General features: G+C 46.2%; 9 protein-coding genes across 9 annotated transcripts; all 9 read left to right on the top strand.

Annotated features, from left to right (window-relative positions):
* Positions 1–6,581: 6,581 nt before the first annotated feature.
* Positions 6,582–6,920, top strand: LOC139000476 (protein p13 MTCP-1-like). The gene has a single exon (XM_070402643.1). The coding sequence runs from the start codon at positions 6,582–6,584 to the stop codon at positions 6,918–6,920; it is 339 nt and encodes a 112-aa protein (XP_070258744.1).
* A 4,100-nt stretch (positions 6,921–11,020) lies between these two features.
* Positions 11,021–11,356, top strand: LOC139000475 (T-cell leukemia/lymphoma protein 1A-like). Its single transcript, XM_070402642.1, has one exon. It carries the CDS (start codon positions 11,021–11,023, stop codon positions 11,354–11,356), a length of 336 nt encoding a protein of 111 aa, XP_070258743.1.
* A 4,015-nt stretch (positions 11,357–15,371) lies between these two features.
* On the top strand, positions 15,372–15,710 carry LOC139000474 (T-cell leukemia/lymphoma protein 1A-like). Its single transcript, XM_070402641.1, has one exon. It carries the CDS (start codon positions 15,372–15,374, stop codon positions 15,708–15,710), a length of 339 nt encoding a protein of 112 aa, XP_070258742.1.
* A 3,781-nt stretch (positions 15,711–19,491) lies between these two features.
* On the top strand, positions 19,492–19,830 carry LOC139000473 (T-cell leukemia/lymphoma protein 1A-like). Its single transcript, XM_070402640.1, has one exon. The coding sequence runs from the start codon at positions 19,492–19,494 to the stop codon at positions 19,828–19,830; it is 339 nt and encodes a 112-aa protein (XP_070258741.1).
* A 3,783-nt stretch (positions 19,831–23,613) lies between these two features.
* LOC139000472 (T-cell leukemia/lymphoma protein 1A-like) lies at positions 23,614–23,952 on the top strand. Its single transcript, XM_070402639.1, has one exon. It carries the CDS (start codon positions 23,614–23,616, stop codon positions 23,950–23,952), a length of 339 nt encoding a protein of 112 aa, XP_070258740.1.
* Positions 23,953–32,617: 8,665 nt separating this feature from the next.
* LOC139000470 (protein p13 MTCP-1-like) lies at positions 32,618–32,953 on the top strand. Its single transcript, XM_070402638.1, has one exon. It carries the CDS (start codon positions 32,618–32,620, stop codon positions 32,951–32,953), a length of 336 nt encoding a protein of 111 aa, XP_070258739.1.
* Positions 32,954–43,277: 10,324 nt separating this feature from the next.
* LOC139000469 (protein p13 MTCP-1-like) lies at positions 43,278–43,616 on the top strand. The gene has a single exon (XM_070402637.1). It carries the CDS (start codon positions 43,278–43,280, stop codon positions 43,614–43,616), a length of 339 nt encoding a protein of 112 aa, XP_070258738.1.
* Positions 43,617–48,165: 4,549 nt separating this feature from the next.
* On the top strand, positions 48,166–48,501 carry LOC139000468 (T-cell leukemia/lymphoma protein 1A-like). The gene has a single exon (XM_070402636.1). The coding sequence runs from the start codon at positions 48,166–48,168 to the stop codon at positions 48,499–48,501; it is 336 nt and encodes a 111-aa protein (XP_070258737.1).
* A 4,526-nt stretch (positions 48,502–53,027) lies between these two features.
* Positions 53,028–53,366, top strand: LOC139000467 (protein p13 MTCP-1-like). Its single transcript, XM_070402635.1, has one exon. It carries the CDS (start codon positions 53,028–53,030, stop codon positions 53,364–53,366), a length of 339 nt encoding a protein of 112 aa, XP_070258736.1.
* Positions 53,367–70,127: the final 16,761 nt, after the last annotated feature.

Genomic DNA, 70,127 nt, shown 5'->3' with positions numbered 1-70,127 from the left:
AGAGGTGTTCTTCAAACAGCAAAGCTTGTCTTAAATGACATGACAAATATTAAAGGGAAAGGGATTGATCCTCTATCAGAATGCAAACTTCCTCAGAGTGTGATGCCTGCAAAAGCCCTTTATTTTTCTCCTGTTAATCTTTACTGTTGAAATTATTAATAGGTCTTCCTTTTTTTCCGGCATTAACCTCTTGCAGCCCGCTCCCATCCCCCCCCCCCCCCCCAAGTCCTCACCATCTCATGGTCTGTGTCCATGGGTGATGCATACATGCACACAAGTTCATTAGTTGGTCTCTTCCCACTCGCCCCCCCTCCCCTGCCTTCCCTCTGACATTCAGCAGTCTGTTCATCCTTCTATGACTCTGAGACTATTTTTAAAAAGTATGTATATATTTACTGATTTTAGAGTGGAAGAGAGAGAGAGAAACATCAATGATGAGAGAGAATCATGGACCGGCTGCCTCCTGCACACCCCCTACTGGGTATCGAGCCTACAACCCAGGCATGTGCCTTATATCAGAATCGAACCCGAGACACTTCAGTCCACAGGCCGATGCTGTATCCAGTGAGTCAAGCCAGCTAGGACCATATTTTTTATTTCTTCTTCTTCTTCTTCTTCTTCTTCTTCTTCTTCTTCTTCTTCTTCTTCTTCTTCTTCTTCTTCTCCTCCTCCTCCTCCTCCTCCTCCTCCTCCTCCTCTTCCTCCGCCTCTTCCACCTCTTCCTTCTAATTCTTCTTCTTCCTCTTCTTAAAGAATACCTTTCAAGCCCAGCCATATGGCTCAGTGGTTAACCATCGATCTATGAACCAGGAGGCCACAGTTTGATTCCCGGTCAGGGCACATGCCCGGGTTGTGGGCTCCATCCCCAGTCGGGGGCGTGCAGGAAGCAGCCGGTCCATGGTTCTCTCTCATCATGGGTGTTTCTCTCTCTCTCTCCCTCTCCCTTCCTCTCTCTGAAGTCAATACAAATATATTTTAAAAATAAAAATAAAAGAGACATCACTGTAAGTAGAACTGAGGTTGAAAAGCAGGTCAGTGAGGGAGGGAGGTGGCTGCATGTTACCAGCAATCATGGCCAGGATCTCGAGTTTTGCCCAAGGGCAAGGATGGAAATGCCTGGTTGAGAAAAAACGTTGACGCAAATCTGTGTTTCTGTTTCCTTTAATGCAGTGGTTCTCAACCTTCATAAGGCCGAAACCCTTGAATGCAGTTCCTCATCCTGTGGGGACCCCCAACCATAAAATTATTTTTGTTGCTACTTCATCACTATATCTATATCATCAATATCTATATCTATATCTATATCTATATCTATATCTATATCTATATCTATATCTATATCATCTATATCTATATATCTATATCTAAGTCTATATTATATCTATATCTATATCTATATCTATCTATATCAGTAGTTCTCAACCTTCCTAACGCCACGACCCTTGAATGCAGTTCCTCATGCTGTGGGGACCCCCAACCGTAAAATTATTTTCGTAGCTGCTTCATCACTGTCATGTTGCTACTGTGATGAATCTTCATGGAAATATCTGATCTGCAGGATGGATTTTCATGGTTACACATTGAACATCATGAAAGCATAGTGATTCATCACAAAAACAATATGTAATTATAGATGTGTTTTCCAACTGTCTTAGGCGACCCCTATGAAAGGGTCATTCGACCCCTAAGGGGGTCGCGACCCACAGGTTGAGAACCGCTGCTTTCATGGATAAAGACAAAGATGGGTGACGTCTATTCTCTGAATTCCTCCTAATGGCCTCACCTCATTCATGGACCAGCTTTGTAGGGAGCAGACATAGAATCGTGGAGATGAGCTATGGGTATGGGAAAGATGAATCCTGTTCTGTTCACAAGGATTGTTTTGCTCTGATGAGAGAAAACACATTCTGTCCTGGCTGGGAATTAAATGCCCTGGGATGTGGGAGTCGGCATTGGAATGCAGTCCAGCCTCTTTTTCCAAGAACTGCCTGTTGTCATGGAAATGGTCACAACCTTGTCTCTGTCGCAATCTGGCCCCAGGGACACCCAGCCTTTTTGAGCTCAGCCTGCAATGGCTGTAGCCTGTAGCTATTATACGTGCCTCCTTCCTCAGGCCTAGCATTCCAACTTCCCCTGATGTAATCTTTTTTAAAAAATAAATATATTTATGTATATTTTTTTTTATTTCAGAGAGGAAGCGAGAGGTAGAGAGAGATAGCAAATGATGTTTTTGTGCACTGAGCCTCTAGTAATATTATAACTGTGTATGGTGTCAGATGGGTATGAGATTAATGCCATGATTTCTTAGTCCATTATATAATGTCTAATCATTGTGGTGTACCCCTGAAATAAACTTAAGGTTCTATGTTAACTGTCATTTAAAAAATGTTTTTAAAATTCCATAGGACCATGTTACATTCACAGAGTCATATTTTACCTTACGTACTTTTTGTACAGTTTGTTTGAGAAGAGAGCTCTAAAACTGAAAAGAAAGAAAAGTTGAGATTTATAAATTTGCAAAATAAACCAAAGGCCACCACAAACACAACCGTAAAATCCGTAAAGATAAAAGCCGAGGTAAAATGCATTTGGAGACCCGAACCCCTGTCTTTCGATACCAGGACAGAAGTAGCGAGAGGCTCTGAGAAGCTGTGGCTGTTGCTCCTTGGACCACTGAGGGAGGGGTCATGGCCAAGCTCCCATCGAAGGTGCACCTCACCTCGCACCCCATCTACCTGAGTATCCGTGGGCCCTCGGTGTATGAGGATGAGAACCAGCGCACATGGCTGCATCTCGACATGGACACAGGAGGTGACCTGCAAGTACGGTTGTGCCCAGTCGACTACCCCAGTGGGCGTATCGCACTCACCACCAGCCCGCTGACCTCGAGCACCATGCTTTCATGGTGGACACTCCACCTTTGCAGTCAGTACCTGGACACCATGGGCCGGTTCTGGCACATCGTGCAGCACGTCAAGGAGCAGCTGTGCGACAGAGCCTCCCTCGCTTTCTGATGGCTGCAAGGCCGTGCTGCCTCTTCCCGTAGGGTCTGGTGCCTCATGATCCCGCCTGAACCAGCTCAGTGGATTTGAAAGTTTGCAAAAGCAAAGGCGTTTCTACTTGTGAGTCTGGCATAGCCCAGATGGGAATGTAAATTGCGTAGGGCAGGGTCACAGGGAGTCGCCGGGGCGGAGACTCAGCGACCCCTTGCCTATCCAGGACACCAGGACTTTGCGTCCCCCAGTGCCAGCGAGCCTCCCTCGCTTTCTGACCGCTGGAAGGCCGTGCCATCTCTCGCCTTGGGGCCTGGGGCCTCAGAGACCCTCCCAAACCAGCTCAGTGGATTTGAGAGTTTGTAAAAGCACAGTCATTCCCTCTTGTGCCTCTGGCACAGCCCGGATGATAGGGTGGGGTCTCAGGGAGTCGCCAGCGCGGAGGAAATAGCGATGGCAGCGTCTCCGCGCCCCTCGCCTCCCCGGGACACCAGGACTTCTTGTCCCCCAGTCAGCTGCATGTCAGAGCTTCCCTTGCTCTCCGACCACTGCAAGGCCATGGCTGCCTCTCCCTGTGGGATCTGGGGCCTCAGAGACCCGCCCCGGGCAAGCCCAGAGGATTCGAAGGTTTGTAACCGCTTCCGATTGAAAAAAACTGCGAATCCATTTGCAGCCCGCCTGGCGTGTGACTACGTACCTCTGGTTATGGTGCCTCTGTAGCTCCCACTCAGTCTCACTGTGCTTCTTTCTTTTCTTCCAGTTGTAGATCTCCCACTGGGCCAACTTCCCCATGGTTCTGAGTGGTGGTTGTTTGCCTCCTAGTTGGTGGTTTCAATGATGCTGTGAGAGAGCAGCATGCACAGGTCCACTCCCTATGCTGCCATCTTGGTTCTTTTCTTTTCTTTTTCTTTTGCTTCTGCTAAATGCCAACAGGCAGATGCCTGTCATTTCCTTAGGAACCCATTCATCTTTCCTTCCTAATTGGGAAAGAGTTTGCCTCAGTCCAGGTCATTGAGTTGGGAGTTGTTTCTATTTTTTTATTTTTTTTCAGAGAGGAAGGGAGAGGGAGAGACTTAGAAACATCCATGATGAGAGAATCATAGATCGGCTGCCACCTTCAGGTCCCTCACTGGGGATCAAGCCCACAACCTGGGCATGTGCACTTGACTGGGAATCGAACCCGGGACCCTTCAGTTTGCAGGCCAACACTCTAACCACTGAGCAAACTGGCCAGGGCCAATTTGACTTTTTTAAAGGGTGAAAATTATTTGAAGAAGAAGGAAGCATCTTAGCTTTCATGTCACAGTGGGAATTACAACTCACCTCACTATTCTTTCCACATTGTTCCTGTAAATGCAGACTCTGACTAATAATGAAGCTTGTAGGTAAACAGCCTGTTTGTATAAGAATCCTAGGAACTAATTTTACAAGATATGAACTCGGACCTTCCCAGTTCTGGGATATTTGATGACCTTCAACATTAGAACCAGGAGGACAAATTTTAGGATGACACACACTGGACTGACACCTGACCACTTGCAAGATCCTTATCAGATTGGACTGTGCCTGTCGGCATGTAGAGACCTTCTCAAGCCCCACCCCCTGACCTCTTTGCTCTGTTTGGCCTCTCCCTCCTTATAAAAGCCTCTGCCTGCACTGAGATGTGCAGATGGGTTTTGGGACGAGCTTCCCCCTTTTTCTCAGGTTGCCGGCACCTGAATAAACCTCTTTCCATCCTCACCACCGCCTGTATCACGGGACTGGTTTCTGGCGTGTGAGTCAGTGGTACCTTGTTTTTTCTGGACACATTCCTGGTACATGGACTCCTGGGAATATGTGTATCATGGCCATGTTCTTTCTTCTGCAGGTGACAGGGGGAAGCAGAGACCGGTCACAGAGGAAAGGAGCGAAGAATGGTGCTTTCCCTTCAGAGCAAGAAGAACAGGTTAGAAAAAGATGGATGGGAGGAGGAGGAGGAGGAGGAGGAGGAGGAGGAGGAAGGATTGGGGATGGAGTCTGATCTGAGGGAGGAATTTGGACTTTGTGGACTAAAGTGAGTTTAGCAGCAAAACTACACAGCTCTTGCCAAGAGCATGGCTGAGGTTTGAAGAAGGGAGCGATCATTCTATAAGTGATGTTATGAGACCTCAGGAATCCTACTTGCTGTTTCACTTGTTTCTTTGTTTCCTGTTTGCCTGATCACCTATCCTAGTATCTGTCTGTCCCTGAATATTTTGGTCTTGCCTCTCTCGCCAGCACCTGAGAAGCAAGACCGCTGTTAAGAAGCCCACCAGGTCGCTGACTTTAGTTTTGTTCCTCTGCCACCTGTTAAAGGTAAAGGATATTATTTGCATATTATTTGCATGGGGTGGGTTGTTCTATGGTTTGTGAGTTCCCTCTGAGTTGATCAGAAAAAAGGTGGTGGTGTCAGGACAAAAAAAAAAAAATTTGAACCAACTACGAAGTTTTAATTAAGACAAAAGGAAAAGTAAAGAAAAGAAAGGAAAGGAAAGGAAAAGAAAGGAAAAGAAAAGAAAAGAAAAGAAAAGAAAAGAAAAGAAAAGAAAAGAAAAGAAAAGAAAGGAAAAGAGCCAGGCTGACCCGGCTCAGTTGTTCAGCTTAAACCTAGGAACCAGGAGATGTCGATTCGATTCCCAGTCATGGCACCTGCCTGGGTTACAGTCTTGATCCCCAGTTGGGTGCGTGCAGGAGGCAACCAATCTGTGATTCTCTGTCATCATTGATCTTTCTTTTTCTCTCCCTGTCCCTTCCTCTCTAAAATCAGTAAAACTATATGAAAAAACGAAAGAATAGTCATGGCACAGTAAAGTAGAGCATTGAGTCAATCCTATATAAGAAAAGGCTCATATGAAAATCGACCAAACTGCAGAATGACTGGTCGCTATGACATGCACTGACCACCGGGGGCAGATACTCATGGCAGGAGCTGTCCACTGGTGGTCAGTGCACTCGAGCGCCGCTCAGCCAAAAGCCAGGCTCACAGCTGCCGAGTACAAGGGGGTGGTGGGAGCCTCCAGGGCAGCACTAAAGCTAGCCTAATCTGTCAGTTGGACATCCATCAAGGCGTCCCGGACTGTGAGAGGCCACAGGGCTAACTGAAGGGCGCCCCCAAGTGCATGAATTTTGTGCACTGAGCCACTAGTAATATTATGGTGTCAGAAGGGTATGAGATTAATTGCATGATTTCTTAGTCCATTATATAATATCTAATCATTGGGATGTACCTCTGAAATGAACCTAAGGTTGTATGTCAACTGTCATTTGAAAAATATTTTAAAAATTCTATAGGACCATGTTACCTTCACAGAGACATATTACACTTCAAGAAGGTTTTGTACAGTTTGTTTTAGAAGTGAGATCTAAACATAAAAAAGAAAGAAAAGTTGAGATCTATAAATTTGCAAAATCAACCAAAGGCAACCACAAACACAACCGTAAATACCATAAAGATGAAAGCCCAGGTAAAATGCGTTTGGAGACCCGAACCCCTGTCTTTCGATACCAGGACCGAAGTGTTGAGAGGCTCTGAGAAGCTGTGGCTGTTGCTCCTTGGACCACGGAGGGGTCATGGCCAAGCTCCCGTCGAAGGTGCACCTCCGCTCGCACCCCATGTGCCTGAGTATCCGTGGGCACTCCGTGTATGAGGACGAGGACAAGCGAACGTGGCTGCATGTTGACATGGACACAGAAGGTGACCGGAAAGTACGGTTGCGCCAGGAAGACATCCCCAGTGGGCATATCTCACACACCACCAGTCTGCTGACCTTGACCACCATGCCTTGGCTGTGGACGCTCCAACCTGGCAACAAGTACAAGGACTACCTGCACCGGTTCTGGCGCATCGTGCACCATGTCAAGGAGAATGGCGTGGAGGAAATGATCCTTGAGCTGATGGAAGGCTCATAGGACACATGATGGGGGTCCCTGGCTCTTGTCAACCTGAGCCCCAGTCCTGCTAGTCTGCCGGTGAGATGTGTATAGTTCTGTTCACCTTTTTAATAAGCTCTGTTTTTCTATCTGCCACCCCCTGGGTACGAGGACACATTGATCCCTCTCTCTCTCTCTCTCTCTCTCTCTTTCTCTCTCTCTCTATTCTTCCTCTTTTGTTGTTGTTGTTGTTGTTGTTCTTCTTCTTCTTCTTCTTCTTCTTCTTCTTCTTCTTCTTCTTGTTCTTCTTGTTCTTCTTCTTCTTCTTCTTCTTCTTTTTCTTGTTCTTGTTCTTCTTCTTCTTCTCCTCCTCCTCCTCCTCCTCCTCCTCCTCCTCCTTCTCCTCCTCCTCCTCTCTCTCTTTCTCTGTCGCTTTGTCTCACTGTCTCTCGCTGTCTCTCTCCCTCTCTTTCAAATCAATAAAAGCATTTTGAGCCACGCTGGTGATTCTCAGTGGTTGAGGGATGACCTATGAACCTGGAGGTCATGGTTCGATTCCTGGTCAGGGCACAGACAAGAATTAACCAATGAGCCCTAGCTTGTTTGGCTCAGCGGATAGAGGTTTGAACTGTGGACTCTGAAAGGTCCCAGGTTCGATTCTGGTCAAGGGCACATGCTCTGGTTGTGGGCTCGATCCCCAGTAGGGGGCGTGCAGGAGGCACCCGATGTATGATTCTCTCTCATTATTGATGTTTCTAGCTCCCTTCCTGTATGAAATCAATCCTACATAATAAAAGCCTAATATGCTAAGTATCCTGTTGACTGGTCATCTGTTCAACCAATCAAAGCATAATATGCAAATGATATTCGAAGGTTGCTAAACTGCTCACTATGACATGCATTGACCACCAGGGACAATACATTCAGACTGTAGGTCATCTCCCTGCTGGGGTCTTGCTGATCGGGACTGAGTGAGATGGTCTGGGCATGCCCTGGAGCCCTCGAATGGTCCCTCCCCAGCTGGCCAACATTCCATGTCCTTCCCCAGACCTAATGGTGCACCGGTGGGGTCCCTTGGCCTGGCCTGAGTACTCTGATAATCTGGGACCCCTTGGGGATGTCAGAGAGCCAATTTCGGCCAATACCCGCAGGCCAGGCTGAAGCACCACACTGGTGCACGAATTCGTGCACCGGGCCTCTAGTAAAAATATAGTAAACGGGGAAAGAAATAGAAAAAGACCTTAAGCCTGAAAATATTAGCCCAGCCCTGGTAGACAAGGCTCGAAGACAGCACTGGAAATAGTTTTCATTTCAATGACCAGCGTTCTCATTGTTTGATCTCCTGAGGTACGTCAACCTATACTACCCTCTCCAAAAAAGAATGAATGTTTGGGGGATTATGGGTGTTTTATGCTGATCATCTCTTTCCTTTGAGGAATTATGAGGGATGCCAGGGCTCGTCTCTTGAAATCTCCAGCCGGTTCTGTGTATGGCTTTAGCATCTAGCTCTGGATGCATTTGGGTTTTTAGTTGTGTTTAGCACTAAACAGCCCCAAACAAATCCGTGTGATCATAAAATTCATGTAGCATCACACCAGAGAGAGGCGGCTGGAGAGGGAGCTGGAGGGATCCCCAGAAATCAATTTCAGGGCATCCATGGTTGCATTAAAGAGATCCCTGAATGCTGATTAAATTCTCCTCTGGCAGGAAAGTGTTTGCAAATGCACATTGAGACCTTTAAGGCTGAGGACTGGGGAGCGTGAGGGACGTGTTTCTAAGGTGTGTTTCTCATATTCACAATATTGCATTTCAGGTCCAGCTGGCATGGTTCAGTGGCTGTGTGTCGAACTATCAACCATGAGGTCACGGTTCGATTCATGGTCAAGCTCACATGACCAGGTTGCGGGCTGGAACTCCAGTAGGGGGCGTGTGTGAGGCGGCCAATCAGTGATTCTCTCTCATTATGGATGTTTCTCTCCCTCTCGCTTTTCCTTCTTCTCTGAGTAAATAAAAACATTTAAAAAATATTAAGCAAGTGTTGCATTCGGATGACATGCCCATTGTTTGAAAATAGTTTATTATTTTTTTCGTTTAACATACCCGGTGGGTAATCATTTAAAGATGACGTAGCGGCCAAACAGGTTTGGCTCAGTGGATAGAGCGTCGGCCTTTTTTTTAAGATATATTTTTACTGATTTCAGAGACAAAGAGAGAGGGAGAGAGTTAGAAACATCCATGATGAGAGAATCAAGGATCAGCCACCTCCTGCATGTCCCTCACTGTGGATCAAGACCACAACCTGAGCATGTGCCCTTGACCGGGAATCAAACCCGAGACCCTTCAATTCAAAGGCTGACATTCTATCCACTGAGCCAAACCATCTAGGGCCTATTTGACTTTTTCAAAGGGTGGAAACGCCTTGAAGAAGAACGAAGCATCTCAGCATTCATGTCACAGTAATTACATGAATTCATGTGATTCATGGGTATTACTACTTACCTCACCATTCTTTCCACATTGTTCCTGTAATTGTGGACTCTGACTAATAATGAAGATTGTAGGTAAACAGCCTGTTTGTATAAGAATCCTAGGAGCTAATTTTAGAAGATATTAACTCTGACCTTACCCGTTCTGGGAGACTTGATGACCTTCAACCTTAGAACCAAGAGGACAAAGTCTCTGATGATGCACACTGGACAGACACCTGACCACTTGCAAGATCCTTATCAGATTGGACTCTGCCTGTCGGCACATAGAGAACTTCTCAAGCCCCTCCCACTGACCTCTTTGCTCTGTTTGGCCTCTCTCTCCTTATAAAAGCCTCTGCCTACACTGAGATGTGCAGATGGGTTCTGGAACGAGCTTCCTCAACCTTCTCAGGTTTCCGGCCCCAGAATCAACCTCTTTCCTTTCGGACGACCACCTGTCTCACGGGACTGGTTTCTGGGGTGTGAGTGAGGGAAATCTTGTTTTTTCTGGACACATTCCTGATACATGGACTCCCTGGAACAGGTGTATCATGGACATTTTCTTTCTTCTGCAGATGACAGAAGGAATCAGAGACCAGTCACAGAGGAAAGGAACGAAGAACGGTGCTTGGCCTTCAGAGCAAGAAGAACAGGTAAGAAAAAATGGATGGGAGGAGGAGGAGGAAAAATGGGGATGGAGTCTGATCTGAAGGAGGAATTTGGACTTTGTGGACTGAAGTGAGTTTAGCAGCGAAACCATACAGCTCTTGCCAAGAGCATCACTGAGGTTTGGAGAAGGGAGAGATCATTCTATATGCGACTTGATGAATCCTACTTGCTGTTTCACCTCTCTCTTTGCTGCCTGTTTTCCCCATCAACTTTCTCAGGTATCGGCCTCTCTCACCAGCACCTGAGAAGCAAGACCGTTGTTAAGAATCCCACCTTGATGCTGACGTTAGCTGTGTTCCTTTATCAGCTGTTAAAGGTAAAGCATATTATTTACAAATTATTTCCATGGGGTGGGTTACTCTATGGTTTGTGAGTTCCCTCTGAGATGATAAGAAAGACGTTTGTGGTGTCAGGACAAAAAGAAAAGTTGATCCAACAACAAAGTTTTAATTAAGAAAAAAAGAAAAGAAAAGAAAAGGACATCTCTCAAGGGGTCCTGGACTGGGAGAGGCTGCAGGATTGGCTGAGGGACCCCCAAGAGTCCATAGATTTTGAGCACTGAGCCTCTAGTAATATTATAACTGTGTATGGTGTCAGATGGGTATGAGATTAATTGCATGATTTCTTAGACAACTATATAATGTCTAATCATTGAGGTGTACCCCTTAAATGAACCTAACATTCTATTTCAACTGTCATTTAATAATGTATGAAAAATTCTACAGGACCATGTTACTTTCATAGAATTATATTTTACATTAAGTACGTATTGTACAGTTTGTTTTAGGAGAGAGATCTAAAGCTATAAAGAAAGAAAAGTTGAGATTTATAAATTTGCAAAATAAACCAAAGGCAACCACAAACACAACCGTAAAAACCATAAAGAATAAAGCGAAGATAAAATGCGTTTGGAGACCCCATCCCCTGTCTTTCTATAACAGGTCCGATGTAACGAGAGGCTCTGAGAACTGTGACTGTTGCACCTTGGAACTCGGAGGGGTCATGGCCGAGCTCCCATCAAAGGTACACCTCACCTCCCACCCCAAGTGCCTGCGGATCCGTGAGCACTTGGTATATGAGGACGAGAAGCATCGCACATGGCTGCATCTCGTCATGGACACAGGTGTCATGCAGGTACGCTTGCGCCTGGAAGACATCCCCAGTCGGAATATTGCACTCAGCACCAGCCCGCTGACCTTGAGCACCATGCCTTGGATGTGGACCCTCCATTCTGGCAGCCAGTACGTGGACCCCATAAACCGGTTCTGGCGCATCGTGCACCACGTCAAGGAGAATGGCGTGGAGGAAATGATCCTTGAGCTGATGGACGACTCGTAGGACACTTGCTGGTGTCCTTGGCTCTTGTCAACCTAAGCCCCAGTCCTGCTTCTGCCGGTGGGATATGTATAGTTCTGTTCACCTTTTCAATAAGCTCTGTTGTTCTATCTGCCACCCCCTGGGTTCCAGGGCACATTGATGTCTCTCTCTCTCTCTCTCTCTCTCTCTCTCAAGGTCTCTCTCTCTCTTTCTCCTTGTTCTTCTTGTTCTCGATATTCTTCCTCTTCTTTTCTTCTTCTTCTTCTTCTTCTTCTTCTCTTCTTCTTCTTCTTCTTCTTCTTCTTCTTCTTCTTCTTCTTCTTCATCATCTTCTTCTCCTTCTCCTTCTCCTTCCCCTTCTTTTTCTTCTTCTCATCCTCCTCCTTTCTCTCTCTCACTCTGAATCTTTGTCTTACTGTCTCTCTCTGTCTCTCTCCTTCTCTCTCAAATCAATAAAAGCATTTTGAGCCAAGGTGGTTTTTCTCAGTGGTTGAGGAACGACCGATGTAACCTGGAGGTCACGGTTTGATTCCTGGTCAAGGTATAGACAAGAATTAACCAATGAGCCCTAGCTTGTTTGGCTAAGTGGGGAGAGGGTTGGAAAGTGGACTCTGGAAGGTTCCAGGTTTGATTCTGGTCAGGGGCACATGCTCTGGTTTTGGGCTCGATCCCCAGTAGGGGGCGTGCAGGAGGCAACCGATGTATGATTCTCTCTCATCATTGATGTTTCTTGCTCCCTTCCTGTATGAAATCAATCCTATATAATAAAAGCATAATATGCTAAGTGTCTAGTCGACCTGCCATCTGTTCAACCAATCAAAGGATAATATGCAAATGATATACTAAGGTTGCTCAACTGCTCACTATGACATGCATTTACCACCAGGGTCATGACATTCAGACTGGTAGGTCAGCTTGTTGCTGGGGTCTGGATGATTGGGACTGAGTGAGACATGCTGGACACATCCTGGAGCACTCCCATGGTCCCTCCCCAGCTGGCCAACTTCCTACAACCCACCCCAGCCCCGAATAATGCGCCAGTGGGGTCCCTCACCCTGGCCTGCACCCTCTCATAATCGGGGACCCCTCAGGGGATGTCAGAGAGCCAGTTTCAGCCAATCCCCGCAGGCCAGGCTAAGGCACCACACTAGTGCACGAATTTGTGCACCAGGCCTCTGGTAAAAATATATTAAACAGAGTAAGACAAAGAGAAAGACCTTAAGCCTGAAAATATTAGCCCAGCCCCATTAGACAAGGCTCAAAGACATCACTGGAAATAGTTTTCATTTCTATGACCAGCGTTCTCATTGTTTGATCTCCTGAGGTTCGTCAACCAATACTCCCCTCTCCAAAAAAAGAATGAATGTTTGGGGGATTATGGGTGTTTTATGCTGATCATCTCTTTCCTTTGAGGAATTATAAGGGATGGCAGGGAGCATATCCTGAGGACTTGAACCAGCTCTGTGTATGGCGTTAGCATCTAGCTCTGGATGCATTTAAGTTTTTAGTTTTGTTTAACACTAAACAGCCCCAAACAAAGCCCAGCAATCATAAAATTCATCTAGCATCGCACCGGAGTGAGACGGCTGAAAAGGGAGTCGGGAAGAGTCCCAAAAATTAATTTCAGGGCATCCATGGTTGGATTAATGAGATCACTGACTGCTGACAAAATTCTCCTACTACAGGAAAGTGTTTGCAAATGCAAATTGAGACCTTTAAGGCTAAGGACTGCGAAGCATGAGGGTCATGTTTCCAAGTTGCCTTTCTCATATTCAAAATATTGCATTTCCAGCCCCGCCGGCATGGCTCAGAGGTTGAGTGTCAACCTATCAACCATGAGGCCATGGTTTGATACCCAGTCATGGGCACGTGCCAGGGTTGCGGGCTCCATCCCCAGTAGGAAGCATGTGGGAGGCCGCCGGTCCGTGATTCTCTCTCATCATGGATGTTTCACTCCCTGTTGACTTTCTTTCTGAGTCAATAAAAACACTTGAAAAAATATTAAGCAAGTGTTGCATTCAGATTAAATGCACATTGTTGTAAAATAGTTTATTATTTTTTTGGTTTAACATACCAGGTGGGTAGTCATTTAAAAGCGACTTAGCACCCGAGATACTTTGGCTCAGTGGATAGAGAGTCGGCCTATTTTTTCAAATATATTTTTATTGATTTCTGAGAGGAAGGGAGAGGGAGAGAGTTAGAAACATCCATGATGAGAGAATCATGGATCAGCTGCCTCCTGCAAGTCCCTCACTGGGGATCAAGCCCAAAACCTGGGCATGTGGCCTTGAATGAGAATCAAACCTGGGACCCTGCAAGTCCCTCATTGGGGATCAAGCCCACAACCTGGGCATGTGCCCTTGACTGGGAATCAAACCTGGGACCCTTCAGTCTGCAGGCTGACACTCTATCCACTGAGCCAAACCAACCAGGGCCCATTTGACCTTTTTAAAGGGTGGAAACGCCTTGAAGAAGAATGAAGCAGCTCAGCATTCACGTCACAGTGGGAATTACAACTCATCGTACCATTCTTTCAACATTGTTTCTGTTAATGCAGACTCTGACTAATAATGAAGCTTGTAGGTAAACAGCATGTTTGTATAAGAATCCTAGGAACTAATTTTAGAACATATTAACTCTGACCTTCCCAGTTCTGAAGGTAACCTTCAACATTAGAACCAGGAGGACAAAGTCTAGGATGATGCACACTGGACCGTCACCTGACCACTTGATAGATCCTTATCAAATTGGACTGTGCCTGTCGGCACATAGAGAACTTCTCAAGCCCCACCCCCTGACCTCTTTGCTCTGTTTGGCCTCTCCCTCCTTATAAAAGCCTCTGCCTGCACTGAGATGTGAAAATGGGATTTGGGACGAACTTCCTCCATCTTCTCAGGTTGCCAGCACCTGAATAAACCTCTTTCCTTCCTCACCACCACCTGTCTCACAGGACTGGTTTCTGGGGTCTGAGTCAGGCGAACCTTACTTTTTCTGGACACATTCCTGATACATGGACTCCTTGGGAAATATGTATCATGGCCATTTTCTTTCTTCTGCAGGTGACAGGGGGAAGCAGAGACCGGTCACAGAGGAAAGGAGCAAAGAACGGTGCTTTCCCTTCAGAGCAAGAAGAACAGGTAAGAAAAAGATGGATGGGAGGAGGAGGAAGGATTGGGGATGGAGTCTGATCTGAGGGAGGAATTTGGACTTTGTGGACTGAAGGGAGTTTAACAGCAACACCATACAGCTCTTGCCAAGAGAATGGCTGATGATTGGGGGAGGGAGAGATCATTCCATAAGTGTTGTTATGAGACCTCAGGATTCCTACTTGCTGTTTCACCTGTCACTTTGTTTCCCTATTAGCTATCCCAAATGTCTGTCCGTCCCTGAATATTTTGGCACTGCCTCTCTCACCAGCACTTGAGGAGCAAGACCTCTGTTAAGAAGCCCAGGTGGACGCTGACATTTGCTTTGTTCCTCTGCCAGCTGTTAAAGGTAAGGCATATTATTTGCATATTTTTTGCCTGGGGTGGTTTGCTCTATGGTTTGTGAGTTCCCTCTGAGATGATCAGAAATAAGGTGTTGGTGTCAGGACAAAAAGAAAAGTTGAACAAACTACAAAGTTTTCATTAAGAAAAAAAAGAGAAGAAAAGAATAGAAGGGAAAAACGCCAGGCTGGCATGGCTCAGTTGTTCCGATAAAACCTGAGGTTCTATGTTAACTGTCATTTAAAAAATGTTTTTTTTAAGATTCTATAGGACCATCATACATTCATAGAGGCATATTTTACCTTAAGTAATTTTTGTGCTGTTTTATCGAGAAGAGAGCTCTAAAACTGAAAAGAAAGAAAAGTTGAGATTTTTAAATTTGCAAAATAAACCAAAGGCCACCACAAACACAACCATAAAAACCATAAAGATAAAAGCCGAGGTAAAATAGGTTTGGAAAACACATCCCCTGTCTTTCGATGCCAGGACCAAAGTAGCCGGTGGCTCTGAGGAGCTGTGGCTGTTGCTCCTCGGACCACGGACAGGTCATGGCGGAGCTCCCATCGAAGGTGCACCTCCACTCGCACCCCATCTGCCTGAGTATCCGTGGGCACTCGGTGTATGAGGATGAGGACCACCGCACATGGCTGCATCTCGACATGGATACAGGAGGTGAACGGCAAGTACGGTTGCGCCAGGAAGACAACCCCAGTGGGCATATATCACACACCATCTGCCCGCTGAACTCGAGCACCATGCCTTTGATGTGGACACTCCAAACTGGCAGCCATTACCGGGACACCAGGGGCCAGTTCTGGCGCATTGTTCACCACATCAAGGAGAATGGCAGGGAGGAAATGATCCTTGAGATGATGGACGCCTCGTAGGACATATGATGGGGTCCCTGGCTCTTGTCAACCTGAGCCCCAGTCCTGCTGGCCCGTTGGTGGGACATGTATACTTCTGTTCACCTTTTTATTAAGCTATGTTGTTCTAGCTGCCACCCCTTGGTGGAAGGGCACATTGATGTCTCTCTCTCTCTCTCTCTCTCTCTGTTCTTGTTCTTCTTTTTCTTCTTCTTCTTCTCCTTTCTCTCTCTCTCTCTCTCTCTCTCTCTCTCTCTCTCTGTCTCTCTCCCTCTCTCAAAAATCAATAAAAGATTTTTTAGCCAAACTGGTGTTTCTTAGTGGTTGAGGGACGACCTATGAACCCGAAGGTCACAGTTCGATTCCTGGTCAGGGCACAGACAAGAATTAACCAATGACCCCTAGCTTCTATGGCTCAGTGGATAGAGGGTTGGACTGTGGACTCTGGAAGGTCCCAGGTTGGATACTGGTCAAGGGCACATGCTCTGGTTATGGGCTCAATCCCTAGTAGGGGGCGTGCTGGAGGCACCCGATGTATGATTCTCTCTCATCATTGATGTTTCTCGATCCCTTCCTGTATGAAATCAATCCTATATAATAAAAGCCTAATATGCTAAGTGTCCAGTTGACTGGTCATCTGTTCAACCATCCAAAGCATAATATGCAAATGATATGCTAACGTTGCTCAACTGCTCACTAAGACATGCATTGACCACCTGGGACAAGACATTCAGACTTGTAAGTCAGCTTGCTGCTTGGGTCTGGCTGATCGGACTGAGTGAGATGGGCTGGACACACCCTGGAGCCCTCCTATGGTTCTGCCCCAGCTGGCCAAAATCCCACATCCCACCCCGGCCCCGATCATGCACTGGTGGGATCCTTTGGCCTTGCCTGTATGCTCTTGTAATCTGGGACAACTCATGGGATGTCAGAGAGCCAGTTTCAGCCGATCCCCGCATGCCAGGCCTTGGGAACACACTGGTGCATGAATTGGTGCACCAGGCCTCTAGTAAAAATATATTAAACAGAGACAGACAAAGAAAAAAACCTTAACCCTGAAAATATTAGCCCAGCCCCAGTAGACAAGGCTCAAAGACATCACTGGAAATAGTTTTCATTTAAATGACCAGCGTTCTCATTGTTTGATCTCCTGAGGTTCGTCAACCAATGCTACCCTCTCCAAAAAAAGAACGAATGTTTGTGGGACCACTGGTGTTTTATGCTGATCATCTCTTTCCTTGAGGAATTGCAAGGGATGCCAGGGATCCTCTCTTGGAGGCTCCAGCCAGCTCTAGCATCTAGCTCTGGATGCATTTGTGTTTTTAGTTGTGTTTAGCACTAAACAGTCCCAAACAAAGCCCAGTGATCATAAAATTCATCTAGCATCACACCAGAGAGAGGCAGCTGGAGAGGGAGATGGAGGGAGCCCCAGAAATCAATTTCAGGGCACCCATTGTTGCATTAAGAGATCACTGACTGCTGATTAATTTCTTCTCTGGTAGGAAAGTGTTTGCAAATGCACAGTGAGACTTTTAATGCTGATTACTAGGGAGCATGAGGGATGTGTTTCTAAGGTGTGTTTCTCATAATTAAATATTGCACTTAGGGCCAAGCTGGGGTGGTTCTGTGGCTGATTGTTGACCTATCAACCAGGAGGACACGGTTCGATTACCTGTCAAGGGCACATGCTCGGGTTATGGCCTCGATCCACAGTAGAGGGCATTTGTCAGGCGGCCAATCCGTGATTCTCTCTCATCATGGATGTTTCAATCCCTCTCGCTTTTCCTTCTTCTCTGAGTCAATGAAAACATTTAAAAAATATTAAGCAAGTGTTGCATTCAGATGACATGCACATTGTTTGAAAATAGTTTATTATTTTTTTTCGTTTAACATACCAGGTGTGTAGTCATTTAAATACGACCATGTGCCCAAGCTGGTTTGGCTCAGTGGATAGAGCGTCGGCCTTTTTTTCATATAAATTTTTATTGATTTCAGAGACAAAGAGAGAGGGAGAGAATTAGAAACATCCATGATGAGAGAATCATCGATCGGCCAACTCCTGCATGTCCCTCACTGGAGATCAAGCCCACAACCTGGGCATGTGCCCTTGATGGGGAACCAAACCCGAGACCTTTCAATTCGAAGGCTGACACTCTATCCACTGAGCCAAACCGGCTATGGCCTATTGGACTTTTTCAAAGGGTGGAAATGCCTTGAAGAAAAACGAAGCCTCTCAGCATTCATGTCACAGTGATTTCATGAATTCATGTGATTCATGGGTATTTCAACTTACCTCACCATTCTTTCCACATTTTTCCTGTAGATGCGAACTCTGACTAATAACGAAGCTTGTTGGTAAACAGCATGTTTGTATAAGAATCCTAGGAAATAATTTTACAAGATATTAACTCTGACCTTACCTGTTCTGGGAGACTTGATGTACTTCAACCTTAGAACCAGGAGGACAAAGTCTCTGATAATGCACACTGGACCGTCACTTGACCACTTGCAAGATCTTTATCAGATTACATTGTGCCTGTGGTCATGTAGAGAACTGCTCAAGCCCCTCCCACTGACCTCTTTGCTCTGTTTGGCCTCTTTCTCCTTATTAAAGCCTCTGCCTGGACTATATGTGCAGAAGGGTTTGGGGACGAGCTTTCCCCATCTTCTCAGGATGCCAGCACCTGAATAAACCTCTTTCCTTCCTCATCACCACCTGTCTCACTGGACTGGTTTCTGGGGTGTGAGTCAAGGGAACCTTGTTTTTTCTAAACACATGGACTTCTGGGAATATGTGTATCATGGTCATCTTCTTTCTTCTGCAGGTGACAGGGGGAAGCAGAGACCGGTCACAGAGGAAAGGAGCAAAGAACGGTGCTTTCCCTTCAGAGCAAGAAGAACAGGTAAGAAAAAGATGGATGGGAGGAGGAGGAAGGATTGGGGATGGAGTCTGATCTGAGGGAGGAATTTGGACTTTGTGGACTGAAGGGAGTTTAACAGCAACACCATACAGCTCTTGCCAAGAGAATGGCTGATGATTGGGGGAGGGAGAGATCATTCCATAAGTGTTGTTATGAGACCTCAGGATTCCTACTTGCTGTTTCACCTGTCACTTTGTTTCCCTATTAGCTATCCCAAATGTCTGTCCGTCCCTGAATATTTTGGCACTGCCTCTCTCACCAGCACTTGAGGAGCAAGACCTCTGTTAAGAAGCCCAGGTGGACGCTGACATTTGCTTTGTTCCTCTGCCAGCTGTTAAAGGTAAGGCATATTATTTGCATATTTTTTGCCTGGGGTGGTTTGCTCTATGGTTTGTGAGTTCCCTCTGAGATGATCAGAAATAAGGTGTTGGTGTCAGGACAAAAAGAAAAGTTGAACAAACTACAAAGTTTTCATTAAGAAAAAAAAGAGAAGAAAAGAATAGAAGGGAAAAACGCCAGGCTGGCATGGCTCAGTTGTTCCGATAAAACCTGAGGTTCTATGTTAACTGTCATTTAAAAAATGTTTTTTTTAAGATTCTATAGGACCATCATACATTCATAGAGGCATATTTTACCTTAAGTAATTTTTGTGCTGTTTTATCGAGAAGAGAGCTCTAAAACTGAAAAGAAAGAAAAGTTGAGATTTTTAAATTTGCAAAATAAACCAAAGGCCACCACAAACACAACCATAAAAACCATAAAGATAAAAGCCGAGGTAAAATAGGTTTGGAAAACACATCCCCTGTCTTTCGATGCCAGGACCAAAGTAGCCGGTGGCTCTGAGGAGCTGTGGCTGTTGCTCCTCGGACCACGGACAGGTCATGGCGGAGCTCCCATCGAAGGTGCACCTCCACTCGCACCCCATCTGCCTGAGTATCCGTGGGCACTCGGTGTATGAGGATGAGGACCACCGCACATGGCTGCATCTCGACATGGATACAGGAGGTGAACGGCAAGTACGGTTGCGCCAGGAAGACAACCCCAGTGGGCATATATCACACACCATCTGCCCGCTGAACTCGAGCACCATGCCTTTGATGTGGACACTCCAAACTGGCAGCCATTACCGGGACACCAGGGGCCAGTTCTGGCGCATTGTTCACCACATCAAGGAGAATGGCAGGGAGGAAATGATCCTTGAGATGATGGACGCCTCGTAGGACATATGATGGGGTCCCTGGCTCTTGTCAACCTGAGCCCCAGTCCTGCTGGCCCGTTGGTGGGACATGTATACTTCTGTTCACCTTTTTATTAAGCTATGTTGTTCTAGCTGCCACCCCTTGGTGGAAGGGCACATTGATGTCTCTCTCTCTCTCTCTCTCTCTCTGTTCTTGTTCTTCTTTTTCTTCTTCTTCTTCTCCTTTCTCTCTCTCTCTCTCTCTCTCTCTCTCTCTCTCTCTCTGTCTCTCTCCCTCTCTCAAAAATCAATAAAAGATTTTTTAGCCAAACTGGTGTTTCTTAGTGGTTGAGGGACGACCTATGAACCCGAAGGTCACAGTTCGATTCCTGGTCAGGGCACAGACAAGAATTAACCAATGACCCCTAGCTTCTATGGCTCAGTGGATAGAGGGTTGGACTGTGGACTCTGGAAGGTCCCAGGTTGGATACTGGTCAAGGGCACATGCTCTGGTTATGGGCTCAATCCCTAGTAGGGGGCGTGCTGGAGGCACCCGATGTATGATTCTCTCTCATCATTGATGTTTCTCGATCCCTTCCTGTATGAAATCAATCCTATATAATAAAAGCCTAATATGCTAAGTGTCCAGTTGACTGGTCATCTGTTCAACCATCCAAAGCATAATATGCAAATGATATGCTAACGTTGCTCAACTGCTCACTAAGACATGCATTGACCACCTGGGACAAGACATTCAGACTTGTAAGTCAGCTTGCTGCTTGGGTCTGGCTGATCGGACTGAGTGAGATGGGCTGGACACACCCTGGAGCCCTCCTATGGTTCTGCCCCAGCTGGCCAAAATCCCACATCCCACCCCGGCCCCGATCATGCACTGGTGGGATCCTTTGGCCTTGCCTGTATGCTCTTGTAATCTGGGACAACTCATGGGATGTCAGAGAGCCAGTTTCAGCCGATCCCCGCATGCCAGGCCTTGGGAACACACTGGTGCATGAATTGGTGCACCAGGCCTCTAGTAAAAATATATTAAACAGAGACAGACAAAGAAAAAAACCTTAACCCTGAAAATATTAGCCCAGCCCCAGTAGACAAGGCTCAAAGACATCACTGGAAATAGTTTTCATTTAAATGACCAGCGTTCTCATTGTTTGATCTCCTGAGGTTCGTCAACCAATGCTACCCTCTCCAAAAAAAGAACGAATGTTTGTGGGACCACTGGTGTTTTATGCTGATCATCTCTTTCCTTGAGGAATTGCAAGGGATGCCAGGGATCCTCTCTTGGAGGCTCCAGCCAGCTCTAGCATCTAGCTCTGGATGCATTTGTGTTTTTAGTTGTGTTTAGCACTAAACAGTCCCAAACAAAGCCCAGTGATCATAAAATTCATCTAGCATCACACCAGAGAGAGGCAGCTGGAGAGGGAGATGGAGGGAGCCCCAGAAATCAATTTCAGGGCACCCATTGTTGCATTAAGAGATCACTGACTGCTGATTAATTTCTTCTCTGGTAGGAAAGTGTTTGCAAATGCACAGTGAGACTTTTAATGCTGATTACTAGGGAGCATGAGGGATGTGTTTCTAAGGTGTGTTTCTCATAATTAAATATTGCACTTAGGGCCAAGCTGGGGTGGTTCTGTGGCTGATTGTTGACCTATCAACCAGGAGGACACGGTTCGATTACCTGTCAAGGGCACATGCTCGGGTTATGGCCTCGATCCACAGTAGAGGGCATTTGTCAGGCGGCCAATCCGTGATTCTCTCTCATCATGGATGTTTCAATCCCTCTCGCTTTTCCTTCTTCTCTGAGTCAATGAAAACATTTAAAAAATATTAAGCAAGTGTTGCATTCAGATGACATGCACATTGTTTGAAAATAGTTTATTATTTTTTTTCGTTTAACATACCAGGTGTGTAGTCATTTAAATACGACCATGTGCCCAAGCTGGTTTGGCTCAGTGGATAGAGCGTCGGCCTTTTTTTCATATAAATTTTTATTGATTTCAGAGACAAAGAGAGAGGGAGAGAATTAGAAACATCCATGATGAGAGAATCATCGATCGGCCAACTCCTGCATGTCCCTCACTGGAGATCAAGCCCACAACCTGGGCATGTGCCCTTGATGGGGAACCAAACCCGAGACCTTTCAATTCGAAGGCTGACACTCTATCCACTGAGCCAAACCGGCTATGGCCTATTGGACTTTTTCAAAGGGTGGAAATGCCTTGAAGAAAAACGAAGCCTCTCAGCATTCATGTCACAGTGATTTCATGAATTCATGTGATTCATGGGTATTTCAACTTACCTCACCATTCTTTCCACATTTTTCCTGTAGATGCGAACTCTGACTAATAACGAAGCTTGTTGGTAAACAGCATGTTTGTATAAGAATCCTAGGAAATAATTTTACAAGATATTAACTCTGACCTTACCTGTTCTGGGAGACTTGATGTACTTCAACCTTAGAACCAGGAGGACAAAGTCTCTGATAATGCACACTGGACCGTCACTTGACCACTTGCAAGATCTTTATCAGATTACATTGTGCCTGTGGTCATGTAGAGAACTGCTCAAGCCCCTCCCACTGACCTCTTTGCTCTGTTTGGCCTCTTTCTCCTTATTAAAGCCTCTGCCTGGACTATATGTGCAGAAGGGTTTGGGGACGAGCTTTCCCCATCTTCTCAGGATGCCAGCACCTGAATAAACCTCTTTCCTTCCTCATCACCACCTGTCTCACTGGACTGGTTTCTGGGGTGTGAGTCAAGGGAACCTTGTTTTTTCTAAACACATGGACTTCTGGGAATATGTGTATCATGGTCATCTTCTTTCTTCTGCAGGTGACAGGGGGAAGCAGAGACCGGTCACAGAGGAAAGGAGCAAAGAACGGTGCTTTCCCTTCAGAGCAAGAAGAACAGGTAAGAAAAAGATGGATGGGAGGAGGAGGAAGGATTGGGGATGGAGTCTGATCTGAGGGAGGAATTTGGACTTTGTGGACTGAAGGGAGTTTAACAGCAACACCATACAGCTCTTGCCAAGAGAATGGCTGATGATTGGGGGAGGGAGAGATCATTCCATAAGTGTTGTTATGAGACCTCAGGATTCCTACTTGCTGTTTCACCTGTCACTTTGTTTCCCTATTAGCTATCCCAAATGTCTGTCCGTCCCTGAATATTTTGGCACTGCCTCTCTCACCAGCACTTGAGGAGCAAGACCTCTGTTAAGAAGCCCAGGTGGACGCTGACATTTGCTTTGTTCCTCTGCCAGCTGTTAAAGGTAAGGCATATTATTTGCATATTTTTTGCCTGGGGTGGTTTGCTCTATGGTTTGTGAGTTCCCTCTGAGATGATCAGAAATAAGGTGTTGGTGTCAGGACAAAAAGAAAAGTTGAACAAACTACAAAGTTTTCATTAAGAAAAAAAAGAGAAGAAAAGAATAGAAGGGAAAAACGCCAGGCTGGCATGGCTCAGTTGTTCCGATAAAACCTGAGGTTCTATGTTAACTGTCATTTAAAAAATGTTTTTTTTAAGATTCTATAGGACCATCATACATTCATAGAGGCATATTTTACCTTAAGTAATTTTTGTGCTGTTTTATCGAGAAGAGAGCTCTAAAACTGAAAAGAAAGAAAAGTTGAGATTTTTAAATTTGCAAAATAAACCAAAGGCCACCACAAACACAACCATAAAAACCATAAAGATAAAAGCCGAGGTAAAATAGGTTTGGAAAACACATCCCCTGTCTTTCGATGCCAGGACCAAAGTAGCCGGTGGCTCTGAGGAGCTGTGGCTGTTGCTCCTCGGACCACGGACAGGTCATGGCGGAGCTCCCATCGAAGGTGCACCTCCACTCGCACCCCATCTGCCTGAGTATCCGTGGGCACTCGGTGTATGAGGATGAGGACCACCGCACATGGCTGCATCTCGACATGGATACAGGAGGTGAACGGCAAGTACGGTTGCGCCAGGAAGACAACCCCAGTGGGCATATATCACACACCATCTGCCCGCTGAACTCGAGCACCATGCCTTTGATGTGGACACTCCAAACTGGCAGCCATTACCGGGACACCAGGGGCCAGTTCTGGCGCATTGTTCACCACATCAAGGAGAATGGCAGGGAGGAAATGATCCTTGAGATGATGGACGCCTCGTAGGACATATGATGGGGTCCCTGGCTCTTGTCAACCTGAGCCCCAGTCCTGCTGGCCCGTTGGTGGGACATGTATACTTCTGTTCACCTTTTTATTAAGCTATGTTGTTCTAGCTGCCACCCCTTGGTGGAAGGGCACATTGATGTCTCTCTCTCTCTCTCTCTCTCTCTGTTCTTGTTCTTCTTTTTCTTCTTCTTCTTCTCCTTTCTCTCTCTCTCTCTCTCTCTCTCTCTCTCTCTCTCTGTCTCTCTCCCTCTCTCAAAAATCAATAAAAGATTTTTTAGCCAAACTGGTGTTTCTTAGTGGTTGAGGGACGACCTATGAACCCGAAGGTCACAGTTCGATTCCTGGTCAGGGCACAGACAAGAATTAACCAATGACCCCTAGCTTCTATGGCTCAGTGGATAGAGGGTTGGACTGTGGACTCTGGAAGGTCCCAGGTTGGATACTGGTCAAGGGCACATGCTCTGGTTATGGGCTCAATCCCTAGTAGGGGGCGTGCTGGAGGCACCCGATGTATGATTCTCTCTCATCATTGATGTTTCTCGATCCCTTCCTGTATGAAATCAATCCTATATAATAAAAGCCTAATATGCTAAGTGTCCAGTTGACTGGTCATCTGTTCAACCATCCAAAGCATAATATGCAAATGATATGCTAACGTTGCTCAACTGCTCACTAAGACATGCATTGACCACCTGGGACAAGACATTCAGACTTGTAAGTCAGCTTGCTGCTTGGGTCTGGCTGATCGGACTGAGTGAGATGGGCTGGACACACCCTGGAGCCCTCCTATGGTTCTGCCCCAGCTGGCCAAAATCCCACATCCCACCCCGGCCCCGATCATGCACTGGTGGGATCCTTTGGCCTTGCCTGTATGCTCTTGTAATCTGGGACAACTCATGGGATGTCAGAGAGCCAGTTTCAGCCGATCCCCGCATGCCAGGCCTTGGGAACACACTGGTGCATGAATTGGTGCACCAGGCCTCTAGTAAAAATATATTAAACAGAGACAGACAAAGAAAAAAACCTTAACCCTGAAAATATTAGCCCAGCCCCAGTAGACAAGGCTCAAAGACATCACTGGAAATAGTTTTCATTTAAATGACCAGCGTTCTCATTGTTTGATCTCCTGAGGTTCGTCAACCAATGCTACCCTCTCCAAAAAAAGAACGAATGTTTGTGGGACCACTGGTGTTTTATGCTGATCATCTCTTTCCTTGAGGAATTGCAAGGGATGCCAGGGATCCTCTCTTGGAGGCTCCAGCCAGCTCTAGCATCTAGCTCTGGATGCATTTGTGTTTTTAGTTGTGTTTAGCACTAAACAGTCCCAAACAAAGCCCAGTGATCATAAAATTCATCTAGCATCACACCAGAGAGAGGCAGCTGGAGAGGGAGATGGAGGGAGCCCCAGAAATCAATTTCAGGGCACCCATTGTTGCATTAAGAGATCACTGACTGCTGATTAATTTCTTCTCTGGTAGGAAAGTGTTTGCAAATGCACAGTGAGACTTTTAATGCTGATTACTAGGGAGCATGAGGGATGTGTTTCTAAGGTGTGTTTCTCATAATTAAATATTGCACTTAGGGCCAAGCTGGGGTGGTTCTGTGGCTGATTGTTGACCTATCAACCAGGAGGACACGGTTCGATTACCTGTCAAGGGCACATGCTCGGGTTATGGCCTCGATCCACAGTAGAGGGCATTTGTCAGGCGGCCAATCCGTGATTCTCTCTCATCATGGATGTTTCAATCCCTCTCGCTTTTCCTTCTTCTCTGAGTCAATGAAAACATTTAAAAAATATTAAGCAAGTGTTGCATTCAGATGACATGCACATTGTTTGAAAATAGTTTATTATTTTTTTTCGTTTAACATACCAGGTGTGTAGTCATTTAAATACGACCATGTGCCCAAGCTGGTTTGGCTCAGTGGATAGAGCGTCGGCCTTTTTTTCATATAAATTTTTATTGATTTCAGAGACAAAGAGAGAGGGAGAGAATTAGAAACATCCATGATGAGAGAATCATCGATCGGCCAACTCCTGCATGTCCCTCACTGGAGATCAAGCCCACAACCTGGGCATGTGCCCTTGATGGGGAACCAAACCCGAGACCTTTCAATTCGAAGGCTGACACTCTATCCACTGAGCCAAACCGGCTATGGCCTATTGGACTTTTTCAAAGGGTGGAAATGCCTTGAAGAAAAACGAAGCCTCTCAGCATTCATGTCACAGTGATTTCATGAATTCATGTGATTCATGGGTATTTCAACTTACCTCACCATTCTTTCCACATTTTTCCTGTAGATGCGAACTCTGACTAATAACGAAGCTTGTTGGTAAACAGCATGTTTGTATAAGAATCCTAGGAAATAATTTTACAAGATATTAACTCTGACCTTACCTGTTCTGGGAGACTTGATGTACTTCAACCTTAGAACCAGGAGGACAAAGTCTCTGATAATGCACACTGGACCGTCACTTGACCACTTGCAAGATCTTTATCAGATTACATTGTGCCTGTGGTCATGTAGAGAACTGCTCAAGCCCCTCCCACTGACCTCTTTGCTCTGTTTGGCCTCTTTCTCCTTATTAAAGCCTCTGCCTGGACTATATGTGCAGAAGGGTTTGGGGACGAGCTTTCCCCATCTTCTCAGGATGCCAGCACCTGAATAAACCTCTTTCCTTCCTCATCACCACCTGTCTCACTGGACTGGTTTCTGGGGTGTGAGTCAAGGGAACCTTGTTTTTTCTAAACACATGGACTTCTGGGAATATGTGTATCATGGTCATCTTCTTTCTTCTGCAGGTGACAGGGGGAAGCAGAGACCGGTCACAGAGGAAAGGAGCAAAGAACGGTGCTTTCCCTTCAGAGCAAGAAGAACAGGTAAGAAAAAGATGGATGGGAGGAGGAGGAAGGATTGGGGATGGAGTCTGATCTGAGGGAGGAATTTGGACTTTGTGGACTGAAGGGAGTTTAACAGCAACACCATACAGCTCTTGCCAAGAGAATGGCTGATGATTGGGGGAGGGAGAGATCATTCCATAAGTGTTGTTATGAGACCTCAGGATTCCTACTTGCTGTTTCACCTGTCACTTTGTTTCCCTATTAGCTATCCCAAATGTCTGTCCGTCCCTGAATATTTTGGCACTGCCTCTCTCACCAGCACTTGAGGAGCAAGACCTCTGTTAAGAAGCCCAGGTGGACGCTGACATTTGCTTTGTTCCTCTGCCAGCTGTTAAAGGTAAGGCATATTATTTGCATATTTTTTGCCTGGGGTGGTTTGCTCTATGGTTTGTGAGTTCCCTCTGAGATGATCAGAAATAAGGTGTTGGTGTCAGGACAAAAAGAAAAGTTGAACAAACTACAAAGTTTTCATTAAGAAAAAAAAGAGAAGAAAAGAATAGAAGGGAAAAACGCCAGGCTGGCATGGCTCAGTTGTTCCGATAAAACCTGAGGTTCTATGTTAACTGTCATTTAAAAAATGTTTTTTTTAAGATTCTATAGGACCATCATACATTCATAGAGGCATATTTTACCTTAAGTAATTTTTGTGCTGTTTTATCGAGAAGAGAGCTCTAAAACTGAAAAGAAAGAAAAGTTGAGATTTTTAAATTTGCAAAATAAACCAAAGGCCACCACAAACACAACCATAAAAACCATAAAGATAAAAGCCGAGGTAAAATAGGTTTGGAAAACACATCCCCTGTCTTTCGATGCCAGGACCAAAGTAGCCGGTGGCTCTGAGGAGCTGTGGCTGTTGCTCCTCGGACCACGGACAGGTCACGGCGGAGCTCCCATCGAAGGTGCACCTCCACTCGCACCCCATCTGCCTGAGTATCCGTGGGCACTCGGTGTATGAGGATGAGGACCACCGCACATGGCTGCATCTCGACATGGATACAGGAGGTGAACGGCAAGTACGGTTGCGCCAGGAAGACAACCCCAGTGGGCATATATCACACACCATCTGCCCGCTGAACTCGAGCACCATGCCTTTGATGTGGACACTCCAAACTGGCAGCCATTACCGGGACACCAGGGGCCAGTTCTGGCGCATTGTTCACCACATCAAGGAGAATGGCAGGGAGGAAATGATCCTTGAGATGATGGACGCCTCGTAGGACATATGATGGGGTCCCTGGCTCTTGTCAACCTGAGCCCCAGTCCTGCTGGCCCGTTGGTGGGACATGTATACTTCTGTTCACCTTTTTATTAAGCTATGTTGTTCTAGCTGCCACCCCTTGGTGGAAGGGCACATTGATGTCTCTCTCTCTCTCTCTCTCTCTCTCTGTTCTTGTTCTTCTTTTTCTTCTTCTTCTTCTCCTTTCTCTCTCTCTCTCTCTCTCTCTCTGTCTCTATCTGTCTCTCTCACTCTCTCAAAAATCAATAAAAGATTTTTTAGCCAAACTGGTGTTTCTTAGTGGTTGAGGGACGACCTATGAACCCGAAGGTCACAGTTCGATTCCTGGTCAGGGCACAGACAAGAATTAACCAATGACCCCTAGCTTCTATGGCTCAGTGGATAGAGGGTTGGACTGTGGACTCTGGAAGGTCCCAGGTTGGATACTGGTCAAGGGCACATGCTCTGGTTATGGGCTCAATCCCTAGTAGGGGGCGTGCTGGAGGCACCCGATGTATGATTCTCTCTCATCATTGATGTTTCTCGATCCCTTCCTGTATGAAATCAATCCTATATAATAAAAGCCTAATATGCTAAGTGTCCAGTTGACTGGTCATCTGTTCAACCATCCAAAGCATAATATGCAAATGATATGCTAACGTTGCTCAACTGCTCGCTAAGACATGCATTGACCACCAGGGACAAGTCATTCAGACTTGTAGGTCAGCTTGCTTCTTGGGTCTGGCTGATCGGACTGAGTGAGATGGGCTGGACACACCCTGGAGTCCTCCTACGGTCCTGCCCCAGCTGGCCAAAATCCCACATCCCACCCCGGCCCTGATCATGCACTTGTGGGATCCCTTGGCCTTGCCTGTATGCTCTTGTAATCTGGGACCACTCATAGGATGTCAGAGAGCCAGTTTCAGCCGATCCCAGCATGCCAGGCATTGGGAACACACTGGTGCATGAATTGGTGCACCAGGCCTCTAGTAAAAATATATTAAACAGAGACAGACAAAGAAAAAAACCTTAACCCTGAAAATATTAGCCCAGCCCCAGTAGACAAGGCTCAAAGACATCACTGGAAATAGTTTTCATTTAAATGACCAGCGTTCTCATTGTTTGATCTCCTGAGGTTCGTCAACCAATACTACCCTCTCAAAAAAAAAGAACGAATGTTTATGGGACCACTGGTGTTTTATGCTGATCATCTCTTTCCTTTGAGGAATTATGAGGGATGCCAGGGATCCTCTACTGGAGGCTCCAGCCAGCTCTAGCATCTAGCTCTGGATGCATTTGGGTTTTTAGTTGTGTTTTGCACTAAACAGCCCCAAACAAAGCCCAGTGATCATAAAATTCATCTAGCATCACACCAGAGAGAGGCAGCTGGAGAGGGAGATGGAGGGAGCCCCAGAAATCAATTTCAGGGCATCCATTGTTGCATTAAGAGATCACTGACTGCTGATTAAATTCTTCTCTGGTAGGAAAGTGTTTGCAAATGCACATTGAGACTTTTAATGCTGATTACTAGGGAGCATGAGGGATGTGTTTCTAAGGTGTGTTTCTCATAATTAAATATTGCACTTAGGGCCAAGCTGGGGTGGTTCTGTGGCTGATTGTTGACCTATCAACCAGGAGGACACGGTTCGATTACCTGTCAAGGGCACATGCCCGGGTTGTGGCCTCGATCCACAGTAAAGGGCATTTGTCAGGCGGCCAATCCGTGATTCTCTCTCATCATGGATGTTTCAATCCCTCTCGCTTTTCCTTCTTCTCTGAGTCAATGAAAACATTTAAAAAATATTAAGCAAGTGTTGCATTCAGATGACATGCACATTGTTTGAAAATAGTTTATTATTTTTTTTCGTTTAACATACCAGGTGTGTAGTCATTTAAATACGACCATGTGCCCAAGCTGGTTTGGCTCAGTGGATAGAGCGTCGGCCTTTTTTTCATATAAATTTTTATTGATTTCAGAGACAAAGAGAGAGGGAGAGAATTAGAAACATCCATGATGAGAGAATCATCGATCGGCCAACTCCTGCATGTCCCTCACTGGAGATCAAGCCCACAACCTGGGCATGTGCCCTTGATGGGGAACCAAACCCGAGACCTTTCAATTCGAAGGCTGACACTCTATCCACTGAGCCAAACCGGCTATGGCCTATTGAACTTTTCAAAGGGTGGAAATGCCTTGAAGAAAAACGAAGCCTCTCAGCATTCATGTCACAGTGATTTCATGAATTCATGTGATTCATGGGTATTTCAACTTACCTCACCATTCTTTCCACATTGTTCCTGTAGATGCGAACTCTGACTAATAACGAAGCTTGTTGGTAAACAGCATGTTTGTATAAGAATCCTAGGAAATAATTTTACAAGATATTAACTCTGACCTTACCCGTTCTGGGAGACTTGATGTACTTCAACCTTAGAACCAGGAGGACAAAGTCTCTGATAATGCACACTGGACCGTCACTTGACCACTTGCAAGATCTTTATCAGATTACATTGTGCCTGTGGTCATGTAGAGAACTTCTCAAGCCCCTCCCACTGACCTCTTTGCTCTGTTTTGCCTCTTTCTCCTTATTAAAGCTTCTGCCTGGACTACATGTGCAGAAGGGTTTGGGGACGAGCTTTAACCATCTTCTCAGGATGCCAGCACCTGAATAAACCTCTTTCCTTCCTCATCACCACCTGTCTCACTGGACTGGTTTCTGGGGTGTGAGTCAAGGGAACCTTGTTTTTTCTAAACACATGGACTTCTGGGAATATGTGTATCATGGTCATCTTCTTTCTTCTGCAGGTGACAGGGGGAAGCAGAGACCGGTCACAGAGGAAAGGAGCGAAGAACCGTGCTTTGCCTTCAGAGCAAGAAGAAACAGTAAGAAAAAGATTGATGGGAGGAGGAGGAGGAAGTATTGGGGATGGAGTCTGATCTGCTGTTAGAATTTGAACTTTATGGACAGAAGAGAGTTTAGCAGCAAAACCATACAGCTCTTGCCAAGAGCATGGCTGAGGTTTGGGGAAGGGAGAGATCATTCTATAAGTGATGCTATGAGACCCCACTAATCCTACTTGCTGTTTCACCTCTCTCTTTGCTTCCTGTTTTCCCGTTCAGCAATCCCAGGTATCTGTCTGTCCCTGAATATTTTGGTCTTGCCTCTCTCACCAGCACATGAGAAGCAAGACCGCTGTTAATAAGCCCACCTGGACGCTAACGTTAGCTTTGTTCCTCTGCCAGCTGTTAAAGTAAAGCATATTATTTGCATATTACTTGCATGGGGTGGGTTGTTCTATCATTTGTGAGTTACCTCTGAGATGATCAGAAAAAGGTGGTGTAGTCAGGACACAAAGAAATGTTGAACCAAGTACAAGGTTTTAATTAAGAAAAAAGGAAAGGAAAGGAGAGAAGAGAAAAGAAATGAAAAGAAAGAAAAGAAAAGAAAAGAAAAGAAAAGAAAGAAAAGAAAAGAAAAGAAAAGAAAAGAAAAGAAAAGAAAAGGAAAGAAAAGAAGGGACAAGAGCCCGGCTGGTGTGGCTCATTTGTTTAGCTTAAATCTAGGAACCAGGAGATGTCAATTTGATTCCCTGTCAGGGCACATGCCTGGGTTACAGTCCTGAGGCCCAGTAGGGGGCATGCAGGAGGCAACCAATCCGTGATTCTCTGTCATCATTGATCTTTCTCTTTCTCTCCATCCCTTCCAACCTGAAATCAGTAAAACTATATGAAAAAAATGAAAGAATAGTCATGGCACAGTAAAGTAGAGCATTGAGTGAATGCAATCCTATATAATAAAAGCCTAATATGCAAATTGACCAAATGGCAGAGCAACTGCTCACTATGACACACACTGACCCCCGGGGGCAGATGTTCATGTCAAGAGCTGTCTACTGGTATTCAGTGCACTGCCACAGGGGAGCGCCGCTCAGCCAAAAGCCAGGCTCACAGCTGCCGAGCATAGGGGTTGGTGGTAGCATCCACGGCAGCACTAAAACGGGCCTAAGCCGTCAGTTGGACACCCCTCAAGGGGTCCCAGACTGGGAGAGGCCTCAGGGTTGGCAGAGGGACCCCCCACATTGCATAGATTTTTGTGCACTGAGCTTCTAGTAATATTATAACTGTGTATGGTGGAAGACGGGTATGAGGTTAATTGCATGATTTCTTAGTCTTTTATATAATGTCTAATCATTGGGGTGTACTCCAGAAATGAACCTAATGTTCTATGTCAACTGTCATGTAAAAAATATTCTTGAAAATCCATAGGACCATGTTACCTTCATAGAGTCATGTTTTACCTTAAGTATGCTTTATACAGGTTTTTCAAGAAGAGAGATCCAAAGCTAAAAAAGAAAGAAAAGTTGAGCTTTATAAATTTACACAATAAAGCAAAGGCAACCACAAACACAACCGTAAAAACCATAAAGATAAAAGTTGAGGTAAAATGCATTTGCAGACCCCATCCTCTGTCTTTCGATACCAGGACTGAAGTAGCAAGAGGCTCTGAGAAGCTGTGGTTTTTGCTCCTTGGACCACGGAGGGGTCATGGCCCAGCTCCCATCAATGGTGCACCTCTACTCACACCCCAGCTGCCTGAGGCGTAGGCCCTCGGTGTATGAGGACGAGCATGGACGCACATGGTTGCCCCTCGTCATGCAGCCAGGAGGTGTCCTGCATGTACGGTTGCGCCAGGAAGACTTCCCCAGTGGGGACATCCCACTCGTCACCAGCCCGCTGGCCTTGTGCGCCATGCCTTCGATGTGGACGCTCCACCTTGGCAGCCAGTACCTGGACTGCAGGTACCGGTTCTGGCGCATCGTGCACCACATCAAGGAGAATGGCGTGGAGGAAATGGTCCTTCAGTTGATAGAGGACGCCTAGGACACGTGATGTTGTCCCTGGCTCTTGTCAACCTGAGCCCCAGTCCTGCTGGCCTGCCGGTGGATAGTTCTCTTCACCATTTTACTAAGCTCTGTTGTTCTATCTGCCACCTTCTGGGTGCAAGGGCACATTGATGTCTCTCTCTCCTTGTTCTTCTTCTTCTTCTTCTTCTTCTTCTTCTTCTTCTTCTTCTTCTTCTTCTTCTTCTCCTCCTCCTCCTCCTCCTCCTCCTCCTCCTCCTCCTCCTCCTTCTTTCTTTCTTCCTTTCTTTCTTTCTTTCTTTCTTTCTTTCTTTCTCTCTCTGTCTCTTTGTCTCGCTGTCTCTCTCTGCCTCTATCCCTCTCTCTCAAATCTATAAAAGCATTTTGAGCCAAGCTGGTGTTTCTAAGTGTTTGAGGGACGACCTATGAACCCAGAGATCACAGTTCGATTCCTGGTCAGGGCACAGACAAGAATTAACCAATGAGCCTTAGCTTGTTTGGCTCAGTGGATAGTGGGTTGGACTGTGGACGCTGGAAGGTCCCAGGTTCAATTCTGGTCAAGGGCACATGCTCTGGTTGTGGGCTTGATCCCATGGAGGGGGCGTGCAGTAGGCACCGGAAGTATGATTCTCTCTCATCATTGATGTTTCTTTCTCCCTTCCTGTATGAAATCAATCCTATATAATAAAAGCTTAATATTCTAAGTGTCCAGTCGACAGGTCATCTGTTCAATCAATCAAAGCATAATATGCAAATGATATGCTAAGGTTGCTCAACTGCTCACTATGACATGCATTGACCACCAGGGACAAGACTTTCAGACTGGTAGGTCAGCTTGCTGCTGGGTTCTGGCTGATCGGGACTGAGTGAGACATGCTGGACACACCCTGGAGCCCTCCCATGATCCCTCCCCAGGTGGCCAACATCCCGTGTCCCTCCCCAGATCTAATGTTGCAACGTTGGGGTCCCTTGGCCTGGCCTGTGGCCTCTCATAATCTGGTACCCCTTGGAGGATGTCAGAGAACCAGTTTCAGACGATCCCGCAGCCCAGGCCAAGGCACCACACTGGTGCATGAATTTGTGCACCAGGCCTCTAGTAAAAATATATTAAACAGAGACAGACAAAGAAAAAGACCTTAACCCTGAAAATATTAGCCCAGCCCTAAGAGACAAGGCTCAAAGACATCACTAGAAATAGTTTTCATTTAAATGACCAGCATTCTCATTGTTTGATCTCCTGAGGTTTGACAACCGATACTACCCTCTCCAAAAAAAAGAATGAATGTTAGAGGGATTATGGTTGTTTTATGCTGATCATCTCTTTCCTTTGAGGAATTAGGATGGATGCCAGGGCTCATCTCCTGAAGGCTTGAACCGGCTATGTGTGTGGCTTTAGCACCTAGTTCTGGATGCATTTGGGTTATTAATTGTGTTTAGCACTAAACAGCCCCAAACAAAGCCCAGCGATCATAAAATTCATCTAGCATCGCACCAGAGAGAGGAGGCTGGAGGGGGAGCCAGAGGGAGCCCCAAAATCTATTTCAGGACATCCATTGTTGCATTAAAGAGATCACTGACTGCTTTTTAAATTCAGTGGCTGAACATGGACCTATCAACCAGGAGGTCACGGTTTGATTCCAGGTCAAGGGCACATGCCCGGGTTGCAGGCTCCATCCTTAGTAGGGGGCATGTGGGAGGCTTCCAATCCCTGATTCTCTCTCATTATGGATGTTTCTCTCCCTGTCGTTTTCCGTTCCTCTCAGAGTCAGTAAAATCATTTTAAAAAATATTAGCAATTGTTGCATTCAAATGGCCTGCAAATTGTTTTAAAATAGTTCGTTATTTTTTTGGTTTAACATACCAGGTGTGTAGATATTTAAAAATGCCCTAGCGCCAGTGCTGGTTTGGCTCAGTGGATAAAGTGTAGGAACATGGATGGAAGGGTCCAGGTTTGATTACACTCAAGGGCACAGGACCAGGTTGCGGGTTCTATTCCCAGTGGGGGGGGACGTGCAGGAGGCATCCAGTCGATGATTCTCTCTCATCAGCACTGATGTTTCTATTTCTCTCTCCCTTACACTCTGAAATCAATAAAAAATATTTACATATATTTTTTATAAAAGAGCCCACGCCTCCAGATGTGTCATGTGTCGCACTGCAGACACTCTGTCTCATGACCCTTCTGGGCTCAATCCTTTTGAGGGCAGTATGAGGGTGACATTTGAATTTTTTTTTTGTCCCATATATTATTTTATTATTTTATTCTTTTCTCCTAAATGCAAACAGGCACATATCAGACTTTTCCTTATGGCCCCATTCATCTTTCCTTCCTAACTGGGGAAGAGTTTGCCTCAGTCCAGGTCATTGAGCTGGGAGTTGTATTTAATTTTTCTTTTCAGTGAAGGATGGAGAGGGAGAGGGTTAGAAACATCCATGATGACAAAATCATGGATCGGCTACCTCCTGCAAGTCCCTCCCTGGGGATCAAGCGCACAAACTGGGCATGTGCCCTTGACCGGGAATCAAACCTGAGACCCTTCAGTTCGTAGGCCTACAATATATCCACTGAGCCAAACCGGCTAGCGCCAATTTGACTTTTTCAAAGGGTGGAAATGCCTTGAAGAAGAAAGAAGAATTTGAGCATTCATGTCACAGTGGGAATTACGTCTCACCTCAACATTCTTTCTAAATTGTTCCTGTAGTTGAAGACTCTGACTAATAATGAAGCTTGTAGGTAAACAGCATGTTTGTATAAGAATCCTAGGAACTAATTTTAGAAGACATGAACTCTGAATTTCCCAATTCTGGGAGATTTGATGACCTTCGATCTTAAAACCAGGAGGACAAAGTCTAGGATGATGCACACTGGACCGACACCTGACCACTTGCAAGATCCTTATCAGATTGGACGTTGCCTGTCGGCACGTGGAGAACTACTCAGCCCCCCACCCCCACCCCCCCGACCTCTTTGCTCTGATTGGCCTCTCCCTCCTTATAAAAGCCTCTGCCTGCACTGAGATGTGCAGATAGGTTTTGGAGCAAGCTTCCACCCTCTTCTCAGGTTGCCGGCACCTGAATAAACCTCATTCCATTCTCACCACCTCCTGTCTCACGGGACTGGTTTCTGGGGTGTGAGTCAGGGGAACCTTGTTATTTCTGGACACATTCCTAGTACATGAACTTACTGGAATATGTGTATCATGGCCATATTCTTTCTTCTGCAGCTGACAGGGGGAAGCAGAGACTGGTCACAGAGGAAAGGAGCGAAGAACGGTGCTTTGCCTTCAGAGCAAGAAGAACATGTAAGAAAATGATGGATGGGAGGAGGAGGAGGAAGGATTGGGTATGGAATCTAATCTGACGGAGAAATTTGGACATTGTGGACTGAAGAGAGTTTAGCAGCAAAACCATACAGCTCTTGCAAGAGCATGGCCGAGGTTTGGGGAAGGGAGAGATCATTCTATAAGTGATGTCATGAGACCTCAGGAATCCTACGTGCTGTTTCACCTATCACTTTGCTTCCTGTTTTCCCATCCAGCTATCCCAGATGTCTGTCTGTCCCTGAATATTTTGCTCTTGCCTTTCTCACCAGCAACTGAGAAGCAAGACCGCTGTTAAGAAGCCCACATGGACGCTGACATTAGCTTTGTTCTTCTGCCACGTGTAAAAGGTAAAGCATGTTATTTGCATATTACTTGGGTGGGGTGGTTTGTTCTATGGTTTGTGAGTTCCCTCTGAGATGATCAGAAAGAAGGTGGTGTTGTCAGGACAAAAAGAAATGTTGAACCAACTAAAAAGTTTTCATTAAGCAAAAAAGAAGAGAAAAGGAAAGGAAAGAAAAGAAATAAAAAGAGCCCATCTGGCATGGCTCAGTTGTTTAGCTTAAACCTAGGAACAAGGAGATCTCGGTTTGATTCCCTATCTGGGCACCTGCCAGGGTTACAGTCTTTGATATATATATATATATATGATTTTTTTACAGAGAGATAGGGAGAGGGATAGAGAGTTAGAAACATCAATGAGAGAGAAACATCGATCAGCCTCCTCCTGCACACCACCCCTGGGGATGTGCCGGTAACCAATTTACATGCCCTTGACCAGAATCGAACCCGGGCCCCTTCAGTCCACAGGACTTTGCTCTATCCACTAAGCCAAACCGGTTAAGGTACGGGTTACAGTATTGATCCCCAGTAGGGGGCATGCAGGAGGCAACCAATCTGTGATTCTCTGTCATCATTGATCATTCTCTTTCTCTCCATCTCCCTTCCTCTCTGAAATCAGTAAAACTATATGAAAGAATAGTGATGGCACAGTAAAGTAGAGCAATGGACCAAACAGCAGAACGACTGGTCACTATAACATGCACTGATCACTGGAGGCAGATGCTCATGGCAGGAGCTGTCCACCGGTGGTCAGTGCACTCCAACAGTGGGAGTGCCAGTCACCCAAAAGCCAGGCTAAGAGCTTCTGAGCACAGGGGGTTGGTGGGAGCCTCCACGCCAGCAATAAAGCGGGCCTAAGCTGACAGTTGGTCATCCTGCAAGGGGTCCTAAACTGCAAGAGACTGAAGCGCTGACTGAGGGACCCCCCCCCCCCCCGCAAGTGCATGAATTTTGTGCACTGAGCCTCTAGTTATATTGTAATAGCTGTGTACAGTGTCAGATGGGTTTGAGATTAATTGCATGATTTGTTGGTCCATTACATAATGTCTAATCATTGGGGTGTACACCGGAAAGGAACCTAATGTTCTAAGTCAACTGTCATTTAAATAATGTTTTTAAAATTCTATAGGACCATGTTACCTGCAAGGAGTCATATTTTACCTTAAGTACGTTTTGTACAGATTGTTCTAGAATTAAGACCTAAAGCTAAAAAGAAAGAAAGGTTGAGATCTATAAATTTGCAAAATAAACGAAAGGGAACCACAAACACAACCGTAAAAACCATAAAGATGAAAGCCTAGGTCAAATGCATTTGGAGACCCCATCCCCTGTCTTTCCATACCAGGAATGAAGTAGCAAGAGGCTCTGAGAAGCTGTGGCTGTTGCTCCTTGGACCACGGAGGGGTCATGGCCAAGCTCCGGTCAAAGGTGCACCTCGCCTCCCACCCCATCTGCCTGAGGCGTGGGACCTCAGGGTATGAAGACGAAAACAATCGCACATGGTTGCACCTCATCATGGAGACAGGAGATGTCCTGAAAGTTCTGTTGCACCAGGTAGACATCCCCATTGAGGATATAGCACTCACCCCAAGCACGCTGGCCTCGTCCACCATGCCTTTGATGTGGACGCTCCACTCTGGGAGCCAGTACGTGGACAACACGAACAGGTTCTGGCGCATTGTGCGCCACATAAAGGTGGATGGATTGGAGGAAATGATGCTTGAGCTGATGGAAGACTCATAGGACATGTGATGGGGTCCCTGGCTCTTGTCAACCTGAGACCCAGTCCTGCTGGCCTGCTTGTGGGACATGTATAGTTCTGTTAACCTTTTTACTAAGCTCCATTGTTCTATCTGCCACGCTCAAGTGCAAGGGCACATTGATGTCTCTCTCCTCTCTCTCTCTCTCTCTCTCTCTCTCTCTTCTCGTTCTTATTCTTCTTCTTGTTGTTGTTGTTCTTCTTGTTCTTTTTTTTTTTTTTTTTTTTTTTTTTAAAATATATTTTATTGATTTTTTACAGAGAGGAAGGGAGAGAGATAGAGAGTTAGAAACATCGATGAGAGAGAAACATCGATCAGCTGCCTCCTGCACATCTCCCACTGGGAATGTGCCTGCAACCAAGGTACATGCCCTTGACCGGAATCGAACCTGGGACCTTTCAGTCCGAAGGCTGATGCTCTATCCACTGAGCCAAACCGGCCTCGGCACTTCTTGTTCTTCTTGTTCTAGTTCTCCTCCTCCTCCTCCTCCTCCTCCTCCTCCTTCTCCTCCTCCTCCTCCTCCTTCTCCTCCTCCTCCTCCTCCTCCTCCTCCTCCTCCTCCTCCTCCTCCTCCGCCTTCTTCTTCTTCTTCTTCTTCTTCTTCTTCTTCTTCTTCTTCTCCTCCTCCTCCTCCTCCTCCTCCTCCTCCTCCTTCTTCTTCTACTTCTTCTTCTTCTCCTCCTTCTCCTCCTCCTCCTCCTCCTCCTTTCTCTCTCTCTCTCTGTCTCTTTGTCTCCCTGTATGTCTCTGACTCTCTCCCTCTCTCTCAAATCAATAAAAGCATTTTGACCCAAGCTGGTGTTTATCAGTGGTTGACGGACGAGTTATGAACCCGGAGGTCACAGTTCAATTCCTGGTCTGGGCACAGACAAGAATTAACCAACGAGCCCTAGCTTGTTTGGTTCAGTGGATATACGGTTGTACTGTGAAATCTGGAAGGTCCCAGGTTCGATTCTGGTCAAGGGCACACACTCTCGTTGTGGGCTCAATCCCCAGTAGGGGTTGTGTAGGAGGCACCCAATGTATGATTCTCTCTCATCATTGATGTTTCTCACTCCCTTACTGTATGAAAGCAATCCTAAATTAAAAAAACCTAATATGCTAAGTGTCCAGTCGACTGGTCATCTGTTCAACCAATCAAACATAATTTGCAAAGGATATACTAAGATTGCTCAACTGCTCTCTATGACATTCATTGACCACCAGGGACAAGATATTCAGATTGGTAGGTCAGATTGCTGGTGGGGTCTGGCTGATGGGGACTGAGTGAGACAGGCTGGACACGGCCTGGAGCCCTCCCATGGTCCCTCCCCAGCTGGCCAATCTCCAGAGTCCCTCCCCAGAACTAATGGGGCACCGGTGGGGTCTTTTGGCCTGGCCTGTGCCCTCTCCTAGTCTGGGAACCCTCGGGGGATGTCAGAGAGCCACTTTCGGCTGATCCCCGCAGGCCAGCCCGAGGCACCACACAGGTGCACGAATTAGTGCATCGGGCCTCTAGTAAAAATATATAAAACAGAGAAAGACAAAGAAAAAGACCTTCAGCGTGAAAATATTAGCCCAGCCCTGGTAGGCAAGGCTCGAAGACATCACTGGAAATAGTTTTCATTTCAATGACCAGCGTTCTCATTGTTTGATCTCCTGAGGTTCGTCAACCAATACTACCTTCTCTAAAAAAAGAACGAATGTTTGGGGATTACGGGTGTTTTATGCTGATCATCTCTTTCCTTTGAGTAATTACGAGGAATGCCAGGGCTAGTCAGGTGAAGGCTCGAACAGGCTCTATGTGTGGCTTTAGTGTCTAGCTCTGGATGCATTTTGGTTTTTAATTGTGTTTAGCACTAAACATCCCCAAACAAAGCCCAGCGATCGTAAAATTTATCTAGCATCACACCTTAGACAGGTGGCGGGAGGAGGGCCCTGGGTGAGCCCCAAAAATCAATTTCATATCATTCATGGCGGCATTAAAGAGATCACTGAGTGCTGAATAAATTCTCCTCTTGCAAGAAAGTGTTTGCAAATGCACATTGAGACCTTTAAGGCTGAGGACTGGGGAGCGTGAGGGTTGTGTTTCTAACGTGTGTTTCTCATATTCAAAATATTTTACTTCGGGCCCAGCTGGAGTGGTTCAGTGGCTGAGTGTAGACCTATCAACCAGAAGGTCACGGTTCGATTCCGGTTCAAAGGCACATGCCCAGGTTGCGGGTTCGATCCCCAGTAGGCGGCATTGGGTGACAGCCCATCCGTGATTCTCTCTCATCCTGGATGTTTCTCTCCCTCTCCTTTTCCTTCCTCTCTGAGACAATAAAACCATTTTAAAAATATTAAGCAAGTGTGGCATTCAGATTAAATGCACATTGTTTTAAAATAGTTTATTATTATTTTTGGTTTAACATACCAGGTGGGTAGTCATTTAAAGACGACATAGAGCCCGAGCATGTTTGGCTCAGTGGATAGAGCATCTGCCTTTTTTTTCAAATATATTTTTATTGATTTCTGAGAGGAAGGGAGAGGGAGAGAGTTAGAAACATCCATGATGAGAGAATCATGGGTCGGCACAACCTGCAAGTCCCTCACTGGGAATCAAGCCCACAACCTGGGTATGTGTCCTTGACTGGAATCTAATCTGGTACTCTTCAGTTCACATGCTGACGCCCTATCCACTGAGCCAAACAGGCCAGGGCCAATTTGACTTTTTAAAAGGCTACAAATGCCTTGAAGAAGAACAAAGCATCTCAGCGCTCATGGCACAGTGGAAATTACAACTCACCTCCCTATTCTTTCCACATTGTTCCTGTAAATGCAGACTCTGACTAATAATGAATCTTGTAGGTAAACAGCATGTTTGTATAATAATCCTAGGAACTCATTTAACAAGATATGAACTCTGACCTTTCCAATCCTAGGAGGTTTGCTGACATTAAACCTTAGAACCAGGAGGACAAACTCTATGATGACGCACTCTGGACCGCCATCTGACCACTTCAAGATACTTATCAGATTGGACTGTGCCTGTCGGCATGTAGAGAACTTCTCAAGCCCCGCCCCCTGACCTCTTTGCTCTGTTTGGAGTCTGCCTCCTTATAAAATCCTCTGCCTGCACTGAGATGTGCAGATGGGTTTTGGAACAAGCTTCCCCCATCTTCTCAGGTTGCTGGCACCTGAATATACCTCTTTCCTTCCTCACCACCACCTGTCTCAAGGGACTGGTTTCTGGGGTGTGAGTCAGGGAACCTTGTTTTTTTGGACACATTCCTGGTACATGGACTCCCTGGAACCTGTGTATCATGGTCATGTTCTTTCTTCTGCAGGTGACAGCGGGAAGCAGAGACCGGGCACAGAGGAAAGGAGTGAAGAATGGTGCTTTGCCTTTAGAACAAGAAGAAGAGGTAAGAAAAAGATGGATGGGAGGAGGAGGAGGAAGGATTGGGTATGGAGTCTAATCTGAGGGAGGAATTTGGACTTTGTGGACTGAAGAGAATTTAGCAGCAAAACCATACAGCTCTTGCCAAGAGCATAGCTGAGGTTTGGGGAAGGGAGAGATCATTCTATAAGTGATGTTATGAGACCTCACAAATCCCTCTGGCTATTTCACCTATCTCTTTGCTTCCTGTTTTCCCGTTCAGCACTCCCAGGCATCTGTCTGTCCCTGAATATTTTGTTCTTGCCTCTCTCACCAGCACTTGAGAAGCAAGACCGCTGTTAAGAAGCCCACCTGGACGCTTTCGTCCGCTTTGTCCCTCTGCCAGCTGTTAAAGGTAAAGCATATTATTTGCATGGGGGTGGCTTGTTCTATGGTTTGTGAGTTTCCTCTGAGATGATCAGTAAGAAGGTGGTGTTGTCAAGACCAAAAGAATAGTTGAAACAACTACAAAGTTTTAATTAAGAAAAAAAAAGAATAGAAAAAAAAGCCTGCCTGGCATGGCTCAGTTGTTTAGCTTAAACTTAGGAACCAGGAGATGTCGATTCGATTCCCAGTCATGGCACCTGCCCGGGTTAAAGTCTTGCTCCCCAGTAGGGGGCATGCAGGAGGCAACCAATCCATGATTCTCGGTCATCATTGATCTTTCTTTCTCTACCACTTCCTTCCTCTCTGAAATCAGGAAAAGTATATGAAAAAAACGAAAGACTAGTCATGGCACAGTTAAGCAGAGCATTGAGTCAATACAATATAATAAAAGGCTAATATGCAAATCGACAAAACGGCAGAACGACTGGTCGCTATGACACCCACTGACCACCAAGGGCAGATGCTCATGGCAAGAGCTGTCCACTTGTGGTCAGTGCACTCCCACAGAGGAGTGCCGCTCAGCCAAAAGCCAGGCTCATAGCTGCCTAGCACAGGGGGTTAGTGGGAGTCTCCACAGAAGCACTAAATTGGGCCTTAGCCATCAGTTGAATATCGCTCAAGGGGTCCTGGACTGGGAGAGGCTGCAGGGTTGGCTGAGGAACCACCCTGTGTGCATATATTTTGTGCACTGAACCTCTAGTAATATGTAATAACTGTGTATGGTGTCAGATGGGTATGAGATTAATTCCATGATTTCTTAGTCCATTATAGAAGGTCTAATCATTGGGGTGTACCCCTGAAATGAACCTAAGGCTCTATGTTAACTGTCATTTAAAAATGTTTTTAAAATTCCATAGGACCATGTTACCTTCATAGAGTCATATTTTATCTTACATACTTTTTGTACAGTTTGTTTGAGAACAGAGCTCTAAAACTAAAAAGAAAGAAAAGTTGAGATTTATCAATTTGAAAAATAAACCAAAGGCCACCACAAACACAACCGTAAAATCCATAAAGATAAAACCCGAGTTAAAATGCATTTGGAGACCCATCCCCTGTCTTTCCATACCAGGAACGAAATAGTGAGAGGCTCTGAGAAGCTGTGGATCTTGCTCCCTAAACCACGAAGGGGTCATGGTCGAGCTACTGTCGAAGGTGCACCTCACCTCGCACCCCATCTGCCTGAGGATCCGTGGGCACTCGGTGTATGAGGACGAGAAACATCGCACATGGCTGCATCTCGTCCTGGATACAGAAAGTGTCCTGCAAGTACGGTTGTGGCAGGACGACATCCCCAGCGGGTATATCGCACTCTCCACCAACCCGCTGATCTCGAGCACCATGCCTTCGATGTGGACACTACACCAGAGCAGCCAGTACTTGGACTCCATGGGCCGGTTCTGGCGCATCGTGCACCACGTCAAGATGGATGACATGGAAGAAATGATCCTTGAGCTGATGGAAGACTCGTAGGACATGTGATGGGGTCCCTGGCTCTTGTCAACCTGAACCCCAGTCCTGCTGGCCTGCTGGTGGGACGTATATAGTTCTGTTCACCTTCTTAATAAGCTCTGTTATTCTATCTGCCACCCCCTTTGTGCGAGGGCACATTGATCTCTCTCTCTCTCTCTCTCTCTCTCTCTCTCTCTATATATATATATATATATATATATATATCTTTTCTTGTTCTTCTTCTTCTTCATCTTCTCTCTCTCTCTCTCTCTCTCTCCCCCCCCCCCCCCACTATCTCAAATCAATAAAAGCATTTTTGAGCCAAGTTGGTGTTTCTCAGTGGTTGAGGAACGACCTATGAACCCGGAGGTCATGGTTCTATTTCTGGTCAGGGCACAGACAAGAATTAACCAATGAGCCCTAGCATGTTTGGCTCAGTGGATAGAGGGTTGGACTGTGGACTCTGGAAGACCCCAGGTTTTAATCTGGTCAAGGGCACATGCTCTGGTTGTAGGCTGGATCCACAGTAGGGGGCGTGCATGATTCTCTCTCATCATTGATGTTTCGCTCTCCCTTCCTGTATGAAATCAATCACATATAATAAAAGCCTAATATTCTAAGTGTCCAGTTGACCGGTCATCTGTTCAACCAATCAAAGCGTAATATGCAAATGATATACTCAGGTTACTCTACTGCTTGCTATAGCATTCACTGACCACTAGGGACAAGACATTCAGATTGGTAGGTCAGCTTGCTGATGGGGTCTGGCTGATCGGGACTGAGTGAGACATGCTGGACACACCCTGGAGCCCTCCCATGGTCCCTCCCCAGCTGGCCAACATCCCGTGTCCCTCCCCAGAATTAATAGGGCACTTGTGGGGTGCCTTGGACTGGCCTGTACCCTCTCGTAATCTGGGACCCCTCAGGAGATGTCAGAGAGCCAGTTTCGGCAGATCCCCACCGGCCAGGCTGAGACACCACACTAGTGCTCGAATTCCCCCAAACATTCGTTCTTTTTGGAGAGGGTAGTATTGGTTGACGAACCTCAGGAGATCAAACAATGAGAATGCTGGTCATTGAAATGAAAACTATTTCCAGGGATGTCTTTGAGCCTTGTCTAATGGGCCTGGGCTAATGCTTTCAGGCTTAAGGTCTTTTTCTTTTTCTTTCTCTGTTTAATATATTTTTACTAGAGGCCCAGGTTTCGGAATCAATCGCCAGCATGGGGCGTGTGTGAGGCGGCTGATCCGTGATTCTCTTTAATGCAACCATGGATGTCCTGAAAGTGATTTCTGGGGCTCCCTATGGCTCCCCCTCCAGCCTCCTCTCGCTGAGAAATGGGTGATGAATTTTATGATAGCTGGGCTTTGTTTGGGGCTGTTTAGTGCTAAACAAAATGAATCCCAATGTACACAGAGGTAGATGCTAAAGCCGTGATTTTCTCTCATCATGGATGTTTCTCTCGCTCTGGGTCTCCCTTCCTCTCTGAGTCAATAAAGTAAATTACAAAAACATTAGCAATTGTTGCATTTGGATGGCATGCACATTGATTTAAAACAGTTTATTATTTTTTTGGTTTAACATACCAGGTGGGTAGTTATTTAAAGACTACCTAGCGCCCATGCTAGTGTGGGTCAGTGGATAGAGCGTCGGCCTGTGGACTGAAGGGTCCCGGGTTCGATTCCGGTCAAGGGCACATGCACGGGTTGAGGGTTGAATCCAAAATGGGGTCGTGCAGTGGGCTGCCGGTCGATGATTCTCACTCATCATCACTGATGTTTCAATCTCTCTCTCTCCTTTCCTCTCTAAAATCAATCTATATATATATAGATTTTATAAATATATATATATATTTATAAAAGAGCCCACGCCTCGATATCTGTCATGTGTCACACTGCAGACATTCTGTCTCATGACCCCTTTGGGCTCGTTTCCTTCGAGGGCAGTATGAGGGTGACATTTGAACTATGTTTTTTTTCCGCACATTTTTTTCCTTTTTTTTTTCCTTCTCCTAAATGCCAACAGGCAGATGTCTGACATTCCCATAGGACCCGATTCATCTTTCCTTCCTAACAGGGGAAGAGTTTGCATCAGTCCAGGTCATTGAGCTGGGAGTAGTATTTAATTTTTTTTTCAGAGAGTAATGGAGAAGGAGAGAGGGAGAAACATCCATGATGAGAGAATCATGGATCGTGTGCCTCCTGCAAGTCCCTCCCTGGGGATCAAGCCCACAACCTGGGCATGGGCCCTTGACGGGGAATCAAACCTGGGACCCTTCAGTTCACAGGCCAACACTCTATCCACTGAGCCAAACCGGCTAGGGCCAATTTGACTTTTCCAAAGGGTGGAAATGCATTGAAGAAGAACGAAGCATCACAGCATTCATGTCACAGTGGGAATTATGACTCACCTCAATATTCTTTCCAAATTGCTCCTGTAATTGCAGACTCTGACTAATAATGAAGCTTCTGGTAAACAGCATGTTTGTATAAGAATCCTAGGAACTCATTTTACAAAATATGAACTCTGACCTTCCCAGTTATGGGATATTTGATGACCTTCAACTTTAGAACTAGAAGGACAAAGGATAGGATGACACACACTGGACCGACACCTGACCACTTGCAAGATCCTTATCAGATTGGACTGTGCCTGCCGGCATGTAGAGAACTTCTCAAGCCCCTGACCTCTTTGCTCTGTTTGGCCTCTCCCTCCTTATAAAAGCCTCTGCTTACACTGAGATGTGCAGATGGGTTTTGGAACAAGCTTCCCCCATCTTCTCAGGTTGCCGGCACCTGAATAAACCTCTTTCCTTCCTCAACACCACCTGTCTCACTGGACTGGTTTCTGGGGTGTGAGTCAGGGGAACCTTGTTTTTCTGGACACATTCCTGGTACATGGACTCCCTGGAACAGGTGTATCATGGTCATGTTCTTTTCTCTGCAGGTGACAGGGGGAAGCAGAGATGGGTCACAGAGGAAAGGAGTGAAGAACGGTGCTTTGAGTTCATAGCAAGAAGAAGAGGTAAGAAAAAATGGATCATAGGAGAAGGAGGAAGCATTGGGGATGGAGTCTGATCTGAGAGAGGAATTTTGACTTTGTGGACTGAAGTGAGTTTAGCAGAAAAACCATACAGCTCTTGCAAAGAGCATGGCTGAGTTTTGGAGTAGGGAGAGATCATTCTATAAGTGATGTTATGAGACCTCGGGAATCATACTTGCTGTTTCACCTGTCTCTTTGCTTCCTGTTTTCCCAATCAGCTATCCCAGTACCTGTCTGTCCCTGAATATTTTGGTCTTGCCTCTCTCACCAGCACCTGAGAAGCAAGACCTCTGTTAAGAAACCCACCTGGACGCTGATATTAGCTTTGTTCCTGTATCAGCTGTTAAAGGTATAGCATATTATTTGCAAATTATTTGCATGGGGTGGCTTGTTCTATGGTTTGTGAGTTCCATCTGAGATGATCAGAAAGAAGGTGGTGGTTTCAGGACAAAAAGAAAAGTTGATCTAACAACAAAGTTTTAATTAACAAAAGAAATATTAAAGAAAAGTGCCCGGCTGGCATTGCTTACTTGTTTAGCTTAAACCTCAGAACCAGGAGATCTCGGATAGATTCCCTGTCTGGGCAATGCCCAGGTTACAGTCTTGATCCCCAGTAGGGGGCATGCAGTAGGCAACCAATCCATGATTCTCTGTCATCATTGATCTTTCTCTCTCTCTCTCTCCCTGTTCCTTCTCCTCTGAAATCAGTAAAACTATATGAAAAAAATGAAAGAATAGTCATAGCACAGTAAAGTAGAGCATTGAGTCAATACAATATAATAAGAGGCTAATATGAAAATTGAGAAAACGGCAGAAGGACTGGTCGCTATGACACCCACTGACCACCAAGGGCAGATGCTCATGGCAGGAGCTGTCCACCGGTGGTCAGTGCACTCCCACAGGGGGAGCGCCGCTCAGCCAAAGGCCACGCTCACAGCTGCCGACCTCAGGGGGGTGGTGGGAGCCTCCACGGCAGCACTAAAGTGGTTCTAAGCCATCAGTGGTACATCCCTCAAGGGGTCCTGGACTGGGAGAGGCTGCAGGATTGGTAGAGGGACCGCCCTGAGTGCATAAATTCTGTACACTGAGCCTCTAGTAATATTATAACTGTTGTGGTGTCAGATGGGTATGAGATTAATTGCATGATTTCTTAGTCCACAATATAATGTCTAACCATTGGGGAGTACCCTTGAAATGAACCTAACATTCTATGTCATCTGTCATTTAAAAAATGTTTTAAAAATTCTATACGACCATGTTACTTTCAAAGAATCATATTTTACATTAAGTACGTTTTGTACAGTTAGTTCTAGGAGAGAGATCTAAAGCTAAAAAGAAAGAAAAGTTGAGATTTATCAATTTGCAAAATAATCCAAAGGCAACCACAAACACAACCATAAAAACCATAAATATTAAAGTCGAGGTAATATGCGTTTGGATACCCCATCCCCTCTCTTTCGATACCAGGACTGAAGTAGCGAGAAGCTCTGAGAACAGTGACTGTTGCTCCTTGGACCACGGAGGGGTCATGGCTGAACTACCGTCAAATGTGCACCTCACCTCGCACCCCAAGTGCCTGAGGATCCGTAGGCACTCGGTGTATAAGGACGAGAAACATCGCACATGGCTGCATCTCGTCATGGGCACAGGTGTCCTGCAGGTACGCTTGCGCCAGGAAGACATCTCCAGTCGGCATATCAGACTCACCACCTCCCCGCTGACCTCAAGCACCATGCCTTGGATGTGGACCCTCCATTCTGGCAGCAAGTATGTGGACCCCATGGGCCTGTTCTGGCGCATTGTGCACCACGTCACAGTGAATGGCGTGGAGGAAATGATCCTTGAGCTGATGGACGACTCGTAGGACACGTGATGGCCTCCCTGGCTCTTGTCAACCTGAGCCCCAGTGCTGCTGGCCTGCCGGTGGGATGTGTATAGTTCTGTTAACCTTTTTAATAAGCTCTGTTGTTCTGTCTGCCTCCCCCTGGGTACGAGGTCACATTGATTTCTCTCTCTTGCTCTCTCTCTCTCTCTCTCTTTCTTCTTGTTCTTCTTCTTCTTGTTGTTCTTCTTTTTCTTCTTCTCCTCCTCCTTTCTCTCTCTCTCTCTGAATCTTTGTCTCTCTGTCTCTCTCTGAATCTCTCCCTCTCTCAAATCAATAAAAGAATTTTGAGCCAAGCTGGTGTTTCTCAGTGGTGTAGGTACGACCTATGAACAAGGAGATCATGGTTTGATTCCTGGTCAGGGCACAGACAAGAATTGACCAATGAGCCCTAACTTCTTTGGCTCAGTGGATAGAGGGTTGGACTGTGGTCTCCGGAAGACCACAGGTTCGATTCTGGTGAAGGGCACATGCTCTGGTTGTGGGCTCGACCCCCAGTAGGGGGTGTGCAGGAGGCACCTGATGTATGATTCTCTCTCATCAATGATGTTTCTCGCTCCCTTCCTGTATAAAATCAATCCTATATAATAAAAGCCTAATACACTAAGTGTCCAGTTGACCGGTCATCTGTTCAACCAATCAAAGCATAATATGCAAATGATATACTAAGATTGCTCAACTGCTCTCTATGACATGCATTGACCACCAGGGACAAGACATTCAGGCTGGTTGGTCAGCTTGCTGCTTAGGTCTGTCTGATCGGGACTGAATGAGACATGTTGGACATGCCCTGGAGCCCTCCCATGGTCCCTCTCCAGCTGGCCAATGTACCGTGTCCCTCCTCAGACCTAATGGTGCACCGGTGGGGTATCTTGGCCTGGCCTGTGTCCTCTCATAATCTGGGACCCCTCGGGGGATGTCAGAGAGACAGTTTCGGCTGATCTCCAAAGGCCAGGCCAAGGGACCACAATGGTGCACGAATTCGTACACCGGGCCTCTCGTAAAAATATATTAAACAGAGAAAGAAAAAGAAAAAGACCTTAAGCCTGAAAATATTAGCCCAGCCCCGGTAGACAAGGCTTGAAGAAATCATTGGAAATAGTTTTCATTTCAATGACCAGGGTTCTCATTGTTTGATCTCCTGAGGTTTGTCAGCCAATACTACCCTCTCCAAAAAAAGAACGAATGTTTGGGGGATGACGGGTGTTTTATGCTGATCATCTCTTTCCTCTGAGCAATTACAAAGGAAGCCAGGGCTCGTCTTCTGAAGGCTCAAACTGGCTTTGTGTGTGGCTTTTGCATCTAGCTCTGAATGCATATGGGTTTTTAGTTGTGTTTAGCACTAAACAGCCCCAAACAAAGCCCAGTGATCATAAAATTCATCTAGCATCGCACCAGAGAGAGGACGCTGGAGGGGGAGCCAGGAGCAGCCCCAGAAATCAATTTCAGGGTATCCATGGCTGCATTAAATAGATCACTGACTGCTGTTTATATTCTCCTCTTGCAGGAAAGTGTTTGCAAATGCAAATTGAGCTACTTAAGGCTGAGGACTGGGGAGCGTGAGGGACGTGTTTCCAAGTTGCGTTTCTCATATTCAAAATATTGCACTTCCAGCCCGGCCTTGGTGGCTCAGCGGTTGAGCATCGACCTATCCACCTGGAGGTCACGGTTCGATTCCCTGTCAAGGGCACATGCCCGGGTTGCAGTCTCGATCGCCAGTAGGGGGCATGCGGGAGGCAGCCGATCCGTGATTCTCTCTCATCATGGATGTTTCTCTCCTTCTCTCTTTCCCTTCCACTCTGAGTCAATAAAATAATTTCTAAAATATTAAGCAATTGTTGCATTCAGGTGACATGCACATTGTTTTCAAATACTTTATTATTTTTTGGATTAACATGCCAGGTGGGTAGTCATTTAAAGACGACATAGCACCCTAGCTGGTGTTGCCCAATGGATAGAGCGTCAGCCTTTTTTTTTTCAAATATATTTTTATTGATTTCAGAGAGGAAGGGAGAGCGAGAGAGTTAGAAACATCCATGATGAGAGAATCATGGATCGGCTGCCTCCTGCAAGTCTCTCACTGGGGATCCAGCCCACAACCTGGACATGTGCCCTTGATCAGGAATCAAACCCGGGACCCTTCTGTTCGCAGGCCAGCACTCTATACACTGAGCCAAACCTGCCAGGGCCATTTTGACTTTTTCAAAGGGTGCAAATGCCTTGAAGAAGAACGAAGCATCTCAGCATTCATGTCACAGTGGGAATTACAACTCACTATTCTTTCCACATTGTTCCTGTAAATGCAGACGCTTCTTAATAATGAAACTTGTAGGTAAACAGGATGATTGTATAAGAATCCTAGGAACTCATTTTACAAGATATGAACTCTGAACTCCCCAGTTCTGGGATATTTAATGACCTTCACCCTGAGAACCAGGAGGACAAAGTCTAGGATGACGCACACTGGACCGACACCTGACCACTTGCAAGATCCTTATCAGATTAGACTGTGCCTGTGGGCATGGAGAGAACTTCTCAAGCCCCGCCCCCTGACCTCTTTGCTCTGTTTGGCCTCTCCCTCCTTATAAAAGCCTCTGCTTGCACTGAGATGTACAGATGGGTTTTGGAAGGAGCTTTCTGCATCTTCTCAGGTTGCTGCCACCTGAATAAACCTCACTCCTTTCTCACCACCGCCTGTCTCACAGGACTGGTTTCTGGGGTGTGAGTCAGTGGTACCTTGTTTTTCTGGACACATTCCTGGTACCTGGACACCTGGGTATATGTGTATCATGGTGATGTTCTTTCTTCTGCAGGTGACAAGGGGAAGCAGATATTGGTCACAGAGGAAAGGAGTAAAGAACGGTGCTTTGCCTTCAGAGCAAGAAGAAGAGGTAAGAAAAAGATGGATGTGAGGAGAAGGAGAAATCATTGGGGATGGAGGCTAATCTGAGGGAGGAATTTGGACCTTGTAGACTGAAGTGAGTTTAGCAGCAAAACCAGACAACTGGTGCCAAGAGCATGGCTGAGGATTGGGGAAGGGAGAGTTCATTCTATAAGTGATAATATGAGACCTCAGGAATCCTACTTGATGTTTCACATGTCTCTTTGCTTCCTGTTTGCTCAATCAGCTATCCCAGGTATCTGTCTGTCCCTGGATATTTTGGTCCTGCCTCTCTCACCTGCACCTGAGAAGCAAGAGCTCTGGTAAGAAGCCCACCTGGACGCTGACATTACCTTTGTTCCTTTGCCAGCTGTTAAAGGTAAAGCATATTATTTGCATATAATTTGCATGGGGTGGGTTGTTCTATGGTTTGTGAGTTCCATTTGAGATGATCAGAAAGAAGGTGGTGGTGTCAGGACAAAAAAAACTTGAACCAACTACAAAGTTTTAATTAACAAAAGAAAAAATAAAAGAAAAGAAAGGAAAGGAAAGGAAAGGAAAGGAAAGGAAAGGAAAGGAAAGGAAAGGAAAGGAAAGGAAAGGAAAGGGAAGGGAAGGGAAGGAAAGGAAAGGAAAGGAAAGGAAAGGAAAGGAAAGGAAAGGAAAGGAAAGGAAAAGAAAGGAAAGGAAAGGAAAGGAAAGGAAAGGATAAGAAAGGAAAGGAAAGGATAAGAAAGGAAAGGAAAAGAGAAAAAGAAAAGAAAAGAAAAGAAAAGAAAAGAAAAGAAAAGAAAGAAATTAAAAGAGCCCAGCTGTCATGGCTCAGTTGTTCAGCTTAAAACTAGGAACCAGGAGATGTGGATTCGATTCCCAGTCATGGCACATGCCTGGGTTACAGTCTTGATCCCCAGTAGGGGGCATGCAGGAGGCAACCAATCCGTGATTCTCTGTCATCATTGATCTTTCTCTCCCTCTCCCATTCTCTCTGAAATCAGTAAAACTATATATAAAAAAAAAAAAAGAATAGTCATGGCACAGTAAAGTAGACCATTGAGTCAATCTAATACAATTAAAGGCTAATATGCAAATCGATAAAACGGGAGAACGACTGGACGCTATGACACACACTGACCACTGGGGGCAGATGTTTATGTCAGGAGATGTCCACTGGTGGTCAGTGCACTCCCACAGGGGGAGCGCTGCTGAGCCAAAAGCCAGCTCACAGCTTCCGAGCACAGTGGGGTGGTGGGAGCCTCCACGGCAGCACTAAAGCGGGCCTAAGCCGTCAGTTGGACATCCCTCAAGGAGTCCCGGATTGGGAGAGGCCACAGGTTTGTAAAATTCCATAGGACCATGTTATCTTCACAGAGTCATATTTTACTTCCAGGATGTTTTGTAGTGTTGTTCTAGGAGAGAGATCTAAAAATAAAAAGAAAGAAAAGTTGTGATTTATAAATTTGCAAAATAAACCAAAGGCTACCACAAACACAACCATAAAAACCATAAAGAAAAAAAGCCAAGGTAAAATGCACTTGGACACCCTAACCCCTCTCTTTCGATACCAGGACCGAAGTAGCAAGAGGCTCTGAGAAGCTGTGGCTGTTGCTCTTTGGACCACGGAGGAGTCATGGCCGAGCTCCCGTCAAAGTTGCACCTCACCTCGCACCCCATTTGCCTGAGGATCCGTGGGCCCTCGGTGTATGAGGACGATAAGAAGCGCACGTGGCTGCATCTCGTCATGGAGACAGGAGGTGTCCTCCAAGTACGGTTGCGCCAGGAAAAAAACCCCAGTGGGCATATCGCACTCACCACCAGCCCGGAGACCTCGAGTACCATGCCTTTTATGTGGACGCTCCAACCTGGCGACCAGTACCTGGACTGCATGTGCCGGTTCTGGCGCATCGTGCACCACATCAAGGAGAATGGCGTGGAGGAAATGATCCTTGAGCTGAGGAAAGACTCGTAGGACAGGTGATGGGGTCCCTGGCTCTTGTCAACCTGAGCCCCAGTCCTGCTGGCCTGCCGGTGGGATGTGTATAGTTCTGTTCAACTTTTTAATAAGCTCTGTTATTCTATCTGCCACCCCCTGGGTACAAGGGCACATTGATCTCTCTCCCTCTCTCTCTCTCTCTCTCTCTCTCTTCTTGTTCTTGTTCTTCCTGTTCTTGTTGTTGTTGTTGTTGTTCTTCTTCTTCTTCTTCTTCTTTTTCTTCTTCTTCTTCTTCTTCTTCTTCTTCTTCTTCTTCTTCTTCTTCTTCTTCTTCTTCTCCTCCTCCTCCTCCTCCTCCCCCTTTCCTCCTCCTCCTTCTCTCTTTCTCTCTCTCTCTCTCTCTTTCTCTCTCTCTCTCTCCCTCTCTCTCTTTGTCTCTCTGTCTTTCTCTGTCTCTATCCCTCTCTCTCAAATCTATAAAAGCATTTTGAGCCAAGCTGGTTTTTCTCAGTGGTTGAGGGATGACCTATGAACCTGGAGGTCACGGTTCTATTCCTGGTCAGGGCACAGACAAGAATTAATCAAAGAGCCCTAGCTTGTTTGGCTCAGTGGATACAGGGTTGGACTTTGGACTCTGGAAGGTCCCAGGTTCGATTCTGGTCAAGGGCACATGATCGGGTTGTGGGCTCAATCCCCAGTAGGGGGCATGCAGAATGCACCCGATGTATGATTCTCTCTCATCATTGATGTTTCTCGCTCCCTTCCTGTATGAAATCAATCTTATATAATAAAAGCCTAATATGCTAAGTGTCCTGTCGACCTGTCATCTGTTCAACCAATCAAAGCATAATATGCAAATGATATGCAAAGGTTGCTCAACTGCTCACTATGACATCCATTGACCAACAGGGACAAGTCATTCAGACTGGTAGGTCAGCTTGTTGTTGGAGTCTGGCTGATTGGGACTGAGAGAGACGTGCTGGACACGCCATGGAGCCCTTCCATGGTTTCTCCCCAGCTGGACAACCTCCCATGTCCCTCCCCAGACCTAATGGGGCACCTGTGGGATGCCTTGGACTGGCCTGAGCCCTCTGGAAATCTGGGTTTGTTCGGGGGGTGTCAGAGAGCCAGTTTTGGCCGATCCCCGCAGGCCAGTCCCAGGCACCACACTGGTGCACGAATTCCCCGAAACATGCGTTGTTTTTTTGGAGAGGGTAGTATCGGTTGACGAACCCCAGAAGATAAAACAATGAGAACGCTGGTCATTGAAATGAAAACTATTTCCAGGGATGTCTTTGAGCCTTGTCTATAGGGGCTGGGCTAATATTTTCAGGCTTAAGGTCTTTTTCTTTTTCTTTCTCTGTTTAATATATTTTTTCTAGAGGCCCAGGTTTCGGGCTCGATCGCCAGTAGGGGGCGTGTGGGAGGCGGCCAATCCGTGATTCTCTTTAATGCAACCATGGATGTCCTGAAATTGATTTCTGGAGCTCCCTCCGCCTCCCCCTCCAGCCTCCTCTCGCTGATGAGAGGGTAGATGAATTTTATGATCGCTGGGCTTTTTGGGTGCTGTTTAGTGCTAAACACAAGTAAAAACCCAAATGCACACAGAGCTAGACTCTAAAGCCATGATTCTTGCTCATCATGGATGTTTCTCTCCCTCTCGATTTCCCTTCCTCTCTGAGTCAATAAAATCATTTTAAAAACATTAGCTATGGTTGCATTCAGATGCCATGCATATTGTTTTAAAATAGTTTATTATTTTTTTGGTTTAACATGTCAGGTGGGTAGTCATTTAAAGACGACCTAGCTCCCGTGCTGGTTTAGCTCAGTGGACAGAGCGTCGTCCTGTGGACGGAGGGGTCCAGGGTTTGATTCCAGTCAAGGGCACATACCCTGGTTGCGGGCTTGATCCCCAGTGGGGGGGGTGCAGGAGGCAGCCGGTCCATGATTCTCTCTCATCATCACTGATGTTTCTATCTCTCTCTCCCTACCTCTTTAAAACCAATAAAAAACATATATATATTTTTTTATAAAAGAGCCCACACCTTGAGATCCATCATTTGTCGCACTGCAGACACTCTATCTCGTGAACCCTTTGGGCAGGATCCCTTTGAGGGCAGTATGAGGTTGACATTTGAATTGGTTTGTTTTCCTCCCTTAATTTCTTTTATTTTATTATTTTATTTTCTTCTACTAAATGCCATCAGGCAGATGTCTGACATATCCTTAAGGCTCCAATCATCTTTCCTTCCTAATTTGGAAGAGTTTGCCTCAGTTCAGGTAATTGAGCTGGGAGTTGTTTTTTATTTTATTTTTTTTCAGAGAGGAATGGAGAGTGAGAGAGTTAGAAACATCCATGATGAGAGAATCATGGATCGGCTGCCTCCCTCACGTCCCTCCTTAGGGATCAAGCCCACAACCTGGGCATGTGCCCTTGACCGGGAATCGAACCTGGGACCATTCAGTTCCCAGGCCAAGACTCTATCAACTGAGCCAAACCGGCTAGGGCCAACTTTACTTTTTCAAAGGGTGGAAATGCCTTGAAGAAGAATGAAGCTTCTCAGCATTAATGTCACAGTGAGAATTATAACTCGCCTCACCATTCTATCCAAACTGCTCCTGTAATTGCAGACTCTGACTAATAATGAATCTTTTAGATAAACACCATATTTGTATGAGAATCCTAGGAACTAATTTTACAAGATATGAATTCTGACCTTCCCAGTTCTGGGAATTTTGATGACCTTCAACCTTAGAACCAGGAGAACAAATTCTAGGATGACGCACATTGGACCGACACCTGACCACTTGCAAGATCCTTATCAGATTGGACTGTTCCTGTCGGCATGTAGAGAACTTCTCAAGCCACGCCATCTGACCTCTTTGCTCTGTTTGGCCTCTCCCTCCTTATAAAAGCCTCTGCCTGCACTGAGATGTGCAGATGGGTTTTGGGATGAGCTTCCCCCATCTTCTCAGGTTGCTGGCACCTGAATAAACCTCTTTCCTTCCTCACCACCACCTGTCTCACGGGACTGGTTTCTGGGGTGTGAGTCAGGGGAACCTTGTTTTTCTGGACACATTCCTGGTACCTGGATGCCTGGGAATATGTATATCATGGCCATGTTCTTTCTTCTTCAGGTGACAGGGGGAAGCAGATACCGGTCACAGAGGAAAGGTGCAAAGAACAGTACTTTGCCTTCAGAGCAAGAATAACGGGTAAGAAAAAGGTGGATGGGAGGAGAAGGAGGAAGGATTGGGGATAGAGTCTGATCAGTGGGAAGAATTTTGGTTTTGTGGACTGAAGTTTGTTTAGCAGCAAAACCATACAGCTCTTGCCAAGATCATAGCTGAGGTTTGGAGAAGGGAGAGATCATTCTATAAGTGATGTTATGAGACCTAAGGAATCCTACTTGCTGTTTCACCTGTCTCTTTGCTTCCTGTTTGCCTGATCAGCCATCCCAGGTGTCTGTCTGTCCCTGAATATTTTGGTCTTGCCTCTCTCACCAGCACCTGAGAAGCAAGAGCTCTGTTAGGAAGCCCACCTGGACGCTGACATTAGCTTTGTTCCTCTGCCTGCTGTTAAAGGTGAACCATATTATTTGCATAATATTTGCGTGAGGTGGCTTATTCTATGGTTTGTGAGTTTCCTCTGAGATTATCAGAAAGAAGGTGGTGGTGTCAGGACAAAAAGAAAAGATGATCCAACAACAAAGTTTATTTATTTATTTATTTATTTATGTATTTATTTATTTATTTATTTATATTTTTTTATTACATCTTTGTTGTTCAGATTTTACATTTGTTCCTCTTTTTTCCCCCCATAACTCCCTTCCTTCCAGTTCCCACCCCACCCTCTGCCCTCACTTCCCACCCGCTGTCCTCATCCATAGGTGCACGATTTTTGTCCAGTCTCTTCCCGCATCTCCCACACTTTTTCCCCCTCCCCCCAAGAATAGTCAGTCCATTCCCTTTCTATGTCCCTGATTCTATTATAATCAACAGTTCATTCTGTTCATCAGATTATTTATTCATTTGATTCTTAGATTCACTTGTTGATAATGCATATTTGTTGTTCATAATTTGTATCTTTACCTTTTTCTTCTTCTTCCTCTTCTTAAAGGATACCTTTCGGCATTTCATATAATACTGGTTTGGTGGTGATGAACTCCTTTAGCTTTTCCTTATCTGTGAAGCTCTTTATCTGACCTTCAATTCTGAATGATAGCTTTGCTGGATAAAGTAATCTTGGTTGTAGGTTCTTGGCATTCATCACTTTGAATATTTCTTGCCACTCCCTTCTGGCCTGCAAAGTTTCTGTTGAGAAATCAGCTGACAGTCGTATGGGTATTCCCTTGTAGGTAATTGAGTCTCTTTCTCTTGCTGCTTTTAAGATTCTCTCTTTGTCTTTTGCTCTTGGCATTTTAATTATGATGTGTCTTGGTGTGGTCCTCTTTGGATTCCTTTTGTTTGGGGTTCTCTGCGCTTCCTGGAGTTGTAGATCCATTTCTTTCACCAGGAAGGGGAAGTTTTCTGTCATTATTTCTTCAAATAGGTTTTCAATATCTTGCTCACTCTCAACTTCTGGCACCTCTATAATTCTGATGTTGGTACGCTTGAAGCTGTCCCAGAGGCTCCTTACACTATCTTCATATTTTCGGATTCTTTTTTCATTTTGCTTTTCCTGTTGGGTGTTTTTTGCTTCTTCGCATTTCAAATCTTCGACTTGATTCTTGCGCTCCTCTGGTCTGCTGTTGGGAGTCTGTATAATATTCTTTATTTCAGTCCATGTATGCTTAATTTCTAGTTGGTTCTTTATCACAACATCGAGGGTCTCATTAGAGTTCTTGTAGATCTCAATAAGTTTATCGGCAGCTTCTAGACAGTTCTTGAGGGACCTTAAAAGTGTGGTTCTGAACTCAATATCCTCCATTGACAATTTTGTCCTGTTTCTTTGTCTCCACATTTTTTATGCTTTCTTGGTGCATCACCTAGTGGTCTTTGTGCACAGTCTTGTTGTAGTTAAGCCTTGATTGTTGTAGTTAATACTAGGGAGATTTGACCTCCAGGCCAACTGGCTGTGAGAATCAGCTGTGTCTGCAGTGGGAAAACTTCTGTCCTCTGGGGAGGTGCTAATCTAGCCTTTGCCTGAGGCTATCTGACAAATGGCTATGCACAGGGCTTGGGTGGGGCAGGTGCACAGGATCAACATGGCGGGCAAAGCGAGCAGTTATGGCTGCTCTCAGTCCCGTTCCCAGAGGCTCTGCCTCTCAGAGTCCAAACAACCACTGCAAACCTTGGAGAGAAAGCTGCCCTCTCGTTTCGACCGATTCCAGACAGTCCTGCTTCTCCCGTTTGAGTCTGGGTCCCTAGAGACTCGCCCAGAACTGGAGCTCAGAGTCTGAGACTCCCTCCAGATTGAAAACGACAACCACACCCTCAGCCACCAGCCCGCTGGGTGCGCACCTCTGCACCTTTGCAATTTCCGCGCTGCGCCTCCTCTGAGTCTCGGCATGCTGTTCTCCTTCCTTCTAGTTGAAGAATTTCCCCTCAGCCAGCCTTCCTGTGGTTCTGGGTGATATCCGTTCCCTCTTTTAGTTGTATTTTTGAAGTGGTTGTACGAGGCAGCACACTCCGGTGTTTACCTATGCCGGCATCTAAGTTTCTCCCCAAGAACAAAGTTTTAATTAAGAAAAGAAAAAAATAAAAACAGGTAAGAGCCTGGCCAGCGTGGTTTAATTGTTTATCTTCAATCGAAGAACCAGGAGATCACAGTTCGATTCCCTGTCAGGGCACATGCCCAGGTTACAGTCTTGATCCCCAGTAGGAGGTGTGCAGGAGGCAACCAATCTGTGATTCTCTGTCATCATTGATCTTTTTTTCTCTTTCTCTCCCTCTCCCTTCCTCTCTGAAATCAGTAAAACTATATGAAAAAAACGAAAGAATAGTCATGGCACAGTAAAGTAGAGCATTGAGTCAATCCTATATAATAAAAGTCTAATATGCAAATCGATCAAATAGCAGAACTACTGGTTGCTATGACACACACTGACCACTGGGGGCAGATGCTCATGTCAGGAGCTCTCCACTGGTGGTCAGTGCACTCCCACAGGGGGAGCACTGCTCATCCAAAAGCCAGGCTCACAGGTGCCGAGCACAGGGGGGTGGTGGGAGCCTCCACGGCAGCACTAAAGCTGTCAGTTGGACATCCATCAAGGGGTCCAGGACTGTGAGAGGCCGCAGGGCTGACTGAGGAACCCCCCCCCCCCTGCATGAATTTTGTGCACTGAGCCACTAGTAATATTATCATAACTGTGTATGATGTCAGAAAGGTATGAGATTAATTGCATGATTTCTTAGTCCATTATATAATATCTAATCATTGGGATGTACCTCTGAAATGAACCTAAGGTTCTATGTCAACTCATTTGAAAAATTTTTTAAAAATTCTATAGGACCATGTTACCTTCACAGAGTCACATTATACTTCAAGTATGTTTTGTACAGTTTCTTCTAGAAGAGAGATCTAAAGCTAAAAATGAAAGAAAAGTTGAGATTTATCAATTTGCACAATAAACCAAAGGCAACCACAAACACAACCATAAAAACCATAAAGATAAAAGTCAAGTTAAAATGCACTTGGAGACCCCATCCCCTGTCTTTTGATACCAGGACCGAAGTGGCGAGAGGCTCTGAGAAGCTGTGGCTGTTGCTCCTTGGACCACGGAGGGGTCATGGCTGAGCTCCACTCAAAGGTGCACCTCCACTCGCACCCCATCTGCCTGATGCTCCGTGGGCCCTCCATGTATGAGGACGAGAACCAGCGCACGTGGCTGCAACTCCTCATGGAGACAGGAGGTGTCCTGCAAGTTCGGTTGCGCCACCAAGACATCCCAAGTGGGTATATCTCACTCACCACCAACCCGCTGACCTCGATCACCATGTGGACGCTCCACCCTTGCGGCCAGTACGTGGACCCCATGTGCCGGTTCTGGCGCATCGTGCACCACGTCAAGGAGAATGGAGTGGAGGAAATGATCCTTGAGCTGAATGAACACTCATAGGACATGTGATGGGGGTCCCTGGCTCTTCTCACCCTGAGCCCCAGTCCTGCAGGCCTGCCGGTGGGACAAGTAGAGTTCTGTTCACCTTTTTACTAAGCTCTGTTGTTCTATCAGCCACCCCCTGGGTGCGGGGCACATTGATGTCTCTCTCTCTCTCGCTCGCTCTCTCTCTCTCTCTTCTTGTTCTTTTTCTTCTTCTTCTCATCTCTTTTCTCTCTGTCTCTCTCCCTCTCTCTCAAATCAATAAAAGCATTTTGAGTCAAGCTGGTGTTTCTCAGTGGTTGAGGGAAGATCTATGAACCTGGAGGTCACGGTTCGATTCCTGGTCAGGACACAGACAAGAATTAACCAATGAGCCCTAGCTTGTTTGGCTCAGTGGATAGAGGGTGGGACTGTGAACTCTGGAAGGTCCCATGTTCGATTATTCTCAAGGGCCGATGCTTTGGTTTTGGGTTTGATCCCCAGTACAGGGCATGCAGGAGGTGCCCGATGTATGATTCTCTCTCATCATTGATGTTTCTCTCTCTCTTCCTGTATGAAATCAATCCTATATAATAAAAGCCTAATATGCTAAGGGTCCAGTCGACCGGTCGGTCATCTGTTCAACCAATCGAAGCATAATATGCAAATGATATACTAAGGTTGCTCAACTGCTCGCTATGACATGCATTGACTCCCAGGGAGAAGACATTCAGACTGGTAGGTCAGATTGCTGCTGGGGTCTGGCTGAGCGGGACTGAGTGAGACATGCTGGACACACCCTGCAGCCCTCCATGGTCCCTGCCAGCTGGCAGACCTCCCGTGTCCCTCCTCAGACCTAATGGGGCGCCGGTGGGGTGCCTTGGCCTGGCCTGTGCCCTCTAGTATTCTGGGACCCCTCGGGGAGTGTCAGAGAGCCAGTTTCGGCCGATCCCCACAGGCCAGCCCGAGGCACCACATTGGTGCACAAATTCCCCCAAATATTCATTCTTTTTTTGGAGAGGGTATTATCGGTTCACGAACCTCAGGAGATCAAACAATGAGAATGTTGGTCATTGAAATGAAAACTATTTCCAGTGATGTCTTCGAGCCTTGTCTACCAGGACTGGGCTAATATTTTCAGGCTTAAGGTCTTTTTCTTTTTCTTTCTCTGTTTAATATATTTTGACTAGAGGCCCAGGTTTTAGGCTCGATCACCAGTAGGGGGCGTGTGGGAGGCGGCCGATCCGTGATTCTCTTTAATGCAACCACGGATGACCTGAAATTGATTTCTGGGGCTCCCTCTGGCTCCCCCTCCAGCCTCCTCTCGCTGGTGAGATGGTAGATGAATTTTATGATAGCTGGGCTTTGTTTGGCGCTGTATGAAAAAAATGAAAGAATAGTCATGAAACAGTAAAGTAGAGCATTGTGTCAATCCTATATAATAAAAGGCTAATATGCAAATTGACAAAACGGCAGAAGGACTGGTAGCTATGACACCCACTGACCACCAAGGGCAGATGCACATGGCAGGAGCTGTCCACCGGTGGTCAGTGCACTCCCACAGGGGGAGCGCCACTCAGCCAAAGGCCACGCTCACAGCTGCCAAGCACAGGGGGGTGGTGGGAGCATCCACGGCAGCACTAAAGTGGTTCTAAGCCATCATTTGGACATCCCTCAAGGGGTCCTGAACTGAGAGAGGCTGCAGGATTGGCTGAGGGACCGCCCTGAGTGCATAAATTTTGTGCACTGAGCCTCTACTAATATAACTGTGTATGGTGTCAGATGGGTATGAGACTAATTGCATGATTTCTTAGTCCACTATGTAATGTCTAATCATTGGGGTGTACCCCTGAAATGAACCTAACATTCTATGCCAACTGTCATTTAAAAAATGTTTTAAAAATTCTATAGGACCATGTTACTTTCAAAGAATCATATTTTACATTAAGTACATTTTGTACAGTTTGTTCTAGGAGAGAGATCTATAGCTAAAAAGAAAGAAAAGTTGAGATTTATCAATTTGCAAAATAAACCAAAGGCAATCACAAACACAACCGTAAAAACCATAAAGATCAAACCCGAGGTCAAATGAGTTTGGAGACCCCATCCCCTGTCTTTCGATACCAGGACCGAAGTAGCGAGAGGCTCTGAGAAGCTGTGGCTGTTGCTCCTTGGACCACGGAGGGGTCATGGCCGAAATACCGTCGAATGTGCACCTCACCTTGCACCCCAAGTGCCTGAGGATCCGTGGGCCCTCGGTGTATGAGGACGAGAAGCATCACACATGGCTCCATCTCTTCATGGACACAGAAGGTGTCCTGCAAGTACGGTTGTGCCAGGAAGACATCCCCAGTGGGCATATCGCACTCACCACCAGCTCGCTGACCTTGAGCACCATGCCTTGGATGTGGACGCTCCATTCTGGCAGCCAGTATGTGGACCACATTGATGTCTCTCTATCTCTCTCTCTCTCTCTCTTTCTTTCTTCTTGTTGTTGTTGTTGTTGTTGTTGTTGTTGTTCTTCTTCTTCTTCTTCTTCTTCTTCTTCTTCTTCTTCTTCTTCTTCTTTTTCTTCTCCTCCTCCTTTCTCTCTCTCTCTCTCTGAATCTTTGTCTCGCTGTCTCTCTCTGTCTCTCTCCCTCTCTCTCAAATCAATAACAGCATTTTGAGCCAAGCTGGTGTTTCTCAGTGGTTGAGGGACGATCTATGAACCCGGAGGCACGGTTCGATTCCTGGTCAGGGCACAGACAAGAATTTATCAATGAGCCCTAGCTTGTTTGGCTCAGTGGATAGAGGGTTGGACTGTGGATTCTGGAAGGTCCCAGGTTCGATGCTGGTCAAGGGCACATTCTCTGGTTGTGGCCTCAATCCCCAGTAGGGGGCGTGCAGGAGGCACCCGATGTATGATTCTCTCTCATCATTGATGTTTCTCTCTCCCTTCCTGTATGAAATCAATCCTATATAATAAAAGCCTAATATGCTAAGTGTCTAGTCAACCGGTCATCTGTTCAACCAATCAAAGCATAATATGCAGATGATATACTAAGTTTGCTCAACTGCTCGCTATGACATGCATTGACCACCAGGGACAAGACATTCAGATTGGTAGGTCAGCTTGCTGCTGGGGTCTGGCTGAGCGGGACTGAGTGAGACATGCTGGACACACCCTGCAGCCCTCCCATGGTCCCTGCCAGCTGGCAGACCTCCCGTGTCCCTCCCCAGACTTAATGGGGGTACCGGTGGGGTGCCTTGGCCTGGCCTGTGCCCTCTAGTATTCTGGGACCCCTTGGGGGATGTCAGAGAGCCAGTTTCGGCCGATCCCCGCAGGCCAGGCCGAGGCACCACCCTGGTGGACGAATTCGTGCACCCGGCCTCTAGTAAAAATATATTAAACAGAGAAAGACAAAGAAAAAGAACTTAAGCCTGAAAATATTAGCCTAGTCTGGGTAGGCAACTCAAAGACATCACTGGAAATAGTTTTCATTTCAATGACCAGCGTTCTCATTGTTTGATGTCCTGAGGTTCGTCAACCAGTACTACACTCTCCAAAATAAGAATGAATGTTTGGGGGATTATGGGTGTTTTATGCTGATCATCTCTTTCCTTTGAGGAATTACGAGGGATGCCAGGGCTCATCTCTTGAAGGCTCGAACTGGCTCTGTGTGTGGCTTTAGCGTCTAGCTCTGGATGTATTTGGGTTTTTAATTGTGTTTAGCATTAAATAGGTCCAAACAAAGCCCGGCGATCTTAAAATCCATCTAGCATCGCATCAGAGAGAGGCGGCTGGAGAGGGAGCTGGAGGGAGCCCCAGAAATCAATTTCAGGTCATCCATGGTTGCATTGAAGAGATCAGTGACTGCTGATTAAATTCTCCTCTTGCAGGAAAGTGTTTGCAAATGCAAATTGAGACCTTTAACGCTGAAGACAGGGGAGCGTGAGGGATGTGTTTCTAAGGTGTGCTTCTCATATTCAAAATATTGCACTTCCGGCCCCGCCAGCGTGGCTCAGAGGCTGAGTGTCGACCTATCCACCAGGAGGTCACGGTTCCATTCCCGGTCAAGTGCACATGCCCGTGTTGTGGGCTCGATCGCCAGTACGGGGTGTGTGGGAGGCGGCCTATCTGTGATTCTCTCTCATCATGGATGTTTCTCTCCCTCTCGATTTCCCTACCTCTCTGAGTCAATAAAATCATATAAGAAATATTAGCAATTGTTGCATTCAGATGGCATGCACATTGTTTTAAAACAGCTTGTTAATTTTTTTTGGTTTAACATACCAGGTGGGTAGTCATTTAAAGACGACCTAGCTCCCGTGCTGCTTTGGCTCAGTGGATAGAGCGTCGGCCTGTGGACGCAAGGGTCCCCGGGTGTGATTCCAGTCACGGGCACATGCCCGGGTTGCGGGCTCCATCTCCAGTGGGGAGCGTGCAGGAGGCAGCCGGTCCATGATTCTCTCTCATCGTCACTGATATTTCTATCCCTTCCTCTCCCTTCCTCTCTAAAATCATTAAAAAATATATATATATTTTTTTTCAAAAGAGCCCACAGCCTCGAGATTTGTCCTGTGTCCCCCTGCAGACATTCTGTCTCCTGACCCCTTTGGGCTTGATTCCTTCGAGGGCAGTATGAGGGTGACATTTGAATTATGTTGTGTGTTTTTCTACCCTTTTTTATTTTTTTATTTTCTTCTCCTAAATGCCAACTGTCAGATGCCTGACATGGCCTTATACCCGCATTCATCTTTTCTTCCTAATTGGGGAAGAGCTCGCCTCAGTCCAGGTCATGGAGTGGGAGTTTTTTGGTTGATTTTTTTTTTTTATTTCAGAGAGGAAGGGAGAGAGAGAAACATCCCTGATGAGAGAGAATCATGGATCAGCTGCCTCCTGAAGGCCTCCACCTGGGGATAGAGCTCGAAACCCGGGCATGTGCCCTTGACTGGAATCAAACCCAGGACCCATCAGGCCAAAGCTCTATCCACTGCTCCAAACCAGCTAGGGGTGCATATCTATACTAATAAAAGGGTAATATGCTAATTAGACCAGGTTGACCGGACATCTTCCAGACATCCGACTCCCTTCTGGACAAAGCCACGGTGGCCGGGGCCGAGGCTGAGGTTGTTAGGGGCGATCAGGCTGGCAGGGGAGGGCAGTTGGGGGCGATCAGGCCTGCAGGGGAGGGCAGTTAGGGGTGATCAGACCAGCAGGGGAGGGCATGTGGGGATGATCAGGCTGGCAGGGAGGGCAATTGGGGGCTAGGAGGCTGGCAGGCAGGCAGTTGGGGGTGATCAGGCCGGCAGACAGGTGAGCAGTTAGGAGCCAGGATTATGAAATTAATCCTGGATTAATCTCAGTACCTGGATTATGAGAGGGATGTCCGAGGAGTCCCAGATTGGAGAGGGTGCAGGCCGGGCTGAGGGACACTCTGCCCCGCCCCCGTGCACAAATTTCGTGCACTGGGCCTCTAGTCATTTTATAATTCTCTGAGGGATTTTGCCACGGATAGGGCTTGAGTTGCTGTATGAAGGGACGTGCCTCGAAGCTCCCTCCCCAAGTCCTTCTGTTCATTTACTGACACGGTCTGGCCTGTGTCAACAAGATAAGGGCTTTCTTGCAAAAGGGCCTGTAAATCAGCAGACAATTCTCTGAGGGGAATGCGACATACGCTTCCCTTGTTTCAGAGTAAATTTGCAGACAACGGAAATCTGAGGTGGGCATGAGAGTTTGTTATTTAGATAATGAGCTCTGGTGAATTTATTTCAGTTTATTATTATTTAAAATATATCTTTATTGATTTTAGAGAGCAAGAGAGAGGAAGAGAGAGAGAAACATCCATGATGAGAGAGAATCATGGATCGGTTGCTTTCTGCACGCCCCCTACTGGGGATCGAGCCCACTACCCGGGCACGTGCCCTTGACCGAGAGTTGAACTGTGACCTTCTGGTTCATAGCTTGATGCTCAAACCCTGAGCAACACCGTCCGGCGGTAGATAATTAGCCTTTATCCATGGAAGAGATGTGCAGAAATTACATAATCATTTTGCTCCGATGTAGGTCACAATCCAACAAAGATAGGACCCAGTGAGTGCATATCTTTCCATAACTCTTATAGGTCCGGTAGAAGCCTGGTCAAAGTCCACATATTTTTAAAAATATATTTTTTTATTGATTTCAGAGAGGAAGGGAGAGGGAGAGGGAGAGGGAGAGGGAGAGAGAGAAAGAGAGAGAGAAACATCCATGATGAGAGAGAATCAGGGATTGGCTGCCTCCTGCACACCCTCTACTGGGGAAAGGGAATGGTCAATAGACACACGCCCAGTGAGGTCTGGGTGACATGGGGAGGTGCTTACCTGTCAGTCACACCTGGGAGCCAGTCAGTGGCTGGAATAGGCATGGCCACTGCAAGGGCATGAAATCTGAGATACTTAAGTGCTGGACACAGAGTCCTCTTCCTGTCTCTTTCTGCTGCACCTGACCCCTGGCTTGTGGGACTCTCACATGCTGCATGCACCCATGAGGCCCACAGCCATGTGGGATACACACAATGGACTGATAGACTGTAACTATTAATTCATCATCTATTTGTTCATCTATCCATCTACCATCAATCCACCATCCATCTATCCATACATCCATCCACTCTTCTACCATTTATCCATTCATCCATCCACCCAACATCTATCCATCCATCACTCATGAACCTATTTATACAACCATCTATCTACCCATTCATTCATATCTATTAATTCATCATTTGTTCATCTATCCATTTACCATCCCATCCACCATCCATCTACCCATCTATCCATCCATCCATCCATCCATCTACTCATCAAACATTTATCCATCTATCCATCCACCATCTATCCATCCATCATTCACGCACCTATTTATCCAACCAACTATCTACCCATTCATTCACTCATTCATTCACAACCATTAATTCATCATCTATTTGTTCCTCCATCCAACTACCATCCATCCACCATCCATCCATCCATCCATTACTTATCCATTCATCCATTTATCCATCCATCCATCTGCATCTATCTCTTCATCCATCCACCCATCATCCATCCATCCATCCACTCATCCACCATTTATCCACCCACCCATCCACCATCTATCCATTCATCCATCATTCATGAACCTATTTATCCAACCATCTACCCATTCATTCACCCATTCATTCATATTCATTAATTCATCATGCATTTGTTCATCTATCCATCTACCATGCATCTGCTTATCCATTCATTCATCCATCCATCCATTCATCTGCATCTATCGCTTCATCCATCCATCCATCCACCCATCCATCCATCATCCATCCACTTCTTTATACATTTATATATATATATATATATATATATAGAGAGAGAGAGAGAGAGAGAGAATTCGCAGTGCTTTCCATCCTCATACATTTCTGTTGAGAGTGGACAGAGCATAATTGAATTGAAGGTCATCGCCGCCTTCTAATAGTGGGTAGAAGACACGCCAACCAGCTGAACAAATGGCAGTCACAGCCACTCAAGGAGGCAAGCCATCCCCCGTGAAAACAAACTCAGACCTCCGGGAGCTCTCCTTTTGTGAGTCTTTTGCATTCAAATTGGTCGTGTGTGAGCCAAGATAAACACGGCTGGCCTTTCGCTAACAGAGAGGTGCTCTCCAAACAGCAACCCTTGTCTTAAATGACATGACAAATATGAAAAGGAAAGGGGTGGATCCTCTATCAGAATGCAAACTTCCTCAGAGCGTGCTGCCTGCAAAAGCCCTTTATTTTTCTCCTGTTAATCTTTATTGTTGAAATTATTAATAGGTCTTCCTCTTTTTCCCCGCATTAACCTCTTTCAGCCCGCTCCCATCCCCCCCAAGTCCTCACCATCTCATGGTCTGTGTCCATGGGTGATGCATATATGCACACAAGTTCATTAGTTGATCTCTTCCCACTCCCCCCCGCCCCCGCCTTCCCTCTGACATTCAGCAGTCTGTTCATCCTTCTATGACTCTGGGTCTATTTTTAAAAATATATTTATTTTACTGATTTCAGAGAGGAAGAGGGAGAGACAGAGAGAGAGATGGAAACATCCATGATGAGAGAGAATCATGGATCGGCTGCCTCCTGCACGCCCCCTACTGGGGATGGAGCCCACAACCCAGGCATGTTCCCTTGACCTGGAATCGAACTCTGGACCCTTCAGTCCGCAGGCTGATGCCCTATCCACTGAGCCACACCGGCTAGGACCATATTTTTTTATTATTTCTTCTCCTTCTCCTTCTCCTTCTCCTTCTCCTCCTCCTCCTCTTCCTCCTCCTCTTCCTCCTTCTCTTCCTCCTCCTCCTCCTTCTTCTTCTTCTTCTTCTTCTTCTTCTTCTTCTTCTTCTTCTTCTCTTCCTCCTCCTCCTCCTCCTCGTCCTCCTCCTCCTTCTCCTCCTTCTCCTCCTCCTTCTCCTCCACCTCCTCCTCTTTCTCCACCTCTTCCTTCTCATTCTTCTTCTTCCTCTTCTTAAAGAATACCCTTCAAGCCCAACCATATGGATCGGTGTTTAACCATGGATCTATGAACCAGGAGGTCACAGTTCGATTCCCGGTCAGGGCACATGCCCGGGTTGTGGGCTCCATTCCAAGTAGTGGGTGTGCAGGAGGCAGCTGGTCCATGATTCTCTCTCATCATGGGTGTTTCTCTCTCTCTCTCCCTCTCCCTTCCCCTCTCTGAAGTCAATACAAATATATTTTAAAAATAAAAACAAAAGAGACGTCACAGTAAGTAGAACTGAGGTTGAAAAGCAGGTCAGTGAGGGAGGGAGGTGGCTGCATGTTACCAGCAATCATGGCCAGGATCTCGAGTTTTGCCCCAGGGCAAGGATGGAAATGCCTGGTTGAGGAAAAACGTTGACCTAAATCCATGTTTCTGTTTCATTTCATGGGTAAAGACAAAGATGGGTGACGTCTATTCTCTGAATTCCTCCTAATGGCCTCACCTCATTCATGGACCAGCTTTGTGAGGGAGCAGACATAGAATCATGGAGATGAGCTATGGGTACGGGAAAGATGAATCCTGTTCTGTTCACAAGGATTGTTCTGCTCTGATGAGAGAAAACACATTCTGTCCTGGCTGGGAGTTAAACGCCCGGGGCTGTGGGAGTCGGCATTGGAATGCAGTCCCGCCTCTTTTTCCAAGAATTGCCTGTTGTCATGGAAATGGTCACAACCTTGTCTCTGTCGCAATCTGGCCTCAGGGACACACAGCCTTTCTGACGTTCAGCCCGCATTACCTGTAGCCTGTAGCTTTTTTTTAAAATATATTTTATTGATTCTTTACAGAGAGGAAAGGAGAGAGATTGAGAGTCAGAAACATCGATCAACTGCCTCCTGCACATCCCCCACTGAGGATGTGCCCGAAACCCAGGTACATGCCCTTGACCGGAATCGAACCTGGGACCTTCCAGTCCAGAGGCCGACGCTCTATCCACTGAGCCAAACTGGTTTCGGCGCCTGTAGCTATTATACCGAGCCTCCTTCCCCAGGCCTAGCATTGTTACTTCCCCTGATGTAATCTTTTTAAAAAAAATAAATATATTTATATATATTTTTTTATTGATTTCAGAGAGGAAGGGAGAGGGAGAGAGAGATAGCAAAAATCCATGATGAGAATCATTGATCGGCTGCCTCCTGCACGTCTGCTACTGGGGATCGAGCCCAGAGCCCTGGGCAGGTGCCCTGACAAGGAATCGAACCCCTGACCTCCTGGTTCAGAGGTCGACGTTCAACCACTGAGC

The sequence above is a fragment of the Myotis yumanensis genome, unplaced genomic scaffold (assembly GCF_028538775.1).
Source record: "Myotis yumanensis isolate MYYU_CA2020_CCGP unplaced genomic scaffold, mMyoYum1.0.hap1 SCAF_24, whole genome shotgun sequence".
NCBI classification, from domain to species: domain Eukaryota; kingdom Metazoa; phylum Chordata; class Mammalia; order Chiroptera; family Vespertilionidae; genus Myotis; species Myotis yumanensis.
This window is presented reverse-complemented; position numbering and strand designations above follow the sequence as displayed.

Bases quoted from the DNA above. Each gene is read 5' to 3' on its own strand.
- LOC139000476 (XM_070402643.1), top strand. From the start codon at position 6,582: ATGGCCAAGCTCCCGTCGAAGGTGCACCTCCGCTCGCACCCCATGTGC.
- LOC139000475 (XM_070402642.1), top strand. From the start codon at position 11,021: ATGGCCGAGCTCCCATCAAAGGTACACCTCACCTCCCACCCCAAGTGC.
- LOC139000474 (XM_070402641.1), top strand. From the start codon at position 15,372: ATGGCGGAGCTCCCATCGAAGGTGCACCTCCACTCGCACCCCATCTGC.
- LOC139000473 (XM_070402640.1), top strand. From the start codon at position 19,492: ATGGCGGAGCTCCCATCGAAGGTGCACCTCCACTCGCACCCCATCTGC.
- LOC139000472 (XM_070402639.1), top strand. From the start codon at position 23,614: ATGGCGGAGCTCCCATCGAAGGTGCACCTCCACTCGCACCCCATCTGC.
- LOC139000470 (XM_070402638.1), top strand. From the start codon at position 32,618: ATGGCCCAGCTCCCATCAATGGTGCACCTCTACTCACACCCCAGCTGC.
- LOC139000469 (XM_070402637.1), top strand. From the start codon at position 43,278: ATGGTCGAGCTACTGTCGAAGGTGCACCTCACCTCGCACCCCATCTGC.
- LOC139000468 (XM_070402636.1), top strand. From the start codon at position 48,166: ATGGCTGAACTACCGTCAAATGTGCACCTCACCTCGCACCCCAAGTGC.
- LOC139000467 (XM_070402635.1), top strand. From the start codon at position 53,028: ATGGCCGAGCTCCCGTCAAAGTTGCACCTCACCTCGCACCCCATTTGC.